Source organism: Pongo abelii, chromosome Y (genome assembly GCF_028885655.2).
Source record: "Pongo abelii isolate AG06213 chromosome Y, NHGRI_mPonAbe1-v2.0_pri, whole genome shotgun sequence".
NCBI classification, from domain to species: Eukaryota; Metazoa; Chordata; class Mammalia; order Primates; family Hominidae; genus Pongo; species Pongo abelii.
In genome coordinates this window covers 52,910,579-52,982,667 of record NC_072009.2, presented here as the reverse complement: position 1 = coordinate 52,982,667, position 72,089 = coordinate 52,910,579, and the positions used below count along the sequence as shown (strand labels likewise).

Sequence of the window (72,089 nt, the reverse complement as noted above, 5' to 3'; positions counted from 1 at the left end):
ACTTGGATTATTTTTTCCCTGAAAAATGGGAAACTACTTTTTATATGTACATGATTTTTATGTACTTAGCATTGTATACTTGGTGAAAGAGAATGATTTCCTAAAAAAAAAGTTAGATATGAAAGATTAAATCTAATGTATTTGCAGTGCATTCTTATTTAATTCTTTATCCTTTTCAAAATGACTTAACCTTTTTTATTTTCATTCTACATATCATTAGAATTATTCTTACTAGTAATTACTCATAATTTGTGTGTAATTAAGAAGTTGTACCACCATAGGTCATGATTCACAGCCCCAGGAGGAGGGAGTGCTAACAGCGGCACAATAGTTGCTTCATACAATCTGTCACACATCCAGCTAAATTCGAGCTGTCTGTGAATAAAAAGCATTTCCATTGACAGCGTTCAGATTTCAGAAAAAGTCTAGCTACTGAAATTGGAGAAAAGATAAATCTGCATTTGATAACAAATTGATATCAATTGATAACAATTGATATCAAACTGCAATCGATAATAAATCTGCATTGATTTAACAAATACAAGGTGTGTGTGGAGGATACAAAATTACAATTCCACTAATGGGATATTTAATATCTCTGTTACTTTCTTCACCCTTGAGGAAAGTTTCCTAGTTGAAGTTAAGCCATTCATTTTTAACACAAGACACCATAAAAAATAATGAGTTCTTGTCCTTTGTAGGGACATGGATGAAATTGGAAATCATCATTCTCAGTAAACTATCGCAAGAACAAAAAACCAAACACTGCATATTCTCACTCATAAGTGGGAACTGAACAATGAGAACACATGGACACAGGAAAGGGAACATCACACTCTGGAGACTGTTGTGGGGTGGGGGGAGGGGCGAGGGATAGCTTTAGGTGATATATCTAATGCTAAATGACGAGCTAATGGGTGCAGCGCACCAGCATGGCACATGTATACATATGTAACTAACCTGCACATTGTGCACATGTACCCTAAAACTTAAAGTATAATAATAATAAAATTTTTAAAAAGTGACCTAAAAAAAAAAAAAACACAAGACACGAGCTAACCTTATCACTCTCAGAGGAAACACTAAGGATTGTACTTGGTCAGAGGGTAAGTAAAGACATCTTTACTAGCCCATCTATTTACTTAGTGTCTCCTCTATTACTGAACATCGTTTACTGATTTTCTCTCAAGGTTTTTTTGTTTGTTTCAAAAAAAATCCTTGCTGCAATGATCAGACCTGATAAAGCAAATTGTGGCCTCTTGGGGATGTTCATATTCTGTGCAGCTGGTAACTATGTGACTCTACAGAGGCTAAATGAAGCATGGACTGAATCTGGATGAGACCCACAACTGGGGAGTTACGGGGTTATCAAAGGACATGCTGGTTGAGGGGAGGTGGCTGTCATGTAGGGGGCAGAGTTTTGAAAAATTACATCAAAACATTTCTCTTCCTGGCCCCACCCAATATTGCCATCTGGAAACATCTGATAAAAAATACAATAGAAAATGATAGGAGAACAAAGCAGGTGGTGAGTGTGGCAGCATGAGTAGTGAGAAGCAGCTTCAGAGCCATCCTGGACAGAAGAACCATAGATGATGCTCCATAGTTTGAAGGACGGGTGGTTCCCAGTGGTACAGAAATTGCTCCATACAGTCTGTCATACACCCAGCTAGATTCAAGCTATGAATAGAAAGCGTTTCCATAGAGAGAGTTCAGTTTCTAGAAAAAGGCTAACTACAAAACTTGGAGAATAGACAAATGTGCATTTAATAACTTATGTACAATGTGCTGAGTAGAGGATATAAAATTATAATTCCATTCTAATTAAATAAATATTTTGTTAATTTTCTTTCTTTGGGAAGTTTCCTAGTTGAAGAGAAAGGATTCCTACTGTTTCTTATCTTGGAGGAAAACTGTTTACATTTCTGTAAAAACCTAAGTTTTCACTTTTATATTATGACACCAGCATGTAAGTTTTCTCACAATAAACATGTCATGTAGAGTAGTAAAGTGGTAAGTAGAAAAATGCACCAGTGTGGTACCCAGTGAAAGGTTGTGTCTGGACAGTCAGTGCTTTCTGGAATTCCGGACTGACAACCAGGAAGTGTTGAGGTGACTGAAAAGTTAAAGATCACAAGTACAGCATGGGCAAAACAGAGATTGAGAGTATCTATGTCCATGCCAAGGGAACTATCTTAGAAAGTTTCCAGCTATAGCAAAAGGATGAAACTCCATATGCACATTTCTTCTGTATCACTTTTGGAGCACTAAAGCAGATAACTAACTTAGTGCTAATATACATGTGCTAACGGGAGCCTTATTTTAAAACTGATTTCATTTCATTGCTCTTACGTTAAAGAGCCTTCAAGGGACATCACCTACCAGATCCAAGCTTTGCCAGCTTATCTTTCCTCATGATCAGCTCTTATCTACCAGCTGACAGCTCTACCCATGTGCCCCAGTGCTTTTCTTCACACCATCACACCTGCAATACTTTTCTCTGCAGCCCACATTGGAGGTCCTACTTAACTCCCCATTTTACTTCCAGCTCCTTCAAAGAATTGGTGACACATGAAATTTGGCACTTAACTTTACTAATATGCACCCAGGATTTGGATTACTAGTTCCTACCTCACCTTCATTAGCCTAGAGAAAAAGCTATTTTCAATATGCCACTTTTGTGCAGCTGGGCCATGTTTTCCTGCTGTCACTCACCCTGCTGCTCTTGGCTGGATTTCATCAAAACTCTTGGGATGATATGCTCATTGAGGGCAGGAACAACCATATTAAAAAAAATACGTGCTTGCTGAAATTGCTCCCAGATTTCTAGATGAGTCTTAACTTTTTCTGCACCCATAGCTCTGGCATTTAGTTTGTTTCAATATGAGTGCTGTATAGCAGGTTAAGACAACATATTACTTTGGATACTACCAATAGGGGAAATACAACAGAAACAGCTGTGGTGGGCAGCACTTTAAAAATGAATATTAAACTACCACAATATTGGACAAATATCTTTATTTTAAAAATAAAAAAATGGGGTAAAAATGATGGTAGCTATTTCACACAAGGAAACAAGACAAAATTTAGAATTACTTGCTTAAAATTAACTCAGAATGGAACAAAATTGTTCAAGTGCTCACCATTAGAACAGGTTGCATAACATGGTTTTCAATGGACATTACCTATGTTACAGTAAGATCTTGTTATAGGAACAAAGAGACTGTTCCCAGACTCGTCTGGTGTATCACCTCAGCCTCCCAAAATGCTGAGATTACAGGCATAATCCCAATTCCAAACGTTTTGTAAAAGTTGAATCAATATCGTGAAAATGGCCATACTGCCCCAGGTAATTTGTAGATTCAATGCCATCCCCATCAAGCTACCAACGACTTTCTTCACAGAATTGGAAAAAACTACTTCAAAGTTCATATGGAACCAAAAAAGAGCCCACATCGCCAAGTCAATCCTAAGCCAAAAGAACAAAGCTGGAGGCATCACACTACCTGACTTCAAACTATACTACAAGGCCACAGTAACAAAAACAGCATGGTACTGGTACCAAAACAGAGATATAGATCAATGGAACAGAACAGAGCCCTCAGAAATAACACCACATATCTACAACTATCTGATCTTTGACAAACCTGAGAAAAGCAAGCCATAGGGAAAGGATTCCCTATTTAATAAATGGTGCTGGGAAAACTGGCTAGCCATATGTAGAAAGTTGAAACTGGATCCCTTCCTTACACCTTACAAAAAAATCAATTGAAGATGGATTAAAGACTTAAACGTTAGACCTAAAACCATGAAAACCCTAGAAGAAAACCTAGGCATTACCATTCAGGACATAGGCATGGGCAAAGACTTCATGTCTAAAACACCAAAAGCAATGGCAACAAAAGCCAAAATTGACAAATGGGATCTAATTAAACTAAAGAGCTTCTGCACAGCAAAAGAAACTACTATCAGAGTGAACAGGCAACCTACAAAATGGGAGAAAATTTTCGCAACCAACTCATCTGATAAAGGGCTAATATCCAGGATCTACAATGAACTCAAACAAATTTACAAGAAAAAAACAAACAATCCCATCAAAAAGTGGGTGAAGGACATGAACAGACACTTCTCAAAAGAAGATATTTATGCAGCCAAAAAACACATGAAAAAATGCTCACCATCACTGGTCATCAGAGAAATGCAAATCAAAACCACAATGAGATACCATCTCACACCAGTTAGAATGGCAATCATTAAAAAGTCAGGAAACAACAGGTGCTGGAGAGGATGTGGAGAAATAGGAACACTTTTACACTGTTGGTGGGACTGTAAACTACTTCAACCCTTGTGGAAGTCAGTGTGGCAATTCCTCAGGGATCTAGAACTAGAAATTCCATTTGACCCAGCCATCCCATTACTGGGTATATACCCAAAGGACTATAAATCATGCTGCTATAATGACACATGCACATGTATGTTTATTGCGGTATTATTCACAATAGCAAAGACTTGGAACCAACCCAAATGTTCAACAATAATAGACTGGATTAAGAAAATGTGGCACATATACACCATGGAATACTATGCAGCCATAAAAAATGATGAGTTCATGTCCTTTGTAGGGACATGGATGAAATTGGAAATCATCATTCTCAGTAAACTATGGCAAGAACAAAAAACCAAACACCACATATTCTCACTCATAGGTGGGAATTGAACAATGAGAACACATGGACACAGGAAGGGGAACATCACACTCTAGGGACTGTTGTGGGGTGGGGAGGGGGGAGGGATAGCATTGGGAGATATACCTAATGCTAGATGACGAGTTAGTGGATGCAGCGCACCAGCATGGCACATGTATACATATGTAATTAACCTGCACGTTGCTCACATGTACCCTAAAACCTAAAGTATAATAATAATAAATAAATTAAAAAAAATTCTATGACTTCCTCCACCTTCCCTTCAGCCACAAAACAAGCATTACTGAGAATTCCAATATATAATACAAATGAAGCAACTGCTGTGACCAAAGTACCTACATTGATATGAGTGTGTATTCATGGTCTGCTCTATTTTTTATTTATTTAAATAGAAACCTTTGACACTTCTAAAAGGCTGAGTACAAATGTTAATGTAATCCTGGCTTTTCTTTGACAACTCTCCTAAAAACTGCTTTACAACTTTTTGCTAGTATGTGTATCAACGGTTTACTCTCTGAGGGAAAGGAAATAATCAGCAGGACCACTATTCCTAGCCACTGGCAAAAGCATATATGCAGCACTTAGCACTGCACACGTATTTCCTTGGCTTCTTTAGTACTGCTGTGTATACTGACTATACATTTTTATAACATCTCTAAATGTATAAATGAATTAATGTGAATGTATCTGCTATCACATTTCATTTCCAACACAGAATATGTTAGTTTTAAATCTACCTACCAAATCTTGAGTCTGACATTTATTTTTGGATGGTTACATTAAATTCAACTACCTGGGACAGTCGCTGTGGCTCACACCTGTAATCTCAGGGCTTTGGAAAGCAGAGGTGGGTAAATCACCTGAGGTCAGGAGTTCGAGACCAGTCTGGCTAACATGGTGAAACGCTGTCTCTACTAAAAACACAAAAATTGGGCACACATGGTGTTGGGGCCTGTAGTCCCAGCTATCCAGAGACTGAGGCAGGAGAGTCACTTGAGCCTGGGAGGCAAATGTTGCAATGAGTCAAGATCACGCCATTACACTCCAGCCTGGGCAACAGAGCGAAGCTTCATCACAACAACAAAATCACAAATAAACAAACCAAATATACAAGTGGCACAATTCTTCTTCAATGACTATTGGATCATAGAAAACTTAATTCCTGCCAGTTCATGATCTCTATTAATAGCACAGCAATTTATTTGAAAGTAGATGGAAACATTTCAGATTAAATTTTTAATTAGTTTTCCCTTACATAGGCTGCTTCCTTGATCTCTTTAGCGTTCCCTAATAAAATCAACTATGAACACTAGGAAGGAAAACATAAAAACAATTTGCCTTCACAATATTCCACAAATAACTGTTGTAAGTTGTGTTCCTAAATACCTACTCAACTGGCTGAGAAGATTTGCTTGCCAAGGGAGTTGACGAGATAGTTCTGATGAGAAAAGGCATTCTGAAAGGTAAGCTGTGCAGCCTAAGGGAGTTACTTAAAAAGGCCAGTTTCCTGACAATGGTCGAATCTATTTTTCTATCGTCAGATTTTTAAAATTATAGAACATGCCTTACTTTTATATGTAAATCATAAACATCAGTAAAGAAGTGATTTATTCCATCTTCTTGCCTTATGCGATGAAGCATAATAAATCTCAAATGTGACATAGTTAAGGCAATATTTTTCTTAGAAATAAAAAACAAAAAGCAACCAGTTAATTGATACAATATTCTTCAAATTAGTCACACACCATGTATTAGTGATGGAAAACTTGAATACATTAACTGGGATTAAAATTAGCTTAGTTTTACCAGAAAGAGAATATAAGCATTCTAAGTGAAAAAATAGCTAGAAAATAATGTAACATCACCCCTGATAGGATTCAGATAAAGTTTTTGGTGGGTATGAGACTTAGTTTAAAAATTAGCTGTTCAACAAAATATTTCCTCCCCAATAAAACAAAAGTAGCCCCATAAATGGAAACTTTCACATTCGCACAAATTGTGAAGTGTACAGTCTCAGAGCCTGGCATCTGTGTTCCATGTTCTTCTAGTTTGTGAAACCAAACGTTAGTTAATTATCCTTACTAAAAAGAGAAAGATATGCCCTGCGGTAATGAATGTTGACACAAACCACTTGCTGGACTTGTGCATGCTTTTCAAGAACATGTTGTTCAAAAGCCACATGTTCTCATCTGTGAGATTGAGAGCAGCATGAGCTATGAACTGGTGCAGATGATGACATTTGTCATAAACGACAGTGTGAGCAACAACAGATTAACATATCCACGTGGAATGAAGAATGCCGACATTTCATCCTGTAAATTCTTTTTTTTTTTTTTTTTTGACATGGAGTCTCGCTCTGTTGCCCAGGCTGGAGTGCAGTGGCGCAATCTTAGCTCACTGCAAGCTCCGCCTCCCAGATTCACAGCTTTCTCCTGCCTCAGCCTCCCGAGTAGTTGGGACTACAGGTGCCTGCCAACATGCCTGGCTAATTTTTTGTATTTTTTGTAGAGACGAGGTTTCACCGTGTTAGCCAAGATGGTCTCAATCTCCTGACCTTGCTATCCACCTGTCTCAGCCTCCCAAAGTGCTGGGATTACAGGCGTTAGCCACCGCACCCAGCCCTTCATTCTGTAAATTCTGTAGATGGTTTTCTTGTGCAGAAAAAAAAAAAAAAACAGCTTGAATTTGCTTTGTTTGTTATTTTCAAGGGACATACAAGGGATCTGTTTTTACATTATATGTAATTCTTTTTTAGAATATATAGTTTTAAAATAACACCTCAGTTATGGGTTGAAGTGTATTCCTTCCAAAATTCCTTTGTTGATGTCCTAAGTGACAGTACCACAAAATGTGGCCGCATTTGGAAGGAGAGGTTACATGTAGATATGGTTATTTCAGATGAGGTCATTTTAGGGTAGGGTGGGCCCCTAATAAAACCACTCATGTATTTAGAAAAAAGGAACATTTGGAGATGCACACAGGGAAAAAAAATAACACAGGAAGACTGGAGTTACACTGCCACAAGGCAGGGAACTTCCAGAAGCTGGGACATAAACCAAACAGAACCTTACCTTAAGACCTGCATAGGAAGCATGGCACCACTGACACCTTGATGTTAGACAGTGGCACTCAGAAATGAGGCAATACACTTCTGCTGTCCGAAGCCACTAAATTTTTGGTACTTTCTTACAACAGCCACAGGAAAGAGAGACAGTCTCCTCACCAAGGAAGCTGTTCCCAATCCTGGGCTGGAGGAGGGTGGCCGATTGCACCAAAATCCCTCAGAAATCTAAAGCATGTTTTACATCACTCACGTTGTCAGGACAAACCTAAGTGAATCTTTAGATAAATGGATGTTTTTGTGTCTTGATCAAGCAGTGGTTTCTTTTACAATGATGATGAATTCTGAAGCATTAGCAACAAATTGTGAAAATGCCTTAATAAGGTGAATGGTAGCAGGAGAAAGAATTAAAATCAATGTATGCAACAAGTTATTTTTATGTGTGCTCCTTTGTCTACCACAGGGCCAGTGGAGTGCACAGAAATTATATACAAGTAGCTGCATCCTAGAAAGCAATACTGCTACAAGTACTCAAAACAAGTTTTAATGAGTAGTGTTCTCATAATATGAGAAGATAATGTTACAACAACACCTGGCACATAATCTTGTCTATCATATTTTGGTGACAAGTCCTGAATAGTTGGAAAGTATCACACACTTAAATATTATATATTGCAAGTAACTTACAATATCAATTCCTCAAAGGTCATTAAAGCTGGCTTGGGTGCTTGAGAGAAACAGTGCAAACATGCAAGCAACATATTAGAAACATAAATTGGAAAGGACTGGGCTCTTCTCATGTCAAAAATCTATAGGCCTGTTTACTCTGAATGACAACGTGTTGTCGAGCCAAGCCTGGTTTCTGGAAACATTCTTGATAAAAAATCAGGTGTCATCATCTCTGGTGCTGCTTTTGAGCTTCCTTTGCATTGCCAAGGTGGTCACTGGGGAGGAAAGCATGCATGTATGACCCAGCCAGGAAGTGCCATGGAGGGTCACTGTGGGTCATTTTAACCCTGGAGGTCCTGATGAAAAACATGATTCCTGAAAACTGCCTGAATTTTAATGGATGAAACCTAGTAGGTCCTGATGAAAAATATGATTCATGAAAACTGCCTGAACATTGATGGATGGCATTACAAGGCTGCAACTTGCTACAGGTGGACTAGGTTTTTAAGTGCTCATAGTGGCTAACATAGTGAACTGAATGTCATGGGAAAAGTGAACTGAATATCATAGGAAAGTCAGAGGTCATGCTAGTCTGTGCTGAATTAAAGTATAAATAAACAAATCCCAGGATATTCCCTGGCTGGCTTCTATCAGTCTCTGGGACTCCACAGCAAACCTCATTTAATTGTGTTGGATTTCATTTACCTCCACTGTCCAGATCTTCCAGTTCTGAAATCACATTACACTATATTGTTATAATAGAATAAAAATTCTTATGAAATGTAAGCTTCCACATGCTCTGTGGATTCTACCTTCCCAGCTCACAAAAACTCCGTTTCAAAAACTGGATTATCATGGTGGCCAACAATTACAAAGTAGAAGCTCCTAGACACGATCTTCAATATGTGGCTCCTAATGAAGTAAAAAACAGTACATATTTTTAGCGGTCAATACTGAAATTCAAAGGTGACTAATGGGAAATGTAAAATTCTTCCTTTGTTTTACTTTCTAACTTAAACCTGGAAGATGCCAGTAAGCTTGTCACCATTTCCCACATACTAGTGAAGATGCATGACTTCTGGAATAAACAAATGATATAACTGTGATATTTCTTGTAGAATCCTACATATTTCCATAAGAAAACCAGAAGACCTCTAATATTAAATCACAGACAACATTCTCATGATCTGAAAGTATGGCACATTCAGCTGAAAGGACCCTGAGTGTCTGTTGGAGTGAACTAGGCTTCACTTGGACTGGAGCATTTAGAATTAGCAATGACACTTAGAAGATTTAACAGACGTAGATGATAAATTAAGGACCATACAGAGTGGTGAGAAGACCAAGGAATTAATTAGCGTGCCTTAGAAATTTCCATAAGGCATCCGTTGGGGGAAGCTAAAACTAACTCTCCCTCATGTCACTTCCCGAGAAAAGAGAGGCAATGTAGCCCTTTGTGTTCTATTTGTCTTCTTTCTACCTGAACGATGTGTGTTATAAATATATGTCCTTGCAAATAAAAAAGACTATGATATGCCTCTTAATACACCAATTTATAAGAAAGGAAGTTTTGTATTCTATAAAAGATGAAAGAAATAATCCATAAAGGAAGACATTCTGAGGCACTGAGAGATCTTACAACAAAGTTTAACAGATTGGGACAGGTGTAATAGCTCATGCCTGTAATCCCAGCACTTTGGAGGGCTGCTGCAGGCAGCCTGCTTGAGCCCAGGAGTTTGAGACTAGCCAAGGTAACAGCATGAAAGAAGAAATACTTGTCTACAAAAAAATAGATCTCTACAGATACATACTAAAATTTCTGGGCATGGTGGTGTGTGCCTGTATTCCCAGCTACTCTGGAGGCTGACAGGGGAGAATTACCTCACACTACTGTAAGTTAAAATATCCTGACTCAAAAATAAATAAATAACACTTCAACAGATTTGCAAAAGAAATGAACCTATGAGAAAGTGGGGAAAAAATACAAGCCGTTCCATGGCTTCTAGCACAGATAATTAAAATATAGATGAATAACAGATGGGTGGGAACATGGATGGATATACTCAATGGTAACCCCACTGTGTGTATTTTTCACATAAGGGATTTGAAATCAAATGAAGTTAGGTTCTATGTAGCTCTGCTACTTACTTGCAATGTGACCACAGGGAGCCCTTAATCTACTGTTGGTTTTCTCTTTATGGAAATAGTGGTAATTTTGTAGCACCTTACAGTAAAGTACCCAGCACAGCGTCTGACTCAGAGGACATGCTCAATTAGTATTATCTAGAATAACATGGAAGGCCAAATGCAAACTGAGAAGTGGTGACTGGTAAAATTTTAAACATGGGGTGGAAATTGAGTAAACAAGCAGTTAGTCAAACTCCTGGAAGACACATCTGAGGTGAGTTAGAAGGCAAGGCTCATCAAGCCTCACCGGACTTTCTGATGATTCACCTACACAAAATGAAATCAGAAGAAACATGATATGCACGTGCTAATGAATGACACATTTTATAAAGAAAATCAAGGCACAGCTGGCAGTTCTAACTTTAGAATTGGAGGGTTATGTCTGTTGAAGGAAAGGCAGATAGAAGACTCTGCGTACGATGAAGTAGGATTTAAAATACCATGTGAGGTGGGGGACTATAGACTTGTCCACTTTCTCACTACGATCTAAGCTGCCCTCACCCTTCAATGGCAGAGTTAAGTATCTGCAACGAGGGTATCCCACAGAGCCAACAATATTCACTATCTGGTCTTGCAGAGAAAACTTTTGCCCCTGCTTTAGAAAAGAGATGAAAAACAGATTGAGATAGAAAAATTGGGTAACAAAGACAAGCAAGAATGATACAAAAAGCCATGAAAAACTGGAGGAACTGGCAATAATTCTTCAGAGAAGGTGAAGGCAGAAAGACTGGGCAGTGGAAAATTGAATAAAGTAAACAATGATACCATGAATTATTGCTGTGCTAAATTTTAGAGCTGAAGTTTGCCAAAAGAAGTGCTTGTTACTTTCTTCAGCAAAAACACTGAAGCAGCATGTGGGTGTGGGTGTGTCAGTGTATGTGTAAGGGATATAACATGCATCCCTACACTCATCCCTATATGAAAAGCCAGAAATGGGCAAACAGCATGGTGCTAAGTCATTGGACAGACAGAAGGGAGCTCAAAGAACAATTGCATGAGGGTGCTGTTACCAACTACACAGATGGACAGAAGATAAGATAACGTTTACTTTATATACATTCCATGCTTATTGTGAGTTGCCAATTTGGTTTTCCTTTTGTAAACAGCTGAAGAAGCAAGAAGGCTGTAATTTTTCATTCAATTTTGGCAAAGAAAAACTGACAGGTAAAGTGGAAGTATTGGAAACCCTGGGAGAAAATTACCCCGTTATCACAGGAAGGGAAGGGAATAGCTGCAATCACTTCGCAAATACTTGAAGGTATTGGGCAAAGGTGAGACACATGTTAGGATTCTACACCGTCCAATCTGTGGAACTTTCTCCAAGGATGCAAATGTTGTACATCTGTGCTGTCCAATATGAAAGCCAGTGAGTATTAGAAATGTGGCTATTGTAACTGTAGAACTCAATTTTCATTAAACAAGAATAGCCACATGAGATAGTGGCTATGTAATGGACAGCACAGGTTTAGATTAAAGATTCCAAGAGAGTGACATGATCTTAGCTCACTACAAATTCCACCTCCCTGGTTCAGGAGATTCTATTGCCTCAGCCTCCTGAGTAGCTGGGATTAATGGCATGCACCATCATGCCAGGGTAAATTTTATAATTTTAGTAGAGAACAGGGTTTGCCATATTGCCCAAGCTGGTTTTGAACTCTTGGCCTCAAGTGATCTGCAGACCTCAGACTCCCAAAGTGCTGAGATTAGAGTCATGAGCCACCATGCCCAGCCCAATTTCAACTTTTTTAAATAAAATTTCTGTGACATCCTCCACCTTTCCTTCAACAACAAAACAAGTATTACTTGGAATTCCAATATAAAATGCAAATAAAGCAACTGCCATGACTGACATACCTGCATTGGCATGAATGTGTATTCATAGTCTGCTCGATTTTTCCATTGCTTTAAATAGGGGTCTTTGAAGAATCTCCAAGGAACACTTGTCCCAGAGTCCCTGAGGTGGTAGCACAGAATTAGATAATAGATTAAATTGGGAAATTGCAGACAAGAGGAGAATCTAAGATAGTTTCCACATGTCTAGGTGAAAGGAACAAACAGAATGTGACCTCTCTTCTAAGATGCCCTCATCCAAATCTCTAAAACCTGTGAGTATGTTTAGGATTCATGGCAAAGAGAAATTAAGGTTGTTCAGCAGCTGACGTTAAGATAGGAAGATTACCCAGGAACATGCAGCTTGATCAATGCCATTAGAATGACCTTAAATGTAGACCATAGAAGCAAAAGAGGAAAGTCAGGGGGAAGTGACAGAAGAACGGTCAAAGCAAGGTGATGTTGATAGCTTTGAAAACAGAGGAAGGGGCTACGGCTAGGGCATGCAGGAGGCCCCCAGAAGCTAGAAAGTGAAAGGAAACAAATTATCCTCTGGAGCCTCCAAGAAGAACACAGTGCTGTGCACACATAGATTTTAGCTAAACAAGACCTGTGTTGGACTCCTATGGTACAGAAGTGTAAAATGATATACTTGTCTTGTATTAAGCCACTAAATTTGTAATAATTTGTTACAGTGGCCTATTGTTCCACCTCTGCTAGAGTTTTGTCATTTACTTTTTTTTTTCCAAATCCATGTTGACTGTATCCGCTTCAGACTTACTATTATTTCTGTGATCATGCCTGTAATGTTCTCCCAGATTCTGCCTGCAACCCCTGCCTATATTTTTAAAATCCAACTTAGTTTCTCTCCTTCCTCCATTATTTCCAAAAAAAACCTACAGGTTCCCCACATGCTAGGAAGTCCTGTCACTCTTACTGCCTCTTAAAGACTTTGAATTTTCCACAGCCAGTGATCAAAACTCATTGTACATTTTTTCAATGCTGTGTACAAAGCTGACACTGAACAAATTTTGTCTTCACAGGACTTAGATACTTTATCAGCCTTATATTCCCAGCATACAACTCTTGAATCAGGGTAAATTCCTCACTGCCCCCAAGAAGGTCCTGGATTTTTGTTTGTTTGTTTGTTATTCCTTTGCTCATTTTTCCCCTCCCTGCAATGCTCTTCTTTTAGCCCACCACGCAAATCCTATGCATCAAGGCCTTGATGAGTTTACACTTTTTCTGAGAGATGATCTGGATCCCTTCCATCTTCAACCGCCTCCCCTTTAAACTCTTTACTCAGTTTATAATGTTATCTTAGCTCTTGCTCAATTCTAGGGCTGTAACGTTTCCATTATTGCTTCTGAGAGGTTTGGTTCCTTTTCTTTTTAATTACATGTAAGCATCATGAGGTCAGGCTCACCTTTCCTCACAATACACAATGGTGGCTACTCAAAAACATTTAGTTCTGCGGCTCTCAACTCTGAGCCATCTGGGGTTCCAAGAGGACATCTGACAATGTCTGGAGACATTTTTGGTTGTCTCGCTTGGGGGAGAAGGTGCTATTGACAACACAGAGACCGAGGATACAGATAAATCTTCAATGCGCAGGACAGCCTCCCAAAACAAAGAATCTGCTGGCTCCCAAAGGCAACAGTGGCTCCGTAAGAAACCCTGGGTCAGCTGCATGACCCTGTTAACTGTGAAAGCAATGCCCCCAAGAGAGCAGACACTTGCAGGTGGAAGTGTGCTCAGCGCCAGCGCGTGGATGAACCTGTTGAGGCGTGGGCAGATCTGATCTGGCTACCCCAGGGAGGTACAGCACCAGCCTGCGCCATCAAGTAGGGCCAGTAAAGTCCCACAGGGACTCAAAACTCCTGTTTCAACTCAGTCCATCCCCTACCTGCAGAGAGAGGTCGAGGAGAGAGAAAGGCAATCTCAGTCCCGCTGTGGAGACCGCCCTCCTCTGCTTCAGCCGCATTCCCTGGGGGAAGTTTCTCGGATACCCTGGATGTGCTCTCGCGAGATGTGGGTGGAGCTTCTGGTGGGTGCTACGCAACCAAGTGCATGCGCCATGTATCTTCAGAACAGGAAGATTACTTAGTAGGTCTCGAGGAGGGGCAGGATGGGACGTGAGGGCTGTAATCTTGCAGTCCTGCCTCACTGCTTTCCATCTTTAGTCTTTGGGTCCCAGCCCTCCAGCCGCCTTTGAGTTGTGCCTAGGTCACTGTCCTCAGCCATGCCTCAGAACCGCGAAGAGAGGAGGCTCCCATGTTCGATAGAAAACCTACTTGGGAGTGTGAGAGTGAGAGTGTTCAGCACCTTTGTTCCTCACCTGGGACACAGGCAGGGCTTTGAGGGCGGAGATTCCCCCTCATCTTGGACCTGCATCCTGTCCTGCGCACTCACCTTGGGCCATAGCTGGGCGAACGAGGTGGCCTGGGAAGAAGCTGATGACGGGAGGAAGCTGGCACCTGAGGACGCAGGAATACAAAACTACCCCTCGTCAGGGACAGGTAGAAATGAAGTCTTGTTGATGTTCCTTAATACCCCTTTCTCTGCTAGGCCACTCAGGGTGTCCCCAGAGACCAGTGGTCTTTTTTTCCATCGTTCACCTTTCCTCTGTCTCCCAGATAACGTGTAACCATTTTGTCTTCTAGTCCAACTTGCTCCCCATGTCTGACGTGTTGAGTCAAAATGAGCTACACAAAAGGCTACACAGAACGTTGAAGGATCGGGGTGTACTGGGCACACTCAAGTATCGGATTTACGTTTATTTGTTCCATAACTTTTAAAAGTGTAACCTGTAAAAAGTAGTTCACATTTAAATTCATCCAATGTTTGGGTTTCAAAAATCTATGCTGAAATATTACAGTGTCTTTGAAACCATTGAGAAATGTTGCATTTGAGTCGACTTAAAGGAGAATGTTCAAATAATTAATTGAACCAACAATAAGATAGGAGCAGAAAGCATTTATATAATGAACACATTTTAGTAAGATGAGGCCTGTTTTATAAACCTGGCTTACAGGTTCCTAAACTAACAAGTGGGTTAGTAATACATTTGGATGAGGGACATCGACACCATGTAGAAAACACTAGTGTGCTGTTTTTAATAGTTTGGGGAATGAACCCTTTCCTCTTTAAATTATACTGATATGCCTGGATATTTAATTTGAGCAGCAAATATCTGTAGATATACTTTATATTTGGATTAACAGCTAGGATTAGGATTAGCTCAATGTGTTTTCATTGCAATATGCATTTCAAAAGTATATTTTACATTTAAAATATGTAGATATATCCTGTGTATATATCCTTTTTAAATTTAAGTTGTATGGTGTGAGCATTTCTCTGTTTCCTTAAAAATTTCTTGAAATCTTCATTTTTAGAGGTAACAGATTTATCTTTGGATATTTTTGTAACCTGCAAACAGTCCCTTGCTGTTGAATATTTTGGTTATATTTTCCGACAGTCCACAGAGGTGCGATGAGCTGGCAGAATTTTTTCTTATACCTCATATCCTAGTGTAAGCTGCTGAAATTGGCTTCTAGGAAAGTTAAGAGTCTGCAAATGGGTCTGGCAAACCACCAGTTTCACCTGGAAGCTGAGGAAAGAAACATTTTTCTAGAACACGCTGGCCTTCTTGTCTCATGGGGTAAGACTTGAGCAGGGGAAGGTTCCTAACTTCTGGACATGGATCTAGAAACATTATGGAAATAAAAGGAAGATTTCCAATGAATGTAACACATCTGTGTATATCTCTACTGAGAAAATCCTACTGAAATTTTTTTTGACTTGTCCGACTTCCTTCCTTGCTTCCTTCCTTCCATCCTTCCTTTTTTCTTTTCTTTCTTCCTTCCTTTCTCCCTTTCTCCTTTCCTCTCTTTCTCTTCCTCCCTTCATTCCTTCCTCCCTTCCTTCTTTTCTTTCTTAAGTTCTTTTCTCCTTTCTTTCTTCCTTCCTCTCTTGCAAGACACAGATTCAAAACCAGCTAATCCATGAGTTGATGCACCCTGTATTCAATGGAGAATTGCAACCTCAGTTGATTTCAGTGCAAGGGACTCCTCTTACTAGGAGCCTCAAACTCTTTAGAGGCGGATCACTGACAAAGATGTGGCTATGAGTCTTCACTTTCTGTTTTCTTTCCAGAAATTGGTTTAGCAAAAGAAAATGTAACGTATTTCCTTTTCTGTTTTGAACTTTTTATTAACAGTTTTTTTTTTTCTCCGCTGACTGTAACATGTTGCATTATAGCTAATTGCTTTTAAACTAGGTCCATTTCTCATTCCTCTTTGAATTTACATTGTACCTGCACATAATACATTTGTTATATAACAAGTGGGTACTAAATTTGAAATAAATTTCTTTGTATCACCTTTAGTCTTTTATAAAATTGTGATCTACAATCTCTAAATGTTTAAGAGCTAAAATTGATTTGTCTATTTTCTGTGTTCTTTAATAAGACTCTGCCAATCTGCTAAATGTCCGCTCTGAGCTTGGCACTGTGATAGACACGCGACAGATGTTTTGTGTTACAGATAAGGAACCAGACTGTGGAGAGGTGAATCAAGTAACTTAAGTGATGTAATTCTTAAAAATCTGTAAAGTTTCCAAATAATAAAGAGACTCTCATTTTATTTTTTAGTACATTTCTAATTATTTTAACTATATTTCTTCACCATTATTGTTGAACATTCATCCCAGTTTATTATTTTAAAGGTAGATGTAGCAAACTTTCCCTGTGAATATGTGTGTCGGTGGGGGCATTGAGGTGTGTGTTTGTAGACTTTGTTTTTTAGAACAGTTTTTAATTCACAGCCAGGTGATGGAGAAGTACACAGAATTCCTATACAGCCACTGCTCCTACACATGCAGAGTCTCTCCCGCTGTCAACATCTTGTATCAAGTTGGTACATTTTCTGCAATTGATAAAACTACCCTTACATGTCATTATTCCCAAAGTCTATCATTTACATTAAATTTCACTCTTGGTGGTGTGTATATGTCTTTATTTTCTTTATGTTGTCTATAGCTATCTAAACATTTCATGTTCCAAATTTTTAAGGACACAAGAATCTTGGTATTGTAATTATTTTCTTTGAGATGGAGTATCACTCTGTTACTCAGGCTGGAATGCAGTGGTACAATCTCGGGCTGCAAACTTTGCCTCCTGGGTTCAAGTGATCTCGTCTCAGCCTCCCAAGTAGCTGGGATTACAGGTGCTTGCCCAAGCACCTGGCTGATTTTTGTATTTCTAGTAGAGGCGGGGTTTCACCATATTGACCGGGTTTGTCTCGAACTCCTGATCTCAAGAGATCTATTTGTCTCAGCCTCCAAAAGTACTGGGATTACAGATATGAACCACAATGCCTGGCCTTAGTACAGTATTTGAATGAAAATCTTAAATATGTTGAGTTTCTTCATAAGCAACCAAATTTTACTTATTGGTTTTATGAATGTATTTATTTACATATTTATTTTTTAGTAGTAGGGCCTTGCTTTGTCACCAAGTCTGAAGGGCAATGGCATAATCGGACCTTACTGCAACAACTGCCTCGTGGGTTCAAGCAATTATATTACTGCAGCCTTTCAAGCAGCTGGGATTACAGGCACACACCACCATATTCCGCTTTTATTTTTTTTATAGATCCTGGGTTTCTTATGGTGGGCAGTGTTGTTTGGAATACTGAGCTCATGTCATCTGCCAGCTTAGCCTGCCCAAGTGCTGAAATTACAACTACGAGACATTGTGCTTTGTCTGAAATCATGTTTGATATATCTTTCTCTAAATTTCTAATCACTCTATATTCTACTTATTGTGTAATTACCAATTGTATGATTCTTATAACAGGAATTCATCCTACTCAAACAACGTAATGGTTTCTACTAATATAAAATGCCAATGCAAAATGTTTTCTTTAAAGGAAATCCGGTTGAAAACATATCGGTGTTCTCAGAGTAGACATAATTATTGATCCATACTGTAGTAGACATATATAAAAATAGCTCCCCAAAATGTCTGTTTAACAGTATTTTAAATGAACATTAATCATGATTGTAAGGACTGAAATTTTAGCTTATTTACCTTTTTAAACACTACTTTTAAAAAATTGTAATTGAATGACCTTTGATGTAAAATACTTAGAGGTTAATTACATGATCAAGAAAGATATTTTATTATTCTGACGTCAATATGTTTTTATAATTTATCTTAGTGTAAGAAAGACCTTCAAATTTCCTTTGTAATCTTATTTTTTTCTAAAAGATGTTTCTTAATCTCATATTCATAAACATTATAATGTGTCATTTAAACACTGCTATAAAACCATGTCTAATTTACTAACCTTTTATTTTCTTAAGGTATTTACTATACAGGATTGATTGCAATCTATAAATATCACCCTACTTCCAGTTTCTAGAAATCACTGGTAAGTTTACTTAGTTTCTGTAATCTACTTTACTTTGTTAATTATAACTGAGTGGCTTTATAAAGGTAAAATATTTTTTAACATGTCTCAGGATTTGATAAAGAAAACCGAAAGGTAGGAGCCTACCTCTTTGTAAACAATAGCAAGATTTTTCTATGTAGTTTTCCTTATAAAAGAATGAAGCTAATTTTGAGGGAGAAGAGTAAGAAATTTAATTTGATTTAAATTACATGTTTTTATGAAGCTAATTTTGAGGCAGAAGAGTAAGAAATTTAATTTGATTTAAATTACATGTTTTTCCTTGCTGACCGTATCTTAGTTTGTAAACAATAATTCACGTGTTCTGCAGGACATTAGTCCAATATTTTCATTTTCATAATAATTTTAGATAGTCAAATAAGAAAATTTTGGACAGTATCAAGGGTCCTACAGACACACTAAAAGATACTGTTTGTAAAAATATCCATTGTTGGGAACATTTCTAAAAAAAAAAAAAAAAAAAAGAAAACCTTCAAAAAACTGTCTTTTAGGCCAAGTGTCTTTATATACTAGGTATGCCTCTCAGGTACAATTGATAGAGTGTTAAATGTATTAATATAGCATTAAAAAAGAAAATATGTGTTTAGTAATGTGTAATATAACTTTTGTTCCTAAATCTTTACACAGACATGATTAATTACCTTAATTTTCACCTTCATACAAAACTTTTATAAAGTTTGTAACTACTGTGGGCTCCAGACCATTGGTTAGATTTGATAATGGGCTTTGTAGCATGAACATAAGCTGGCACTTTGCCTTTTATGCTTAGTTTTACCTTAGGACTTTTAAAATAATCTGTGAATTAGTAATAGTCCTTTTGTGTTGCTACCCCCTTGGGATTTTTTCTGTTGCATGCGTTTCTGTCATCTTGAGAGAGACATTTATTCATTCATACATTCACTCAGAACTTAATCATTTGAGTACATACTTTCTGCCAGCCATTGAGTCTGTGACTTAATTGCCAAGCTTCATTGTAATAATGTTAGCAGAAGATAAATTAATTGAACAACAAGACTTTCTAGGCTGCCTGCCCACTAGACCATCCCTACTGAAATTCAGTATGGTAACTGATTCTACAGTCTGTGCTCTAAGCACCATCCAGTGTAACTCTTTGTGATGGTGGAAATGTCTTTATCTATACTGTTTAATGTGGTAGTTGCTAGTCTCATGTGGCTACTGAGTAACTGAAATGTAGCTAGTGTAACTGAATGACTAAATTTTTAATTTATATTTAATTAGTTACATGTGCATAGTGACTACCATAATGAACAGCAGGATTCTAAGGTATATGGCAGGTATCTGTTGCTTAATTGTTATTTCAAAAGAAAATGTATGGCTTGAAGAGATACTAAGGAATACTCTGTGGGCCAAGAACACTGCCTCATGCTTGTAATCCCAGGACTTTGGGAGGCTAAAGCATGAGGATCACTGAAGGTCTGGAGTTTGAAATCAGCCTGGCCAACCCAGTGAAACCCCACTTCTACTAAAAATTCAAAAATTTGTGAGTCGTGGTGGCAAGTGGCTTTTATCCCAGCTACTCCGGAGGCTGAGGCAGGATTATCACTTGAACCTAGGAGGTGAAGTTTTCAGTGAGCTGAGATCACGCGACTGCACTCCAGCCTGGGTGACAGAGCTAGATGCCATTTTACCCCCAACGAGAAAAAAAAAAAAAAAAAAAGAGGAGAGAGAGAGAGAGAGAAGAAAGACAGAAAAAGAGATGAGAAAGACAATAAAATAAACTGTGGTAGCACTTCTCACACTTTTCACACTGTGGCACCCTCTTGGGGGGTTTGTCCCTTGCAGACCCCAACCCTGCAATGGATAACTAAAATACACTGACACACAGATATTCTGCTTTCCCAGTCCAGCTGAAGCTGAGTGTCTGAGCCACTTACAGACTCCAGTAGAGTTTTGTAAACAGTTGCAACTTTGGCCCTGACCAACGGGTGAGACTCGCATTTATCAGTAAAGATTAATTGAACAAGACTTGAGTCAATGAAACTAGGGGGTAATTGGCATTGTGTACTTCCCCAGTAGAAAGCACTTAAGCACCCACAGTACATCAAAGGATAGTCTTAAGACCACATGAATAAACAAGCTAGCTAGATAACTTCCCCACATTCCTTTGTTGGTACTTTAATGTATTTAACTAAAGGTAAAGAAGGTCACATTTAACCATATCTATTATTGAAGTTATGAAAACTCTCTGGCCTTCCAAGGTGGTTTGTGGCTATTACTGTAACTATCTTTAATATTTTTTCCACCAGCCTGACTGGGCCCCCAACATGAAAGAATCTATATATTTACTGTATTACATTATCTTTAAAAATAGTTTTTCCATCTTTGCACAGTCTCTTTAAATGCATCTCATTCAGAAAGATAGCTGGCTGACAACCCTTACAATCTTTACCTAGCATCCCTGTAAAATTTCTAGAAGTCAGAAAAATGATGAGTAGCAAACATATCAGTCATCGTAGTGCCAAAATTTGGATAGAACTCTTAGCTAACAATAAAATAGTTTCTGGTAAAATAAAATTATTTTAAAAATTCATGGCTTCCAATTAAACAACAGAAAACTTATAGGAAGATATATTGTACTGAACTGTTTTCTGTCCCCTGATTTCAGAGACCAGTGATCTTATCCTATTTTAGTATATCTACACTCTGGGAATGCTAAGCTGTTGAATAGTCACAGTACTTTCCACCTAGATTCTAGTCACCCATTCTTCTCACACTTAATATTTCCTTTGAGAGATAAGAATGCACAGATAATGATATATACAAAATTTGGATGAGGAAAGAAAATTTGGACATTGGCCCTTTGCTTCTAGAAAGTTAAAATTCTTATCTATAATTGGCAAAAGAATAGACACATAAGTTAATGGGAACAGAAATAGAGAATCCAGAAATAGATTCACACAAATATTTTCAATTGATTTTTTTAACAATGGTGCAAAGGCAATTCAATAGAGGAAATATAGTCTTTTTGACATGTGACTCTGAAACAATTGAATATTCATATGCATGGAAATGAACCATAGACCTAAATGTAAAGTGGAAAACTATAACACTTCCAAATAAAAACAAGAGAAAGTCTATGTGATCCTGAGTTTCATGATGTGATATAACACCAAAAGCAAGATACATGAAAGAAAAAAATAGATAAGTTAGACTTAATTGAAATTAAAAGCATCTCTGTGGAGGACACTGTTAGGAGAATGAAAAGACCCAATGTCAAAACCCATAAAGCTTTACATCACCAAGAATAAACATTAATATTTGCAAATTTTGGTCTGCTGATTGCTGGATGGAATGCAGATTGTCAAAGCAATCTAACTGTCATCCCTTCACTGAAGAGGATGGGGTGGGAATAAGGTGCTGAGCTGACTAATGTTTTTAGTTTCAAGAAACTAAAAATTTCCTAAATGATTTATGCTTCTGGTTTAAAACAAAGTTTCAGACTATTGAGAAGGATACAAAGTGAAAGCAAACTAGAAATTTCTGCCCATGTTGTCTAATCTCACTATCCATTCATAACTAGAATTTTAATAATTTTGTTTCTTGGTTATTTTTCTAGAATTGCTTGAGTTTAAAACTTTAGGTATTTCTAATTAAAACACACAATCAAATAAAATTATATTATAAATCCTGTAGGCAATTTGCTTTTTCTATCCACCAATATATCTATCTGTAGCACTATATTGAGACTAATTATTTTTAAAGTAAACATTTAACCCCCTATTGATGGAGGTTTAGTTGTCTTATTGTTTGCTCTTTTCCAATAGAGGCAACAAATATGCAGTGTGCATGCTTTGTGCTTCCGTAAAAGTACAGCTGTGTGAAAAGACAGCTGTGTGAAATGCAGCCTATTTAATTGAAGAATCTATGGTTCTCCCGTGTAGTGAAGGTAAGCAGAGGAGAGGGCAGGTGGCTGGTTGCCTAGGAGGAAAGGGATCTTGATCTCAGTGATCAAGAACTAGATCTGGAGAGACTGGCGGGTGGAAGAATAAAGATGGTCCAGGAGTGCAGAACTGCAGAATGAGTTTTCAGGTGGAGACTGGGAATCAGAGGCAGTGTGCTGCTATTGGATGAAGCCATGGAAATGAGCAAGAGTAAAGATCCTTGGGGTGAAAGAGTCACCAGGGCCCCAGGGGTCATCCATGTGGCCATTTGATCTCATCACTGGGAAAGTAACTGGGAAGGATATGAAGAGGATGAGGAGTGACAGGGAGTTTGTGTTGGTAAGTGGGATTCTATCTACTCCTTTAAGAAATCTTATTCCTTTTCCAAGTGTGTGTCTTAGACCAGACAGTCTAAGAAATACAGCAGTTATTTCAAACATACATTTAAAACTGCTGCTGCCAGATGTTAAAAGTAGGAAGGCTTCCCCCTTGTGCCCACTCTTGCTTGGAGCTTCTCAATGAGACATAGTTGTTTAATGCTAAGGGCACACACTCTAAAATTTTCTGTCGCATTTCTAGAAATAGGGCTTGCCTCAGCTATAAAATTCAATGTTGGATGCACAGATCTTTGAGATGATTAGATTGTGTTTAGACTAATAACTTCATCTTCAGGATGGGTGACTAATTAGATTTCTGTTTATTCAACTGTGAGTATCTGAAGTCTTTGAAGAAGATTGTCATTCTCATAAAAACCACCATGCCTGTATTTCCTCACCTGGAATATCAATCCCCTTCTCTCCCTGATAAAACCATAGTGTCATTCAAGGCCCAGCTTGGATGCCACCCCTGAAATGCCTTCCCTGATTCACACTAAGCAACGCATTTAGGTCTCGTTCCTACATGCAGTCTTTATTTACCTCAGTTATAAAATTATCCTATCTTAGTGTGATTGTTTCTCCCTGACTATACTATGAGATCTTCAGAGGTGAGGACTATATCTATCTACACTTTTATATCCAGTTCCCAGTATGCTGCTTGATATATAATAGGTAGTTAGTAAATTCATGCTCTGTGAAGACATAAGTGGAAGGTTGGCTCATTCATTTACAAATTCATATGAGCTTGATAACTCTGAGTCACAATGACTCATGAACTGAAACATTAAGACAGCACCACCACTAAAAACCATGGGGATTTTATTCTTTTGGAGTTTTATTTCTGAATGTATATTTTATTTATTTTTTTTCTGAAAAACTTACAAATTTTAGTTAAGGGGGCCAGGTATGGTGGCTTATACCTATAGTTTTAGCACCTTGAGAAGCTGAGATGATGATCTCATTTGAACCCAGAGATTCAACACCAGCCTGAGCAGCATGGCACAACCAGTCTCTACCAAAAAAAAAAAAAAAAAAAAAATTAGCTGAAATTGGTGGTGTGTGTTTGTAGTCTCAGCTACAAGTGAGGTAGGCTGAGGTAGGAGAATCACTTGAGTCCGGGAGGCAGAGGTTGCAGTTATCCAAAATCAAAACACTGCACTCAAGCCTGGGCAACAGAGCAGAACCCAGTCTCAAAAAAAAAAAAAAAAAATTACATAAGGGACTGAGAGATGTTAATTAAGTAGCATAAATTACACAAGGGATGTTAAAAATATATGGAAATGTAGTTTAACAGAAATTGAGACAGTAAATATTTATGCAGCTGTAATAGGTAGTTGAGGAATACACTGAAGGGGATTTTTTTTTTTTTTTTTTTGAGATGCAGTTTTAATCTTTTGCCCAGGCTGGAATGCAATGGCACTACTTCGGCTCACTGCCACCTCTGCCTTCCAGGTTCAAGTGGTTCTCCTGCCTCAGCCTCCCAAGTAGCTGGGATTAGAGGTGACCACCACTGTACCCAGTTAATTTTTGTAGAGATGTGGTTTCACCACATTGGCCAGGCTGGTCTCAAACTTTTGACCTCAGGCAATTGGCCTGTTTTGGCCTCCCAAAGGGCTAAGATTAAAGGAGTGGATCACCATTCCCAGCTGAGTTGGAATTATTTGAAGGTGAAATAGTTATCTTCAATTTCTGTACTTTAGTTTTTGGAATTTAAGAAGCAGTATATTTATTTAAATTTGTTATGCTTTCATTAACTTGCTTGTTAAAACTTAATGCCTTTTTTTTGTTTGTTTTTGAGACAGAGTCTTGCTCTGTCACCCAGGCTGGAGTGCAGTGGCGTGATCTTAGCTCACTGCAAATTCTGTCTGTCAAGTTCAAGCAATTCCTTGCCTCATCCTCCTAATTAGCTGGGATTAGAGGTGCCTGCCACCATGCCCAGCTAACTTTTGTATTTTTAGTAGAGATGTGGTTTTACCATCTTGGCCGGGCTGATCTTGAACTCCTGACAGCATGACCTACCTGCCTCAGCCTCCCAAAGGGATAGGATCACAAGCATGGCCACCAAAACTGGCCAAAATTAATGCTTTTTTATAGACTGAAACAAGAAAATGTATGCTCAAAGTCTTCTTTTACTAAAAGATATGGATTTGTTAAGAGAAATAAAAGCAGAGCTGAAGCAGAGAGTTGAAGATTTTGAATTGTAGGTACGCATGTTTATTTTGGATATTCAGAATGATGAGATTAAAAAGAATTACTAAATATATGTCTAAATATTCTAATATTTATTGACAAGTAGAATTACTTTTTATAAAGGTGATATCACCCAGCATTAGAAGTTACACATGAAGAGAAACAAACACAAGGGCTGTGCTTTTGAAATATTAAACACTAAGATGAAAGGCAGAATGAGATGCTATCATCAGGCTACAGTAACATCAAACAGAAAATTTGGAGAAGCTGTTAATACTTGAACAGATCATATGTTTTAAAGTTAACTTCAGTTCTTCAGGTCTGATAGTTTTGTGTGTTTATGTATTGTAACTGAATTTTAAATATCCAGGCCTGTGGCTTTTACCAGGCCTGTGCTCAAAAATGGAAGTATTGTGACTTGACTTGACTTGTACTGATGAAACTATTTCTCAATGCTATTCACTTTTTCTAAGTGCTCAGAAATGTTTCATCCTTCATATATTACCTGGGATTAACAGCAGGCTCACTCTCTATAGTTTGCCCAAGAAGTGTTCTTTTCCATTGGGAATGTGCTGTTAATTGACACTCATAGATACTTTAGGGATTTTAGCTCATTAAATAATTTGTCTCTATCTTATTTAATGTTGTTTTCTCACTTCTATAGGTTTCATTTTTAAATTTCAGCTCACCGTGTACCTTACTCTCTTTTTGGCAATAATGAAAAGGTAAATTAATCAAGAGAGAGAGAAAAAGAGAAACAACATTTGGGCAGAGAGAATGCATCACTTTTTTTTACCATTTTCTCTACTCCCTTCTCAATCATTAAATCAATGTGGTTTAACTCTCCATTGATTTCCAGACTACCAGCAGAGGGAACTACTACCTGGAGCCTTTAACTGTTCTTCGACTAGTCACTGTTTTGCAGTACTTCTCAGGATGGCTGGATCTCATCACCTATGAATCCAGCTCCCTGGCTTGGGAATTGGTGAAGTGGGTGATTTGAAGTCTCACTATGAAGATCATTTTATTCTTAAGTATTTGGAAGCCCTGAATGAACCATCTATCTGTGGCCCTCTCTTTTGGTACTTGATCAGTATTCAATAGTTTTTTGTTTTGTAGGGTTTTTTTGTTGGTTTTGTTTTGGTTTTAAGAGACAAGGACTTGTTATGTTGTCCAGGATGGTCTGAAACTCTTGGGTTTAAGTGATTCTCCTGCCTCAGCATTCTGCAAAGCTGGGACTATAGGGGAAGGCCACCACACTTGGCTAAAGCTGATAGATTATTAAGCAAGAAAAACAAATATTGTACCTTAAATATCTATGAGATTATTAATTAAATTCCAGAGTTACAAACAGCATTATAAAAGATTCAAATACATAAGTACACTTTTTTTTGAGATGGAGTTTTCCTCTTGTTGCCCAGGCTGGAGTGTAATGGTGCAATCTCAGCTTACTAGGAATTCTGCCTCCAGGGTTCAAGGGATTTTCCTTCTTCAGCCTCTTGAGTAGCTGGGATTACAGGCATGTTACACCATGCCTGGCTAATTTTGTTTTATTAGTAGAGATGGGGTTTCTCCATGTTGGCCAGGCTGGTCTTGAACTATCCTGAGGTGATCCACCTGCCTTGACCTCCCAAAGTGCTGGGATTATAGGCATGAGCCACAGCACCCAGACCATAAGGACTTTTATTACTTTGTAACTAAGAGTATTTTTCTTTCATCCCAGAATTGATTTGGACCATTTATCACCTTTATTGTTTAAGTGTTAATTATCTTCTATGAGAAACTTCTTTCTTGAGACTCTCCCACTCCCCTCGGTCAGAGATTCTCCCACTCTCCTCAGTCATATGCCACAGCCCCCTGCTCCTGCTATTTTCAACACACTGTAACTAGGTCAGTTCATAAAATACACTGAGGACTTCTGGCTGTTTTCTTCTACTTCCCGGTAGTAACTGTCACGTAGCAGTTTTAGTGTGTTGAACTAAAACCATGTCAAGGAATGTTTTTCCTAAATTTGTTAACACAACTATTATAGTTTATTTACTTTATGTTTTTTGCTAATTTCGTAACCCAGAAACTCCAGGAAAAAAACCTAAAAGCATGACTGAGGACTTGGAAGATGGGAGAATACAAAGTGTCTTGTGGAGACCTGTGACTGAAAGCTAAAAACCAAACCTCGAAATCAACTGTTGAGAATGTTTGAAGAAGTCATATGTTTAACTTACATTGGTAGAAATGTAACAAAACCTAAGGAAGTAGTCCATGATTAACACCTTCTGCAAACTTTAGTGTTTGAAAAAATTCATATGTTTGTGAATAGTCAATACTTTCCTGCGTTTGAGTTATGGTAGTTTTTAAAAGATAAGACATAGAAAAGCACATCCTCTGTTCTTCTTACTCATGGCTTCTCAAACATTTATCGAGGGCTGTGATGTGCTTTAAATTTCATAGCACATTGTGACTTGCTCAGGTTGCATAGTAGATAAGCTGTAAAGTTTGAATTATAATGACTTTTAGTTAACTTTTCCTCTACCCCACTCATACTGCCACAAAGATGGGGCTATCTAACAATGTATAAATTATACTTAGTGCTCAGATTGTTTGTCAGTGAACATGTGCCTTGTATTCCTTCAGGATTCTGCAAAGCCAGAATCAAAAGAAAAGAGCTAAAATTAACTATGTGAAGCAAAAATCGATATAGGGAAAGGAAAATATGGACAACTATGGTTACTTTGGCTTTTCTTTAGTCTGACCCTGTGTATCAGTGAGCAATACCTCAGTGCTGAGACATTATGCACATGAGGTAACTTTTCAGTGGGTTCGAAAGCATCTGTCACATAAAAAATGTTCAGTTAATATTTAGTGTTAATGTGTCAGGAGGAAACGACTCAACTCAGATGCCCTGGGCATTTATTTGGCCTCTTTTTATTGCCTACCTCATAATTTGTCATCAATATTTCATTACACAGAACTTTCAAAGCTTTCTTGAGGTTATTCTATTAAAAAAAATCTATTTTTAAAAAATAAAACTTTTTTTATAGATTCTGAATTCCCAATATATTCTCAATATATTTTGATAAGTCTGTATTGTGAAGAAGTTGGCAGCAGCTTATTGCCTTCTGGTACATATTACTCCTAACCATGAGAAACTTTATATTTTACTTATGAAATTGATGCATTGTACCCAATTTTTTGTCAGTTTCTATATTAAAACAGCTAACATGAAGTTTCTGTAGTTACTAAATTTTTAGGAATACATGTATTAAAGAATGTTTGTTAATTTTATATACTTATGGAGCTAGTGAACTATTTGGTATCATTGTGACAGCTTCCATGGCCTGTGTGCTGTCTTTCTGGCATTGGGAATTCTCATATGACTTTGGCAAGTGTTGGAGTTTGGGGTCTGTTCACAACAGGAGTGTTTCTTTATCCTTTTGGAATCAAAAGGCAGCTTGTAAAAGCTGGGATAGAAAAGTAAAAATGTGAAAATGTGCCTTTGGTTATTGATAATTCAGATATAATGCTCTTAGCAGCGGGTTCCCCGGACTATGCTTGGTCCCTGGGCACAAAAGTCCTTATGTTTGTTTGGGCTAGGCAGATAGTACAGTGGCTGTCTAATTATCATTTGGGATTGAGTCTGTTGTGTACTGTGTAAACTTAATTTTCTTCCCTACTCTTTGGGTCAGTTGAGACCAAGTGGAAAGTGATGTTTCAGTAACCTGATGACAACACAACCCTCCATTTTGTATGATTGTGCTTTATAACATCAAGGCAGGGTTTTATTGGACATTTTATGTTTGAAAGTCATATCTCTGGCTTTAGTACTGAGGGACTTTGAAGTTCACACAATGTCATGTTCACTGCCCTCAGATGCACCTGTAACATAGATAAGTTCCTGCATTGATAAACGTGTTTCTGGAAAGATAACTGTATTTATTCATTCTGATTCTCAGGTATCAACCTGACATAACGGATGACTACAACATTAGAACTAATCAACTGATTGAAGAGCAAAGGAAGAATAAAAGTGATGTTTGGGTGGGGTAAGAAGCTGTAGTTTTCAGTTTTGATACAGGTTATTAGCTTCCCAATTTGGGTCTGTTATATCTTCTAAAAAAAAAATAGCTATGCTTCATTGTCTCTTCAATACTTCACATTTTTTGTAATTTTAATTATATAAAATAAAAAAAAAAAACCATTGTCTTCACTGCCTTTTGAGGAACCATCATCTTTAATATTTTATATAATCAGAAAGGCCAGTGATTTTTTTTCTGTATATTTTATTCAACTGTATTTCAGTATATTTTGATAAATCTGTAATTATCAAGAAGTTGGCAGCAACTTATTGTCTCTGGTATATATTAGTTTTAACAATGAGATACCTTCTTTTTCACTTATGGAAAATTTTTAACTCCTCTGTCTCCTGTGACATAGCTTCTTATTTCATTGGCTTCTAATATATTTTTTATTTATAATATTTTCACTTTATATATAACCTCCTGAATTGTTGTGTGTATTGCCCTTGAAACGGGAAGGTGAGTAATTTCTCAATCTTCGGATACTTTACATTTCAATATATTTCTAGGAAATTGCCTGTAATGAGAACTGAAGTTTTAGTGGAATTTTCAAATAAATTCTTGGGAGTGTACCAGGGGTAGTTGTTTGATGTTGTCCAGACACCCATTGTGTGGCTTCCCCTTTTATGACTATCTTGTGGAGACTAACACTTCTTTTATACATTAGTACCTTTATCTATGTAACAAATTATGCTTTGACAATATATCTACATAGATTCAAGTTAAATACAGTGAAAATGACAAAATAATATCTCCAATACAATAACAATATTGATTTTTACAATATAGTAACAGACAGATCTTCTTCAAGGAAGTTTAAAGCTCTCTGGTTAGCATGTGTAGATGGTGGAATTTCACCACATACATGACAGTTATAGCTTCACATCACCTGTTAGGTAACAAGGTTTATTTCTTACTTGCCTATGAAAGTTTCGTCACTTACACAGCCTATTTCATATTATAAAATAGTGGTCATTAGGTCTGACATACTAGACATAAATATTAAATAGCTTTTGTATTCACTAGGAAAACATGGTGTTTAAAGGGATCTTTCAGGAAAAGCTGTTTACTTGTGAGAGAAGCTCACAGTTATTAACACAAAAAAGGAGGAACTCAATCAAATCCATAAATTATATGTAAGAACTTGAAGAAATTGTTCAGCGTAGTTTATGAAATAGATTTTGAGCAATATATAAAATTTTAGGCATACATAATTTATCCAAAGTCTTCCTCTTGAGATGTTTAAACTGCTATTTCTATGGTGAAGAGGGGGATGACTAAAATTAATAAAATTGTTCTTAATTTCAATCAACATTATATAGGAAAGTGTAGATATTGCTTTGAGTCTTAGAGTCCTTCTTGAATCCTATTTGGTTGTCTAATTGCTTGTGTGCCTTTGGGCAGGTCCTTTGACTGCCTATTCCTCAGCTGTAAACTCTAGGATATTTTCCACATTATAGGGTTGTTGAGGGAATTCAGTGAGCTAATGTATGTACCTAGTTCACAGTAAGTGGCCAATATTATTATTGGTCTGTTTCTACATCAACCTGTTCTCTCTTTCCATCAGCAGCAGCTAAAAATTTCTGTCCTTACAGTGTTATCTCACAGATTAGAACAAAATGAATTGTATTTATCACATGCCATTGCTTCTTTACTTTTCTGTTTATTCTTGTGCTTACTGTCTGAAGACGAAGCTGGAACTTTAGGCACTTAAAACATTTTAAATATAAAGTTTATTTTGGCAAGTTTAACTTACATGAGAACTTTGTAGACCTTCATACTCAAGTATGAGATATATTACCGTAAGAAAAGAAAAGCACTACATAAAATGTTATGTTTTGTTTGTTGGTTTGCTTTTTGAGACTGAATCTCATTCTGTCATTCAGCCTGGCGTGCACTAGTGTGACCTCGGCTCACTACAATCATCATCTCCCAGGTAAATGCAATTCTTGTGTCTCTACCTCGCTTAGAAGCTAGTATTATAGCCATGCCCACCACACGAAGCAAATTATGTATTTCTTTTTTTTACTCTCATTTTTTATATTTTTATTATACTTTAAGTTCTAGGGTACATGTACACAACGTGCAGTTTTGTTACGTATGTATACATGTGCCATGTTAGTGTGCTGCACCCATTAACTCGTCATTTACATTAGGTATTTCTCCTAATGCATTCCGTCCCCAGTCCCCCACCCCACAACAGGCCCCGGTGTGTGATGTTCCCCTTCCTGTGTCCAAGTATTCTCATTGTTCAATTCACACCTACGAGTGAGAACATGTGGTGTTTGGTTTTTTGTCGTTGCGATAGTTTGCTGAGAATGATGGTTTCCAGCTTCATCCATATCCCTACAAAGGACAGGAACTCATCCTTTTTTATGGCTGCATAGTATTCTGTGGTGTATATGGGCCACATTTTCTTAATCCAGTCTATCACTGCTGGACACTTGGGTTGTTTCCAAGTCTTTGCTACTGTGAATAGTGCCACAATAAACATACATGTGCATGTGTCTTTATAGCAGCATGATTTATAATCCTTTGGGTATATACCCAGTAATGGGATGGCTGGGTCAAATGGTATTTCTAGTTCTACATCCTTGAGGAATCGCCACCTGTCTTCCACAATGGTTGAAGTAGTTTACAGTCCCACCAACAATGTAAAAGTGTTCCTATTTCTCCACAGCCTCTCCTGGACCTGTTACTTCCTGACTTTTTAATGATTACCATTCTAACTGGTGTGAGATGGTATCTCATTGTGGTTTTGATTTGCATTTCTCTGATGGCCAGTGATGATGAGCATTTTTTCATGTGTCTTTTGGCCGCATAAATGTCTTCTTTTGAGAAGTGTCTGTTCATAACTTTGCCCACTTTTTCGCCCACTTTTTGATGGGGTTGTTTTTTTGTTGTTGTTGTAAATTTATTTGAGGTCAATAAATTCTGGATATTAGCCTTTTGTCAGATGAGTAGAGTGCAAAAATTTTCTCCCATTCTTTAAGTTGCCTGTTCACTCTGATGTTATTTTCTTTTGCTGTGCAGAAGCTCTTTAGTTTAGTTAGATCCCATTTGTCAATTTTGGCTTTTGTTGCCATTGCTTTTGGTGTTTTAGAAATGAAGTCCTTGCCCATGCCTATGTCCTGAATGGTATTGCCTAGGTTTTCTTCTAGGGTTTTTACGGTTTTAGGTCTAACTTTTAAGTCTTTAATCCATCTTGAATTAATTTTTGTATAAGGTGTAAGGAAGGGATCCAGTTTCAGCTTTCTACATATGGCTAGCCAGTTTTCCCAGCACCATTTATTAAATAGGGAATCCTTTCTCCATTTCTTGTTTTTGTCAGGTTTGTCAAAGATCAGATGGTTGTAGATGTGTGGTATTATTTCTGGGGGCTCTGTTGTGTTTCATTTGTCTATATCTCTGTTTCAGTATGAGTACCATGATGTTTAGGTTACTGTAGCCTCGTAGTATAGTTTGAAGTCAGGTAGCGTGACGCCTCTAGCTTTGTTCTTTTGGCCTAGGATTGACTTGGCAATGCGGGCTCTTCTTTGGTTCCATATGAACTTTAAAGTACATTTTTCAAATTCTGTGAAGAAAGTCATTGGTAGCTTGATGGGGATGGCATTGAATATTTAAACTACTATTGGCAGTATGGCCATTATCACGATATTGATTCTTCCTATCCATGAGCATGGTATGTTCTTCCATTTGTTTGTGTCCTCTTTTATTTTGTTGAGCAGTGGTTTGTATTTCTCCTTGAAGAGATCCTACACATCCCTTGTAAGTTGGATTCCTAGGTATTTTATTCTCTTTGAAGCAATTGTGAATGGGAGTTCACTCATGATTTGGCTCTCTGTTTGTCTGTTATTGGTGTATAAGAATGCTTGTGATTTTTGTACATTGATTTTGTATCCTGAAACTTTGCTGAAGTTGCTTATCAGCTTAAGGAGATTTTGGGCTGAGACAATGGGGTTTTCTAGATATACAATCATGTCATCTGCAAACAGGGACAATTTGACTTCCTCTTTTCCTAATTGAATACCCTTTATTTCTTTCTCCTGCCTGATTGCCCTGGCCAGAACTTCCAACACTATGTTGAATAAGAGTGGTGAGAGAGGGCATCCCTGTCTTGTGCCAGTTTCCAAAGAGAATGCTTCCAGTTTTTGCCCATTCAGTATGGTATTGGCTGTGGGTTTGTCATAAATAGCTCTTATTATTTTGAGATACGTCCCATCAATATATAATTTATTGAGAGTTTTTAACACGAAGGGCTGTTGAATTTTGTCAAAGGCCTTTTCTGCATCTATTGAGATAATCATGTGGCTTTTGTCTTTGGTTCTGTTTATATGTTGGATTATGTTTATTGATTTGTGTGTGTTGAACCACCCTTGAATCCCAGGGATGAAACCGACTTGATTATGGTGGATAAGCTTTTTGATGTGCTGCTGGATTCAGTTTTCCAGTATTTTATTGAGGATTTTTGCATCAATGTTCATCAAGGATATTGGTCTAAAATTCTCTTTTTTGATAGTGTCTCTGCCCGGCTTTGGTATCAGGATGATGCTGGCCTCATAAAATGAATTAGGGAGGATTCCCTCTTTTTCTATTGATTGGAATACTTTCAGTAGGAAGGGTACCAGTTCCTCCTTGTACCTCTGGCAGAATTTGGCTGTGAATCCATCTGGTCCTGGACTTTTTTTGGTTGGTAAGCTATTATTACCTCAGTTTTAGAGCCTGTTATTGGTCTACTCAGGGATTTAACTTCTTCCTGGTTTAGTCTTGGGAGGGTATATGTGTCCAGGAATTTATCCATTTCTTCTAGATTTTCGAGTTTATTTGCATAGAGGTGTTTATAGTATTCTCTGGTGGTAATTTGTATTTCTGTGGGATCAGAGGTGATATCTCCTTTATCATTTTTTATTACATCTTTTTGATTATTCTCTCTTTTCTTTTTTATTAGTCTCACTAGCGGTCTATCAATTTTGTTGATCTATTCAAAAAAACAGCTCCTGGATTCATTGATTTTTTGAAGGGTTTTTTGTGTCTCTGTCTCCTTCAGTTCTGCTCTGATTATAATTATTTCTTGCCTTCTGCTAGCTTTTGAATGTGTTTGCTCTTGCTTTTCTAATTCTTTTAATTTTAATGTTAGGGTGTCAGTTTTGGATCTTTGCTGCATTCTTGTGGGCATTTAGTGCTATCAGTTTTTCTCTACACACTGCTTTAAATGTGTGCCAGAGATTCTGGTATGATGTGGATTTGTTCTCATTGGTTTCAAAGAACATCTTTATTTCTGCCTTCATTTTGTTATGTACCCAGTAGTCATTCAGGAGCAGGATGTTCAGTTTCCATGTAGTTGAGGGGTTTTGAGTGAGTTTCATAATCCTGAGTTCTAGTTTGATTGCACTGTGGTCTGAGAGACAGTTTGTTATAATTTCTGTTATTTTACATTTGCTGAGGAGAGCTTTACTTCCAACTGTGTGGTCAATTTTGGAATAAGTGTGATGTGCTGAGACAAATGTATAATCTGTTGATGTGGGGTGGAGAGTTCTGTAGATGTCTATTAGGTCCACTTGGTGCAGAGCTGAGTTCAATTCCTGGATATCCTTGTTTACTTTCTGTCTCATTTATCTGTCTAATGTTAACAGTGGGGTGTTAAAGTCTCCCATTATTATTGTGTGAAAGTCGTAAGTCTCTTCGTAGGTCTCTAAGGACTTGCTTTATGAAGGTGGGTGCTCTGGTATTGGGTGCATATATATTTAGGTTAGTTAGTCTTCTTGTTGAATTGATCCCTTTACCATTATGTAATGGCCTTCTTTGTCTCTTTTGACCTTTGTTGGTTTAAAGTCTGTTTTATCAGACTCTAGGATTGCAACCTCTGCCTTTTTTTGTTTTTCATTTTCTTGGTAGATCTTTCTCCATCCCTTTATTTTGAGCCTATGTCTGTCTCTGCACATGAGATGGGTCTTCCGAATACAGCACACTAATGGGTCTTGACTCTTTTTCCAATTTGCCAGTCTTTGTCTTTTAATTGGAGCATTTAGTCCATTGCCATTTAAGGTTAATATTTTTATGTGTGAATTTCATCCTGTCATTATGGTGTTACCTGGTTATTTTGCTCGTTAGTTTTTGCAGTTTCTCCCTAGCATTAATGGTCTTTACAATTTGTCATGTTTTTGCAGTGGCTGCTACCATTTGTTCCTTTCCATGTTTAGTGCTTCCTTCAGGAGCTCTTGTAGGGCAGGCCTGGTGGTGACAAAATCTCTCAGCATTTGCTTGTCTGTAAAGTATTTTATTTCTCTTTCACTTATGAAGCTTAGTTTGGCTGGATATGAAATTCTGAGTTAAAAATTCTTCTCTTTAAGAATGTTGAATATTGGCCCCCACTCTCTTCTGGCTTGTAGAGTTTCTGCCAAGATTTCTGCTGTTAGCCTGATGGGCTTCCGTTTGTTGTTAACCGGACCTTTCTCTCTGGCTGCCCTTAACATTTTTTCCTTCATTTCAACTTTGGTGAATCTGACAATTATGTGTCTTGGAGCTGCTCTTCTCGAGGAGTATCCTTGTGGCGTTCTCTGTATCTCCTGAATTTGAAGGTTGGCCTTCCTTGCTAGGTTGGGGAAGTTTTCTTGGATAATATACTGCAGAGTGATTTCCAACTTGGTTCCATTCTCCCCATCACTTTCAGGTACACCAATCAGACGTAGATTTGGTCTTTTCACATAGTCCCATATTTCTTGGAGGCTTTGTTCATTTCTTTTTACTCTTTTTTCCCTAAACTTCTCTTCTCGCTTCATTTCATTCATTTGATCTTTAATCACTGATACCCCTTTCTTCCAGTTGATCGAAGCAGCTACTGAAGTTTGTGCATTCATCACGTAGTTCGTGTGCCATGGTTTTCAGCTCCGTCAGGACATTTAAGGACTTCTGTACACCGGTTATTCTAGTTAGCCATTCTTCTGATCTTTTTTCAAGGCTTTTTAGCTTCTTTATGATGGGTTTAAACTTCCTGCTTTAGCTTGGAGAAGTTTGATCGTCTGAAGCTGTATATCGTCTTAAGCTGTCAGAGTCATTCTCTGTCCAGCTTTGTTCCATTGCTCGTGAGAAGCTGTGTTCTTTTGGAGGTGGAGAGGCACTCTCATTTTTATAATTCTCAGCATTTTTGCTCTGTTTTTTCCCCATCTTTGTGGTTTTGTCTACCTTTGGTCTTTGATGATGGTGACGTACAGATGGGGTTTTGTTGTGGATGTCCTTTCTGTTTGTTAGTTTTCCTTCTAACAGTCAGGACCCTCAGCTGCAGGTCTGTTGAAGTGTGCTGGAGGTCCATTCCAGACCTTGTTTGCCTGGGTATCAGCGGCAGAAGCTGCAGAACAGCGAATATTGCTGAACAGCAAATGTTGCTGCCTGATTTTTCCTCTGAAAGCTTCATCTCAGAGGAATACCCAGCTGTGTAAGGTGTCAATCTGCCCCTCCTGGGGGGTGTCTCCCAGTTAGGCTACTTAGGGATTAGGGACCCACTTGAGGAGGCAGTCTGTCTATTCTCAGATCTCAGACTCCATGCTGGGAGAACCACTACTCTCTTCAAAGCTGTCAGACAGTTATATTTAAGTCTGCAGAGGTATCTGCTACCTTTTGTTCAGCTATGCTCTGCCCCCAGAGGTGGAGTCTACAGAGGCAGGCAGGCCTCCTTGAGCTGTGGTTGGCTCCACCCAGTTCGAGTTTCCAGGCCACTTTGTGTACCTACTCAAGCCTCAGCAATGGCGGGCACCTCTCCCCCAGCCTTGCTGCTGCCTTGTGGTTCAATCTCAGACTGCTGTGCTAGCAATGAGTGAGGCTTTGTGGGCATGGGACCCTCTGAGCCAGGTGTGGGATATAATCTCTTGGTGTGTCATTTGCTAAGACCATTGGAAAAGCACAGTATTAGGGTAGGAGTGACCCGATTTTCCAGGTGCTGTCTGTCACAGCTTCCCTTGGCTAGGAAAGGGAACTCCCTGACCCCTTGCACTTCTGGGGTGAGGCGATGCCTCCCCCTGCTTCACCTCATGCTCAGTGGGCTGCATCCACTGTCCTGCACCCACTTTCCAACAAACCCCAGTGAGAGGAACACAGTACCTCAGCTGGAAGTGCAGAAATCCCCCTCTTCTGCATTGCTCATGCTGGGAGCTGTAGACTGGAACCGTTCCCATTCAGCCAATTTGGAACCGACCCTCACATCTTTTTTTGTTTTTTAAGATGGAGTCTCATTCTGTTGCCCAGGCTTGAGTGTAATGACAAGAACTGGGCTCACTGCCTTTAGGTTCAAGTGGTTCTCCTGCTTCAACCTCCTAGGTAGCTGGGACTACAGACACTAGCTACCATGCCCAGCTAATGGTTGTAGTTTTAGTAGAGGTGGGGTTTCACCATGTTGGCTGGCCCAGCCTGAAGTTTTTGACCTCAAACAGTCTGCCCATCAGGGTCTCCCAGTGTGCTGGGATTACAGAGCCACAATGCCCTGCTGTATTTTTAGTAGAAATGGGCTTTTTCCATGTTGCCCAAGGTGGTCTGGAACTTGTGAGCTCAAGTAATCCTCTCATCTTGGCCTCCCAAAGTGCCTGGCCATTTTTACCTTACATTTTCATATTTAAAATAAATCTGTATTGCTATGATGAGTGATTGTTGTTAGGTCCTTCGTTGCCTCTGAAAAATGGGGTGATAATCTTAGAAGGAGTTGCTTCATGGAATGTGGTCCATAAAACTTCCTCTGCCCCAACTGTAGGGCAGAAGGCAATTTCTGTTACTGTAGTTTGAGTCTTTTTGCAGAGATTCAGACATGTGTTTAGTGACCTTAGTTAAATTGTGACACTATACTTAAAGGAGCCTGCCAGGTTTTACTTTTGCAGCACTATAAAGTCATCATTCAAATGTAAATTTTCCTTTTTAAATTTCAGGTTGAGTTAGTGTCTGTCAAAGCACAGTCTTTGGCAATAACAAAACAAATACATGCTGAATGAAAATGTTCAAGAGATGAGTGACTATTTACTACTAAAAGAACAAAAACTAGAAGAGAATAAAAATGAAAACATGCATCTCCTAAACCTTATATCCACCCCCTGGGTTCAAGCAATTCTCCTGCCTCTGCCTCCCAAGTACCTTACACTACAGGAATGCTCCCCCATACCCAGCAAATTTTTGTATACTTAATAGAGACAGGTTTTCACCATGTTGGCCAGGCTAGTCACAATCTTTTGACCAAAATGATCCACTGGCCTCAGCCTCACAAATTGCTGGGATTACAGGCATGAGCCATTGTACACTGCATGCATGTTTTAGTGATTCGTACTAGGTCAGTATTATAAAATTGCTTTGTACTTGTAAGGGTGGCTTAAATTGGGAAGATTTATAGAATTACAATTTCTGGGTTAAACTCTGCTAACCTGCCTCTAGGTGGTATCCAGGCATTTTTTGCCCTCTGCCTGCTGATTGGATTGGCCAGTTCAGACACCAGCCTCCACATGCAGTGGTGCTAGACTAGCTGCTGCATCTCCAGGCCAAGTGAGGTCATAGTGCCTGTGATGACATGTTTCAAGTGCTCTGCATCATCTCCATCTCTCCAGTGCTGAGAATTTCTCCCTCGTCTGATTCTCCATTCCCAAAGAGTGCTAACAGTGTGGTCCTGTTACTATCCCTCGGAACTCTGCCATCCTTTGTGTGTAACCTGAGTAAGTCACTGTTTTTTTTGGCAGATGCAATAAAACTTTTTATTAAAGAAACCCTGTGAGTTTTAGCATCCACTGTTCCCCTATACATTATTGCTCCAACCCTAGCCTTATCAAATCCCCTCCTTATATGAATCCCTCTCCCCATACCATATCCTCTGATTAATCTTTTTTTTAATTGTTATTATTATACTTTAAGTTGTAGGGTACATGTGCACAATGTGCAGGTTAGTTACATATGTATACATGTGCCGTGCTGGTGTGCTACACCCGTTAACTCATCATTTAGCATTAGGAGTATCTCCTAATGCTATCCCTCCCCACTCCCTCCACCCCACAACAGTCCCCAGAGTGTGATGTTCCCCTTCCTGTGTCCATGTGTTCTCGTTGTTCAATTCCCACCTATGAGTGAGAACATGTGGTGTTTTGTTTTTTGTCCTTGTGATAGTTTACTGAGAATGATGATTTCCAGTTTCATTATGTCCCTACAAAGGACATGAACTCATCATTTTTTATGGCTGCATAGTATTCCATGGTGTATATGTGTCACATTTTCTTAATCCAGTCTATCATTGTTGGACATTTGGGTTGGTTCCAAGTCTTTGCTATTGTGAATAGTGCCACAATAAACATACGTGTGCATGTGTCTTTATAGCAGCATGATTTATACTCCTTTGGGTATATACCCAGTAATGGGATGGCTGGGTCAAATATTATTTCTAGTTCTAGATCCCTGAGGAATCGCCACACTGACTTCCACAAGGGTTGAACTAGTTCACAGTCCCATCAACAGTGTAAAAGTGTTCCTATTTCTCCACATCCTCTCCAGCTATTTCTCCACATCCTCTCCAGCACCTGTTGTTTCCTGACTTTTTAATGATTGCCATTCTAACTGGTGTGAGATGGTATCTCATTGTGGTTTTGATTTGCATTTCTCTGATGGCCAGTGATGGTGAGCATTTTTTCATGTGTTTTTTGGCTGCATAAATATCTTCTTTTGAGAAGTGTCTGTTCATATCCTTTGTCCACTTTTTGATGGGGTTGTTTGTTTTTTTCTTGTAAATTTGTTTGAGTTCATTGTAGATGCGGGATATTAGCTCTTTGTCAGATGAGTAGATTGCAAAATTTTCTCCCATTTTGTAGGTTGCCTGTTCACTCTGATGGTAGTTTCTTTTGTTGTGCAGAAGCTCTTAAGTTTAATTAGATCCCATTTGTCAATTTTGGCTTTTGTTGCCATTGCTTTTGCTGTTTTAGACATGAAGTTGTTGCCCATGCCTATGTCCTGAATGGTAATGCCTAGGATATCTTCTAGGGTTTTTATGGTTTTAGGTCTAACGTTTAAGTCTTTATTCCATCTTGAATTAATTTTTGTATAAGGTGTAAGGAAGGGATCCAGTTTCAACTTTCTACATATGGCTAGCCAGTTTTCCCAGCACCATTTATTAAATAGGGAATCCTTTCCCCATTGCTTATTTCTCTCAGGTTTGTCAAAGATCAGATAGTTGTACATACGCGGCGTTATTTCTGAGGGCTCTGTTCTGTTCCATTGATCTATATCTCTGATTTGGTACCAGTACCATGCTGTTTTGGTTACTGTAGCCTCATAGTATAGTTTGAAGTCAGGTAGCGTGATGCCTCCAGTTTTGTTCTTCTGGCTTAGGATTGACTTGGCGATGTGGGCTCTTTTTTGGTTGCATATGAACTTTAAAGTAGCTTTTTTCCAATTCTGTGAAGAAAGTCATTGGTAGCTTGTTGAGGATGGCATTGAATCTATAAATTACCTTGGGCAGTATGGCCATTTTCACGATATTGATTCTTCCTACCCATGATCATGGAATGTTCTTCCATTTCTTTGTATCCTCTTTTATTTCATTGAGCAGTGGTTTGTAGTTTTCCTTGAAGAGGTCCTTCACATGCCTTGTAAGTTGGATTCCTGGGTATTTTATTCTCTTTGAAGCAATTGTGAATGGGAGTTCACTCATGATTTGGCTCTCTGTTTGCCTGTTATTGATGTATAAGAATGCTTCTGATTTTTGTACATTGATTTTGTATCCTGAAACTTTGCTGAAGTTGTTTATCAACTTAAGGAGACTTTGGGCTGAGACAGTGGGGTTTTCTAGATATACAATCATGTCGTCTGCAAACAGGGACAATTTGACTTCCTCTTTTCCTAATTGAATACCCTTTATTTCCTTCTCCTGCCTAATTGCCCTGGCCAGAACTTCCAACACTATGTTGAATAGGAGTGGTGAGAGAGGGCATCCCTGTCTTCTGCCAGTTTTCAAAGGGAATGCTTCCAGTTTTTGCCCATTCAGTATGTTATTGGCTGTGGGTTTGTCATAGATAGCTCTTATTATTTTGAGATACATCCCATCAATACCTAATTTATTGAGTTTTTAGCATGAATTGTTGTTGAATTTTGTCAAAGGCCTTTTCTGCATCTATTGAGATAATCATGTGCTTTTTGTCTTTGATTCTGTTTATATGCTGGATTACATTTATTGATTTGCATTTGTTGAACCAACCTTGCATCCCAGGGATGGAGCCCATTTGATCATGGTGGATAAGCTCTTTGATGTGCTGCTGGATTCGGTTTGCCAGTATTTTATTGAGGATTTTTGCGTCAATATTCATCAAGGATGTTGGTCTAAAATTCTCTTTTTTGGTTGTGTCTCTGCCTGGCTTTGATATCAAGATGATGCTGGCCTCATAAAATGAGTTAAGGAGGATTCCCTCTTTTTCTATTGATTGGAATAGTTTCAGAAGGAATGGTACCAGTTCTTCCTTCTACCTCTGGTAGAATTTGGCTGTGAATCCATCTGGTCCTGGACTCTTTTTGGTTGGTAAGCTATTGATTATTGCCAAAATTTCAGAGCCTGTTATTGGTCTATTCAGAGATTCAACTTCTTCCTGGTTTAGTCTTGGGAGGGCGTATGTGTCGAGGAATTTATCCATTTCTTTTAGATTTTCTAGTTTATTTTCATAGAGGTGTTTGTAGTATTCTCTGATGGTAGTTTGTATTTCTGTGGGATCAGTGGTGATATCCCCTTTATCATTTTTTATTGCATCTATTTGATTCTTCTCTCTTTTTCTCTTTATTAGTCTTGCTAGTGGTCTATCAATTTTGTTGATCCTTTCAAAAAGCCAGCTTCTGCATTCATTAATTTTTGAAGGAATTTTTGTGTCTCTATTTCCTTCCGTTCTGCTCTGATTTTAGTTATTTCTTGCCTTCTGTTGCTTTTGAATGTGTTTGCTCTTTCTTTTCTAGTTCTTTTAATTGTGATGTTAGGGTGTCAATTTTGGTTCTTTCCTGCTTTCTCTTGTGGGCATTTAGTGCTATAAATTTCCCTCTACACACTGCTTTGAATGTGTCTCAGAGATTCTGGTATGTTGTGTCTTTGTTCTCATTGGTTTCAAAGAACATCTTTATTTCTGCTTTCATTTCGTTATGTATCCAGTAGCCATTCAGGAGCAGGTTTTTTTCAGTTTCCATGTAGTTAAGTGGTTTTGAGTGAGTTTCTTAATCCTGAGTTCTGGCTTAATTGCACTGTGGTCTGAGAGACAGTTTGTTATAATTTCTGTCCTTTTACATTTGCTGAGGAGAGCTGTACTTCCAACTATGTGGTCAATTTAGGAATAGGTGTGGTGTGGTGCTGAAAAAAATGTATAATCTGTTGATTTGTGGTGGAGAGTTCTGTAGATGTCTGTTAGGTCCACTTGGTGCAGAGCTGAGTTCAATTCCTGGGTATCCTTGTTAACTTTCTGTCTCGTTGATCTGTCTAATGTTGACAGTGGGGTGTTAAAGTCTCCCATTATTATTGTGTGGGAGTCTAAGTCTCTTTGGACTTGCTTTATGAATCTGGGTGCTCCTGTATTGGGTGCATATATATTTAGGATAGTTAGCTCTTCTTGTTGAATTGATCCCTTTACCATTATGTAATGGCCTTCTTTGTCTCTTTTGATGTTTGTTGGTTTAAAGTCTGTTTTATCAGAGACTAGGATTGCAACCCATGCCTTTTTTTGTTTTCGATTTGAATGGTAGATCGTCCTCCATCCTTTTATTTTGAGCCTATGTGAGTCTCTGCACGTGAGATGGGTTTCCTGAATACAGCACACTGATAGGTCTTAACTCTTTATCCAGTTTGCCAGCCTGTGCCTTTGAATTGGAGAATTTAGTCCATTTACATTGAAAGTTAATATTGTTATGTGTGAATTTGATCCTGTCATTATGATGTTAGCTGGTTATTTTGCTCGTTAGTTGATGCAGTTTCTCCCTAGCCATGATGGTCTTTACAATTTGGCATGATTTTGCAGTGGCTGGTACCGGTTGTTCCTTTCCATGTTTAGTGCTTCCTACAGGAGCTCTTGTATGGCAGGCCTGGTGGTGACAGAATCTCTCAGCATTTGCATGTCTGTAAAGTATTTTATTTCTCCTTCACTTATGAAGCTTAGTTTGGCTGGATATGAAATTCTGGGTTGAAAAAATTATTTTCTTTAAGAATGTTGAATATTGGCCCCCACTCTCTTCTGGCTTGTAGAGTTTCTGCTGAGAGATCCGCTGTTAGTCTGTTGGGCTTCCCTTTGTGGGTAACCTGACCTTTCTCTCTGGCTGCCCGTAACATTTTTTCCTTCATTTCAATTTTGGTGAATGTGACAATTATGTGTCTTGGAGTTGCTCTTCTCAAGGTGTATTTTTGTGGCATTCCCTATATTTCCTGAATCTGAATGTTGGTCTGCCTTGCAAGATTGGGGAAGTTCTCCTGGATAATAGTTCCATCCTCCCCATGAGTTTCAGGTACACCAATCAGACGTAGATTTGGTCTTTTCACATAGTCCCATATTTCTTGGAGGCTTTGTTCATTTCTTTTTCTTCTTTTTTCTTTAAACTTCATTTCTTGCTTCATTTCATTCATTTCATCTTCCATCACTGATACCCTTTCTTCCAGTTGATCGCATCTGCTCCTGAGGCTTCTGTATTCTTCTTGTCGTTCTGAAGCCTTGGCTTTCAACTCCATCAGCTCCTTTAAGCACTTCTCTGTTTTGGTTATTCTAGTTCTATATTCATCTAAATTTTTTTTCAAAGTTTTTAACTTCTTTGCCTTTGGTTTGAATTTCCTCCCCTAGATCAGAGTAGCTTGATCATCTAAAGCCTTCTTCTCTCAACTCGTCAAAGTCATTCTCCATCCAGCTTTGTTCCATTGCCGTTGAGGAACTGCTTTCCTTTGAAGGAGGAGAGGTTCTCTGCTTTTTAGAGTTTCCAGTTTTTCTGCTCTCTTTTTTCCCCATCTTCGTGGTTTTATCTACTTTTGGTCTTTGATGATGGTGATGTATAGATGGGTTTTTAGTGTGGATGTCCTTTCTGTTTGTTAGTTTTCCTTCTAACAGACAGGACCCTCAGCTGCAGTTCTGCTGGAGTTTCCTAGAGGTCCACTCCAGACCCTGTTTGCCTGGGTAACAGCAGCAGTGGCTGCAGAACAGCAGATTTTTGTGAACCATGAATGCTGCTGTCTGATCGTTCCTCTGGAAGTTTTGTCTCAGAGGAGTACCCGGCCGTGTGAGGTGTCATTCTGCCCCTCCTGGGGGGTGCCTCCCAGTTAAGCTGCTTGGGGGTCGGGGGTCAGGGACCCACTTGCGGAGGCAGTCTTCCCGTTCTCAGATCTTGAGCTGCATGCTGGGAGAACCACTGCTCTCTTCAAAGCTGTCAGACAGGGACGTTTAAGTCTGCAGAGGTCACTGTTGTCTTTTTGTTTGTCTGTGCCCTGCCCCCAGAGGGGAGCCTACAGAGGCAGGCAGGACTCCTTGAGCTGTGGTGAGTTCCACCCAGTTCGAGCTTCCCGGCTGCTTTGTTTACCTAAGCAAGCCTGGGTAATGGCAGGCGCCCCTCCCCCAGCCTCACTGCCGCCTTGCAGTTTGATCTCAGACTGCTGTGCTAGCAGTCAGCGAGACTCCGTGGGCATAGGGCCCTCTGAGCCAGGTGCAGGATATAATCTCCTGGTGCGCCATTTTTTATGCCTGTCGGAAAAGCTCAGTATTCGGGTGGGAGTGACCCGATTTTCCAGGTGCCATCTGTCACCCTTTTCTTTGACTAGGAAACGGAACTCCCTGACCCCTTCCACTTCCCAAGTGAGGCAATGCCTCGCCGTGCTTTGGCTCACGCACGGTATGCTGCACCCACTGTCCTGCGCCCACTGTCTGGCACTCCCTAGTGAGATGAACCCGGCACCTCATATGGAAATGCAGAAATCACCCATCTTCTGCATTGCTCACGCTGGTAGCTGTAGACTGGAGCTGTTCCTACTTGGCCATCTTGGCTGCCCTCTCATAAGTCAGTCTTCATTAAAAAGTTCTTAGATGACTTTGACTGTGGGGCTCATCTGTTTTCTGCCTGGATCCCAACTGCTGCTGACAGATGCACAGATTATATTGGATCTCCGGGCTGTCATCAAAAGGTAGACAAGATAGCTCCTTCTGTTCGTGGTAAAGGAGAGAAACAGGCTTTCAGATTAATTCGAGAATTTGAAAGAGTTCTTTTTTTTTGGCACCATGGTGCCTTGCACAAGCAATGAATGAATTCCTGTTTTTCCTCCTGCAAATCATTTGTCATGCCTTAAAAATGGTTGAGCAGTTCCAGCAAATATAGATTGTCCTTGCTAATTCATTTTTGTAATTTTCAGTCCCTTAAAGATATATGAGTTTGAGCGTCTTTTTGTTTGCTTGCCATCTGTGTATTTTCATTGGTGAGTTCAGCTCTTTACCCATTGTTAATTGGGTAGTCTGTTTTATTTTTGAGTTTCAAGATTTGTGTATCTTCAGTGAAAGTTCTTGCTTAGATCTGTATTTTGCAGATATTTATTTTCAGTCTGTTGCTTGTCCTTTTATTTCCTGAACACTATTTTCCTCAGACTATAAACTTTTAATATGAGAAAACTTAAATTATTAATTATTTTTACCATTACTGATCAGCTTTGGTGTCATTAGTTAAAACTTATGACCAAACCCAAGATCACATAGATGTCTTTTTGCTTTTTTTTCTAGAATTTGCGTAGTTTTACATTTCCAGCTAATGCCTCCTTCACCATTAATATAGAAAAAAGGAGGAGGAATTGCTGGCAAGATGGCTGAATAAAAACAGCTCCAGACTGCAGCTCCCAGAGAGATCAATGCAGAAGGTGAGTGACTCCTGCATTTCCAACTGAGGTACACTGTTCATCTTATTTGTACTGGTTGGACAATGGGTGCAGCCCATGGAGTGTGAGCTGAAGCAGGGTGGGGCGTCACCTTACCCAGGAAGCCCAAAGGGTTGGGAAATTTTCTCATTTATGCAAGGGAAGCTGTGAGGGACTTAGCCATGTGCCCCATTCCAGAAATGCGCTTCTCCTAGGGTCTTCACTACCTGCAGGCAGGAGATTCCCTTTTGTGCCTACCCTATGAGGGCCATGTGTTTCAAGCACAAAACTGGGCAGCTGTAAGAACAAACACTGAACTAGCTGAAGGGGTGTTTTTTTTTTGTTGTTGTTTGTTTTGTTTTGTTTGTTTTTTTCCATACTGCGGTGGTGCCTGGAATACTAAGGAGACAGAATTGTTCACTCCCCTGGATAGGTGTGCTGGGACCAAGCAGCCAAGTGGTCTGCTCAGTGGGTGCCACCCCTCATGGAGGCAAGCAAACTAAGGTTCACTGGCTTGAAATTCTCACTGCCAGCACAGCAGCAGTCTGAGATCCACCTGGGACACTCAAACTTGGTGGGGGAAGGGGAATCCGCCATTGCTGAGGCTTGAGTAGGCTGTTTTACCCTCATGATGTAAACAAAGCCACCGGGAAGTTTGAACTGAGTGGAGCCAACTGCAGCTCAGCAAGGCTGATGTGGTTAGACTGCCATATTTTTCCTCTCTGGGTAGGGCATTTTTGAAAAAATGGCTGTAGCCCAGGCAGGGGCTTATAAATAAAACCCCCATCTCCCTGTGACAGGAGCACCTGGGGGAAGGGGCAGCTATAGATGCAGCTTCAGCAGACTTCAACATCCCTGTCTGATGACTCTGAAGAGAGCAGCCGACCTCCCATCACAGCTTTCCAGCTCTGCTAATGGTCAGACTGCCTTCACAAGTGGATCCCTGACCTCTGTGTTTTATGACTTGGAGACACCTCCCAGTAGGGGCTGACAGACACCTCATACAGTAAAGCACTGACTGGCATCAGACAGTTGCCCCTTGAGGATGCAGCTTCCAGAGAAAACAAGAAGCAGCAAACAATGAGACAGAAAATTAACAAGGATATTCAGGACTTGAACTCAGCTGTGGACTAAGTAAACCTAATAGACATCTGCAGAACTATCCACCCCAAATCAACAGAATCTGCATTCTTCTAGGTGCCACATAACATGTATTCAAAATTTGACTACATAATTGGAAGTAAAACACTCCTCAACAAATGCAAAAAAAATGAAAATTATTAAAAAAAGGTCCTCCCAGACCACAGAGCAATCAAATTAGAATTGAGGATTAAGAAACTCACTCAAAATGACACAACTACATAGAAACTGAACAGCCTGCTCCTAAACCACTGCTGGGACGAAATAAGGCAGAAATAAAGATGTTCTTTGAAACCAATGAGAATGAAGACACAATGTATCACAATCTTTGGGACAGACACATTTAAAGCAGTGTGCAGAGAAAAATTGATAGCACTAAATGCCCACAAAAGAAAGCAGGAAATATCTAAAATTGACTCCCTAACATCAAAATTGAACAAGTGAAGCAACAGCAAATGAATTAAAAACCTAACAGAAGACAAGAAATAACTGAGATCAGAGCAGAACTGAAGGAGATAGAGACAAAAAATCCTTTCAAAAATCAATAAGTCCACAAGCTGTTTTTTTGAAAATATCAACAAAATATATAGACCACTAGTTAGACTCATAAAGAAGAAAAGTGATAAAAATAAAATAGATGCAATAAAAAGATGAGAATATCACCAATGATTCCACAGAAATACAAACTACCATCAGATAATACTATAAACAGCTCTACGCAAATAAACTAGAAAATCTAAAGGAAATGGATAAATTCTTGGACACATACACCCTCCCAAGTCTAAACCAGGAAGAAGTTAAATCCATGAATAGACCATTTACAAGTTCTGCAATTGAGGCAATAACTGATAGCCTACCAACAAAGAAAATCCAGGACCAGACAGAGTCATAGCTGAACTCTACCAGAGATACAAAGAGGAGCAGGTACCATTTATTCTGACATTATTACAAACAATACAAAAAGAGGAAATCCTCCCTAAATCATTTTATGGGCCAGCATCATCCTGATACTTAAACTTGGCAGAGACACACCACAAAAGAAAATTTCAGGCCGATATCCCTGATCAATAAAATACTGGCAAACTGAATTCAGTAGCACATCATAAAGCTTATCCACCACGATCATGTCAGGTTTATCCCTGGGATGCAAAGCTGGTTCAACATATGCAAATCAATAAACCTAATGCATCACATAAGCAGAAACAAAGACAAAAACCACATGATTGTCTCAATAGATGCAGAAAAGGCCTTCGTCAAATTCAACACCTGTTTATGGTAAAAACTCTCAACTAAATATGAATGGAATGTATCTCTAAATAATAAGAGCTATTTATGACAAATCCACTGCCAATATCATACTGAATGGGCAAAAACTGGAAGCATTCCCTTTGAAAACCAGTAGATGACAGGGATTCACTCTCTCTCCACTCTTATTCAATATAGTATTGAAGTTTCTGGCCAGGGCAATCAGGCAAGAGAAAGAAATAAAGCGTATTCAAATCGAAAGAGAGGAAGTCAAATGTCTCTGTTTGCAGATGACATGATGGTATACTTAGAAAACCTATCATCTCAGCACAAAGTCTCCTTAAGCTGGTAAGCAACTTCAGCTAACCCTCAAGATTCAAAATCAATGTGCAAAAATCACAAGCATTCCTACACACAATAAGAGAAACAGAAAGCCAAATCATGAGTAAACTCCCATTCACAATTGCTACTAAGAGAATAAAATATCTAGGAATACAACTTACAAGGGATGTGAAGAACCTATTCAATGAGAACTTCAAGCCATTGCTCAAGGAAACAAGAGAGGACATAAAGAAATGAAAAAAGCTTCCATGCTCATGGATAGGAAGAATCAATATTGTAAAAATGGCCACACTGCCCAAAACAATTTATAGATTCATTGCTATCTCCATCAAGTTACCATTAATTTTCTTCACAGAATTGGAAAAACAAAAAAAACAAAAAAACAAAACTACTTTAAAGTTCATATGGAACCAAAAAATGGCCTGCGTAGCCAAGACAATCTGAAGAAAAAAGAACAAAGCTGAAGGCATCATGTTACCTGACTTCAAACTACATTATAAGGCTACAGGAAGCAAAAGAGCATGGTACTTGTACCAAAACAGATACATAGATCAATGCAACAGAACAGTGGCCTCAGAAATAATACTGCACATCTACTACCATCTGATCTTTGGCAATCGTGAAACAAGCAAGCAATGGGGAAAAGATTTTCCCTCTAATAAGTTGTGTTGGGAAAACTGGCTAGCCACATGTAAAAAACTGAAACTGGGCCCCTTCCTTACATCTCATGCAAAAATCAACTGAAGATGGATTAAAGACTTAAAGATAAGAATTAAAACCATTAAATTCCTAGATGAAAACCTAGGCAATACCCTTCAGAACATAGGCGTGTGCAAATACTTCCTGTTTAAACACCAAAAGCAATGGCAATAAAAGCCAAAATTGACAAATGGAATCTAATTAAACTAAACAGCTTCTGCACAGCAAAATAAATGATCATCGGTGTGAACAGAAAACCTACAGAATGGGTGAAAAATCTTGCAAACTGTCTATCTGAAACAAGGCTAATATCCTGAATCTACCGGGAACTTAAACAAGTTTCCAAGAAAAAAACCACCTCATCAAACAGTGGGCAAAGGATATGAACAGACACTTCTCAAAAGAAGACTTTGATGCAGCCAACAAACATGAAAAAACGCTCATCATCACTCATTATTTGAGAAATACAAATCAAAACCACAGTGAGATACCATCTCATGCCAGTTAGAATGGCAATCATTAAAAAGTCAGAAAACAGCTTATGCTGGAGAAAATGTGGAGAAACAGGGAGGCTTTTACAGTGTTGAGAGTGTTAATTATTTAACCCTTGTGGAAGACAGTGTGGCGATTCTTCAAGGATCTAGAACTAGAAATACCGTTTGAAACAGCAATCCCATTACTGGGCATATAACCAAAGAACTATAAATCATTCTACTGTAAGACACATGCACACGTATGTTTATCACAGCAATATTCACAGTAGCTGTAAAAATGGATGAGTTCATGTCTTTTGCAAGGACATGAATGAAGCTGGAAACCATCATTTTCAGCAAACTATTACAAAAATAGAAAACCAAACACCACATGTTCTCATTTTTAAGTGGGAGTTGAACAGTGAGAACAGATACACACAAGGAGAGAAACATCGTATGGTGGCGGGTGGTGGGATAGTGTAGAGATAGCATAAGAAAAATACCCAATGTAGGTGAGGGCTTAAGGGTCATTTCTCTAATGACCAGTGCTGATGAGCATTTTTTCACATGTCTGTTGGCTGCATAAATGTCTTCTTTTGAGAATGTGAACAGACACTTTTCAAAAGACATGCAGGTGGCCAATAAACTTATTTTAAAAGGCTCGATATTATTGATTATTAAAGAAATGCAAATCAAAAGAACAATGAGATACCTTCTCATATCTGTCAGAATGGCTATTATCATAAAGTAAAATAACAGATGCAGGCAAAGTTATAGAGACCAAGGAATAATTATGCACTGTTGGTAGGAATGTAAATTAGTTCAACTGTTGTGGAAAGTAGTAGGGTGATTCCTCAAAGATTGGAAAGTAGAACTACTGTTCAACCCAGCAATCCCATTACTGGATATGTACCCAGAGGAATATAAATCACTACCATAAAGACACATGAATACAAATGTTCACTGCAGACTATTCACAACAGAAGACATGGAATTAATCTAAATGCCCATTTATGACTGATTGGATTAATGAAATTGTGCCACATACCTACAAGGAATACCATGCAGCCATAAAAAAAGAATACAATTATGCCTTTTGAGGGAACATGGATGGAACTGGAGGATATAATCTTTAGCAAACTAATGTAAGAACAGTAAACCAAATACCACATATTTTCACTAGAAGTGGGAGCTAAATGATGACAACTCATGAACACAAAGAAAGGAACCATAGACATGGGATCTACTTGAGGGTGGAAGGTGGGAAAAGAGAGACCAGCAGGAAAAATACCTATTAAGTACTACACTTAATACCTGGGTGATAAAATAATTTGTAAAACAAACCCCCATGACATGAGTTTACCTACATAACAAAGCTTCACATGTACCCCTGGACCTAAAATAAATAATAATTTTAAAAAACAGGATAATAGGCAACATTTCCGTTTGAATTTCCAAAATGATGGCACTGAACAATCTGAACTCTCCTTCTATTTGGTGCCGCAGGCCAGCCAGGAGGGGGCGCACGGCTGCCTCACCTTGAGCATGATGGTCCTGCAGTTCTTCCCGAGGCCAGCATGGGGAGCGTGAGTCCGCCTTCTCTGACCCTGGGAGCGCCCCCGTGTTCAGCCCATGCCGCTGGAGGGCGAGGGCTGTGTTCTCAGCACAGACCAGAGCAACACCGCCTCGCTCCGGGACCAATGGAGGAGGGGGTAAGTGAAAACTTTACTCTGACTGCTGAGGATCAGGGAGCCAGTAGAAGGGCTTTGTGTGGAAAATTAAACATAAAAAATATCCCATGACTTCAGTGCACTCCAGCGTCCTTCCCCACCCAAGGTGTGGTGGCCACAATGCCAGGTCCACACCGTGGCCTCGTAACATAAATGTATCATTCAGCATATAACATCTGTAATAGACATATAACATCCATAAACAAATATATCACCCATAATACAGATGTGACTTTTGTAATACTAATGTAACACCTGAAATACTGCGATAACACCCATAATACCACTGTAACACTGGTAACAGCAATAAAACACTTACAATACCAATGTAGCATCCGAAATACAAACAGAACATTCGTAATACTGATCTAAGACCCATAATACAATTGTAACTCTCATAATACCAATATACAAACCACAATGCAAATGAAACATCCATAATGTTTCATAATGTTGTAACACTTGTAATGCTGTCCTGACACCTGTAATACAACTGTAACACAATACCAATATACCACTCAGAATTCCAATATATCATCCTGCAATACAAATATAACAACTGTAATACTGATGTAACACCTGTGATACTAACACTGGTAATACTAATACAACATTTGTAATACAAATAGAAAAACCATAATACTGATGCAACACCCATAATTACTGATGTAACATTCATCATAAAGATGTAACACTTGTAATACTGACGTAACATTCCTACTCTTACAGGGCCACTTGGTTTCACAGCTTCCACTGAGCTGGATTTGGTGGGGATTTGGCCTCTATAATGATGTTGGATGTTGTGGTCTCTGCATTAGTGACAAGGTATTGACATGGTTGTGTTTATTAAAAGTAGTTTACTTGTCAATAATTTCATACTTCTAGGAAACTTCCAATAGCTGTTAGTATACTTTAATCTTTTCTCACAGAATCCCCGGTGGTTTCTGCTGTGCCAGATTTGAAGCTTTATGCAAAGTATCTCAGTGGGTTTTACAAAAAGTGGAGACACTCTCCAAGGGTACCACCACATAACTATTACATCAGGAAATACAGGGTTAGTATTGGAAATGGTAATGGCAAAATATTCACTTACAAACATAAATTTCATCCTGTCACTCTCCTGATTTAATTTTGCCCATGGTTTCCCACTGACCTTAGAACAAGAACCATAGACCTCACCATGGCTGCAGACCCCAAGTTCTCCTACCTGTTTCCCTTACTCATTCAGTCCACTCAACTGCCTGCAGTCTCGTTGGCTTTCAGTTGTAGGAACACAGGCTCTTAGGTTTCTCAGGAATTTTATGTGCAATCTCTCAACCTATTCACACAGTGCCCAACCTTATCTAATTTTCCAAGGCTTTGTCCAGCTAAGACTTTAAAGTCAGAGCTTGTGCTGTCTAAGTGTAGAAAAGCTGATAATATGCTATTTCTAAAGGTAAAAAAAAATCATTATTTGTTAGATAATTGATGAGATCACTCTCAATTTATAAATCAAGGAAATAATAGTTAATGAAATGAAAGTCCATGTTGGGATAATTAGTAAAGAAAAAATCTCAGTGCTGAAGACAAATAACACAAGTAATTATTGAAATTACATAAGAATTTATTGGACAGACTATTACCTTGCTGTCTTCTCTATGTTATTAGTTCCAAGTTATGTTAAGTTTGAATACTTACATTTTATGTAGTCCGTCAGTATATTTAACTGACAAAAATGTCCTAGCACACACCATGACAATGTATATAAATATTTGTAAACCTCCTTAACTGTACAGTGTGAAGTAAACAAAGTAAGCTTAGTTATTTAAGCAGATGAATTATTAATATTTAAATATTGAAATGCTGTGAGGCTATGTAATTTTGTAAGTTTTGGTATGGGAATGGGGCATTAGTGTATCCATGTACCCCCTTAACTTAATGACTTCCCTTCTTACTTCCTGCTGGATGATAAATTTTGGGCCCATGGAGGCTGAGGGACAGATAGTCACCTTTATTGGAAACTTTAGTACAGCAGGAAAGTTTTCATTTCAGAATATTATTTCCTGCCAGATATTTTTTCTCATCTAAGGAAACTTGCTCCCCAGGAGTATTGTTACCTTAACTGCTCCTCAGGTGGAGCTGGACAGGACTAATTGTACCACACAGAATCGCATGACTATGAGAAAAGCTAATGTATGAAACACTTCGTGGAGTAAAACTTATATATTTTACTGTTCATCCTTTTTTTCCACATGCTTGTTTTCCACATGCTTGTCTTTCTGGTGAATTGTGTGGTCAACTATTTCTCCATTTTGTAATTGGATTTTTTTGTTGTTGTTGCTGAGGTATGCAAGTTCTTCATATATTGTGGATAACAGACTGTTGTTACATACATAACATGCAAACCTTCCTTTCTGTACCATGTCTTTTCACTTTCTTGATAGTGTCTTTTAATGCAAAAAAGTGTTTAATTTTGAGAAAATTCTTCATTTGCCTGCACTTTTGGTATCAGATCTAAGAAACCACTGCTAAATCCAAGGTTATGAAGATCTACCCTTATGTTTCCTTCTAGAGTTTATGTTTTTACCTCTACTACATAGGCTTTGAACAATTTTGAGTTAATTATATTTTCTGTTCTGAGAAAAGAGTACAATTTCTTTGTCTCAATGTGATAGTTGTATAACAGCATTTGTTGAATTTACTGATCTTGGCTACATGTCAAAAATCAATTGAACATGGAGGTATTGCTGGATTTAACATTCAGTTCCATTGACCTCTTTGTATGTCCTTATGCCAATATTATGCTGTATTGATTACTGCTGCTTAGCTGTAATATTTGAAATTGAGAAGTGTGAGCCTCCAAGTTGCTTTTTGTTGTCAAGAACATTTTGGCTATTCAGGATCCCTTGAAGTTTATATGAATGTTAGAACTGTCTTGCCTGTTTCTACCAAAAAGACTTTGGTATTTTCTTAGGAATTACAATGAATTTGTAGATTGCTTCGTGCAGTATTGTCACATAAAAAAATCATCTTTTAATCCAGAAACATTGAGTGTCTTTACATTTACTTAAGGTTTCTGGAATTTATTTCAGCAATATTTTGTAATTTTTCATGTCTAATTCTTGCACCTTGGTTAAATTTAGTCTTGAAAACATTATGATCATTGATTTTTTGTTGTTGCTTTTTGAGACAGGGCCTTGTTCTGTTTCGTAGGTGGGAGTGTGCTTGTGCATTCATAGCTCACTGCAGCTTCAAACACTTTGGCTTGGACAATTCTCCCACCTTGGCCTCCCAAAGTACTGGAATTACAGGTGTAAGCCATCACATTCAGCCTGTTTTTTTTTTTTGCTTTCTGTTTTGAAAGTTGAAAAGGGAGGAGGAGCCAAGATGGCTGAATAGGAAAAGCTCCGGTCTACAGCTCCCAGCGTGAGCAACACAGAAGACGGGTGATTTCTGCATTTCCATCTGAGATAGCGGGTTCATCTCATTAGAGAGTGCCAGACAGTCGGCGCAGGTCAGTGGGTGCGCACACCATGCGCGAGCTGAAGAAGGGTGAGGCATTGCCTCATTTGGGAAGCGCAAGGGGTCGGGAGTTCCCTTTCCTAGTCAAAGAAAGGGGTGACAGACGGCACCTGGAAAATCAGGTCACTCCCACCTGAATACTGCGCTTTTCTGCGCTTTTCCGACGAGCTTAAATGGCGCACCAGGACAACCAAAAAAGAGAATTTTAGACCAATATCCTTGATGAACATTGATGCAAAAATCCTCAAAATACTGGCAAAACGAATCCAGCAGCACATCAAAAAGCTTGTTCACCATGATCAAGTGGGCTTCATCCCTGGGATGCAAGGCTGGTTCAACAAATGCAAATCAATAAATGTAATCCAGCATATAAACAGAACCAAAGACAAAAACCACATGATTATCTCAATAGATGCAGAAAAGGCCTTTGACAAAATTCAACAACCCTTCATGCTAAAAACCCTCAATAAATTAGGTATCGATGAGACATATCTCAAAATAATAAGAGCTATCTACGACAAACCCACAGCCAATAACATACTGAATGGGCAAAAACTGGAAGCATTCCCTTTGAAAACTGGCACAAGACAGGGATGCCCTCTCTCACCACTCCTATTCAACATAGTGTTGGAAGTTCTGGCCAGGGAAATTAGGCAGGAGAAGGAAATAAAGGGTATTCAATTAGGAAAAGAGGAAGTCAGATTGTCCCTGTTTACAGACGACATGATTGTATATCTAGAAAACCCATCGTCTCAGCCCCAAATCTCCTTAAGCTGATAAGCAACTTCAGCCAAGTCTCAGGATAGAAAATCAATGTACAAAAATCACAAGCATTCTTATACACCAACAACAGACAAACAGAGAGCCAAATCATGAGTGAACTCCCATTCACAATTGTTTCAAAGAGAATAAAATACCTAGGAATCCAACTTACAAGGGATGTGAAGAACCTCTTCAAGGAGGACTACAAACCACTGCTCAATGAAATAAAAGAGGATACAAACAAATGGAAGAACATTCCATGCTCATGGGTAGGAAGAATCGATATCGTGAAAATGGCCATACTGCCCAAGGTAATTTACAGATTCAATGCCTTTCTAATCAAGCTACCAATGACTTTCTTCACAGAATTGGAAAAAAACTACTTCAAAGTTCATATGGAACCAAAAAAGAGCCCACATTGCCAAGTCAATCCTAAGCCAAAAGAACAAAGCTGGAGGCATCTCACTATCTGACTTCAAACTATACTACGAGGCTACAGTAACCAAAACAGCATGGTAGTGGTACAAAAACAGAGATATAGATCCATGGAACAGAACAGAGCCCTCAGAAATAACACCACATATCTACAACTATCTGATCTTTGACAAACCTGAGAGAAACAAGCAATGGGGAAAGGATTCCCTATTTAATAAATGGTGCTGGGAAAACTGCCTAGCCGTATGTAGAAAGCTGAAACTGGATCCCTCCCTTACACCTTATACAAAAATTAATTCAAGATGGAATAAAGACTTAAACGTTAGGCCTAAAACCATAAAAAACCTAGAAGAAAACCTAGGCATTACCATTCAGGACATAGGCATGTTCAAGCACTTCATGTCTAAAACACCAAAAGCAATGGCAACAAAAGCCAAAATTGACAAATGGGATCTTATTAATCTAAAGAGCTTCTGCACAGCAAAAGAAACTACCATCAGAGTGAACAGGCAACCTACAAAATGGGAGAAAATTTTCACAACCTACTCATCTGACAAAGGGCTAATATCCAGAATCTACAATGAACTCAAACAAATTTACAAGACAAAAACAAACAACCCCATCAAAAAGTGGGCGAAGGACACGAACAGACACTTCTCAAAAGAAAACATTTATGCAGCCAAAAAATACATGAAAAAATGCTCACCATCACTGGCCATCTGAGAAATGCAAATCAAAACCACAATGAGATACCATCTCACACCAGTTAGAATGGCAATCATTAAAAAGTCAGGAAGCAACAGGTGCTGGAGAGGATGTGGAGAAATAGGAACACTTTTACACTGTTGGTGGGACTGTAAACTAGTTCAACCCTTGTGGAAGTCAGTGTGGCAATTCCTCAGGGATCTAGAACTAGAAATTCCATTCGACCCAGCCATCCCATTACTGGGTATATACCCAAAGGACTGTAAATCATGCTGCTATAAAGACACATGCACACGTATGTTTAGTGTGGCATTATTCACAATGGCAAAGACTTGGAACCAATCCAAATGTCGAACAATGATAGACTGGATTAAGAAAATGTGGCACATATACACTGTGGAATACTATGCAGCCATAAAAAATGATGACTTCATGTCCTTTGTAGAGACATGGATGAAATTGGAAATCATCATTCTCAGTAAACTATCGCAAGAACAAAAAACCAAACACCACATATTCTCACTTATAGGTGGGAACTGAACAGTGAGAACAGATGGACACAGGAAGGGGATCATCACACTCTGGGGACTGTTGTGTGGTGGAGGAAGGGGGGTGGGATAGCATTGGGAGGTATACCTAATGCTAGATGATGAGTTAGTGTAGTGCACCAGCATGGCACATGTATACCTATGTAACTAACCTGCACATTGCGCACATGTACTCTAAAACCTAAAGTATAATAATAATAAATTAAAAAAAATAAAAAAAAGTTGAAAAGGACGATTTGCTTTATACTCAATGAAAATATACTACTTTGAATTGCCCAGAAGACATAATGCACAAGAATTCTAAGTTGTATAGTTGAATTATAGACCACCTGAGTAAAGTTCATTTACTTCTTAAAAATTTGTACTTGGTAACCTTCCAAAATTGTCTTTAAATAAACTTGTTAAATTATAACAATAAAAAATGACAAGACATATTTAAACAATACTGAAGTTTATCAAAGCACTTAAGAAATTTCAACTCATATTCCTTTCTTTCCTTCCTTCCTTCCTTATTTCCTTCCTTCCTTCCTTCCTTCCTTCCTTCATTCTTTCTTTCTTTCTCTCTTTCTTTTCTTCTTTTTTTGAAACGAGGTCTCACTTTTTGTCCAGGGTGGACTGCAATTGTGCCATCATGGCTCACCGCAGTTTGCAGCCTCTCATTCCTGGGCTCCTTTTATCTTTCTACACTAGCCTCAGCCACAATACCTGGCTAATTTTGTGTGTGTGTGTGGAGACAATGGTTTGCCATGTTGCCTGGTCTCATCTCAAACCTCTGGGCTCAAGTAGTGTGCCTACCTTGACTTCCCAATGTGCTGAGATTATAGGCATTAATAAAACACTTATTGTGTTAGGGTCTTAAGTTAAAGTAAATCAATGTTTTGGCTAAGGTATGAACATACCTATAATGCAATTATTTGCATAACTCTAGCAATGTTATGGCCAGCTACAACATGAAAATAGTTATATTAACAACTAAATACATAAAAACACTTAGCAAACAATTAAACAATTGTTAAATTGTAGAATATGTTTATTATTTCTAGTTTTCAGCATTTTCTAGATCATCTTTTTTAATTTTAAAAGTCATATCCGTAGCATAAAGCAAAACCACCTATGAATTGCCGTTTTATTTCTCAGTCTGTGAAAATGTCCTTAATTTGTTGACATTGCGAACAAATTTCAATTCTATTATGAAAAAACCAGAAGACCACCTTCTTAGCAATTAATTTCATGAGTTCCATTACATACAGGGAATGTGCTGTCTTTGAAAAAATACAAACTCAACTGCTGGTCTTAAACACTGAAAAGAGCTTCCAGTTGATTATAATTTATTTTATTATGTCAATCTATTGTATTTATAAACAATCAATTTTATTTACATACAATCTAGAAAGTTTACAGCCATCAGTTCTAGTGCAGTTTCAGATGATATCAGAATTTAAAAATCCCTGTGGAACTGTAGGTGTAGTAAAATGTGTAGGTAAAATATGTGCATGCTCTTCATAGTACTTATGAAAGAATGTCTCTGAAATTGACCTCAATGGTTTTCTTCTCAGCAAAATGACCTGGACCACCCAACAAGGTTTTCATTATTGCTGATGTTTGTCAATGTTCTTTTATAAAAAATTTATGACTCAAAAAATATTTATTTCACATCATGGCATTAGGACTTTCAAAACCACTGGAGGATTTCTCTCTTCATCCATTATGTTTTAAAGTAATTCTACTTTGATTTCTCAGGAACGTGAACAGTTTCTGGTTAGACCCACAGCCACTGCAGCCAGGTCCCAATGTGGCAGCACAGCCTCAACTCCAAGGCTGTTACCACCCCCAACTGCCTGCATCTGTGGCTTCCAGGCCAGGGGGAAAGATTCCAGCCTCTGGGATTTTTTGAGAAATAAAATTGTTGTCTTAATTTCATTTTATATGGTTTATTGCTAGTGAATAGAAATAGATTTTGTGTCCGAGTGCAGTGGCTCATGCCTGTAATCTCAGCACTTTAGGAAGCCAAGGGAGGCACATCACCTGAGGTCAGAAGTTCGAAACCAGCCTGACCAACATTGGAGAAATCTAGTCTCTACTATAAATACAAAATTAGCTGCACGTGATGTGGTATGTCTGAATCCCAGCTACTCAGAAGGCTGAGGCAGGAGAACGGCTCCAACCCAGGAAACGGAGGTTACAGTGAGCCAAGATGGTACCATTGCATTCCAGCCTGGGCAACAATAGCATAATGCTGTCACAAGGAAAAAAAAAGATTTAGTGTGTTGATATTTTGTCCTGTTATTTTGCTTAATTTGTTTACTAGATTTCATAATTTCTAGATGGTCCCTTATGGTTTTCTGTGTATGAGATCAGTAAGTAGTTTTACTTTTTTCTTTTACATATGAATGGCTTAGTGTGTGTGTGTATGTATATGCGTGTGTGTATATATGTATGCATATATATATGTGTGTGTATATACATATGTGTGTATATATGTGTGTGTGTATATATATATATATAAAATTGATCTACTGGAACTTTTAGTACAGGGTTTAATACAGTTGAACATCAGTGCAGTTTTCCCCATCTTAAAGCCTTGGTTCCCAAAAATTTAGATGATGATTGTTATAGGTTTTGCATAAAGACATTTTATCCTGTGAAAAAAAATTGAACCACAGTTTATTGGATTTTTAATTGTTAAATATGCTGACTGTCTTTAAGTATTTTATCTAAAAGGTGAGACAAACATGGTATATTCCACCATTTGATTTACATAATATATTGAAAATGGATGGAATTAGAACAGTAAAAAACCTTTGATTTTCTGAGAAAAGTTCTTAAACATTGTGTGGCGTATAATGTCTTCACTGTGTAACAAATTCCATGTACTAATATTTGGTTAAACATTATGATGTCTATAATGATAAGATTTAGTAATATTTAGTTTTTTGTCCTAGTGATATCATATGTTTAATTCAATATTCATTTGGGCTTAAAAAGAGGTATGACTTCTTGTACTTTTACGGGTATAAGGGGTTAGAGGTTAGAATCGTAGAGGATGTATTTAAAGTTTTTTAAGCATTATGGGATAACCTTAAGGATAGGATAGAAATGGAGGATTAGGTTATGGTTTATAAATGCAGATCAACTTCAGGATCAGACTGAGGGTTAGCTCTGGACTTGAGATAAGATTTAGTTCTGTGGTAGGATTAGGGTTGGAGTTAGAGTTAAGATAAGGGTTATGGGCTAGGGTTAGGGTTGAGTTTAGGGTTAGGTGTCATAATCAGGGTTAGAGGTTGTGTTTGGGGTTGGGTTAGGCTTAGGTTTAGGGTAAAAAGATAGGCTTGCAGTTGGAGGTTAGGAATTAGGGTTATGGCCAGTGTTAGGGTTTGTGTTAAGGGTTAGTGTGAGGGTCAGGGTTAGAGCGTTAGTGTTAGGTTTCAGTGTTTGGGTTAGTGTTTAGCATCAGGATAGGGCTTAGGGTTATGTTCAGGGTTACGGTTTGGGGTTAAGGGTTAGGGTTTAGAATTATTGTTAAGGTCAGTGTTCAGCATTTTTGGTTTGATGTTAGTGTTAGTGTGGGGCATATGCTTAGGGCTTTGGATTTAGGTTTAGCCTGAGAAGGCTGGGTTTGTGTTGAGGTTGAGGTTAGTGGTCACAGTTAGGGTTACACTTAGGGTTGGGTTTACAGTTTAGGATTAGGGTTAGGATTTAGCGTTAGGGTTTTTTTAGTGTTAGGGTTAGGGGTTAGCATTTATAGTTAGTTTTGATATTAAGGTTTTTCTCGAATTAGAGGCTAATATTAGGTTTAGGTTTAGGGTTTAGGTTTAATTAGGGTTACAAGTTTTGCTTTAGGGCTATGGTTAGTGTTAAGGGTTAGGGTTTGTGATTTAGGGTTAAGGTTATGGTTAGGTTCAGTGTTGAAGGTAAGAGTTGCTTTTAGGTTTAGTACCAAGGTTAAGATTATGTTAGAATTATGTTAGTTTTACTGTTAGGATAAGGTTGTTAGTGTTAGTGTTTAAAGTGAGTTTTAGAGTTATGGGATGCAGTTAAAGTTATCTTCAGTAGTTTTGGGGTTTGGGGTTTTACAGTTAGAATTACAGTTAAGTTTAGGTGGTAGTGTAAGGGTCCACACTAGCGTTTGGGTTAGGGTTAGGCTTAGGATTCAGGATGAGGGTTTAAAATAGGGCAAGTGTTATGTTTAGTGTTAGGGTTATGATTAAAATGTTTGGTTTAGTGTTAAATTTTAAGATTAGGGTTTAGTGTTAGCTTACGGTTTAACATTGGGTACCTGGTTGTGGTTCAGTTAGGATTAGGATCATGGTTAAAGTGTTTGGCTAAAGATTAGGATTAGGGTTAGTGTTAGGGTTAGAGTGGGGCTTGGGATTAGGTATTAGTGCCAGAGTTAGGGTTTAGGGTTTGGCTATTGTTTAGAGTATTGTTTAGGGTTAGTGTTATAATTAGGGTTAGGATTTGGGCTTAGGATTTTCTGGTTAGTGGAAGATAATGTTTATGTTTGGGGTTGGTGTTCGTTTAGGGGCAGGGTTAAATTAAGGGTAAAAGCTTTAGGATTAGCGGTAAGGGTTAGGTTTGGTGTTAGGGTTGGGGTTAGGCTTACTGTTAGGGCGTACATTTGGGGTTGGTGTTAGGGTTGAAGTTAGGGTTAGGATTTGGGGTGGGGATTAGGAATAGGGTTTTCTTTTAGTGTTAGGGTTTAGGATTAGTGTTAGGCATTAGCTTTTGTATTAGTGTTACAGTTAGGGACTAAGGTCTAGAATTATGGTTAGGTTTTGGGCTTCAGGTTTATAGTTATGGTTTAGGCTTATTTTTAGGGATGGGTTTAGAGTTAGGTTACTTTTAGTGTTAAAGTTCAGGATTTATGCCTTTACAGTTAGAATTAGTGTTATTGTTAGGGTTATGTGTTGATTAGGTTTAGTTTTTCAGTGTTTTATTGTTAGAATTACATTTAAAAATAAGAGATTGGCTTTGGGTTAGGGTTTCAAGGTTAGATTTTGGGTTAAGTGTTAGGGTTAGTATTTAGGGTAAGGATTATATTTAGGTTATCAGATAGAGTAAGTCTTAGGGTTAGGGTTAGAGGATATGTGTTAAAATTCATGGTTAGGGTTAGCTTTAGGATGTAGAATTAGTGTTAGTGGTCAGTGTAAGGGTTGGCATTTAGTGTTAGTGTTCTTGTTTTCACTGGGCTTGTTGTTGTGGTTCTCTTGGTATTATAGATAAGGCACGGTGGTGGAATTCTGATAAAGTTTAGAATGATTGTTTAATTTTCTTGTTAGGGTTAGGGTAGGAGTAGGTTACACTTTAGGGTTATAGTTATGGTTAGTGTTTATATTTAGATTAAGGGGTTAAGGTTATGTTTAGTATTGTGATTACAGTTAGGGTTATGATTATTTGTTAGAATTAGTGTTAGGGTTAGCATTAGAGTACAGATTGGTGTAACAAATTAGGGTTAGAGTTAATGTTAGTAGTTAGGCTTAGAGTTAGGGGTTAGAGTTAGGTGTAGAGTTAGGGTTGGGCTAAAGATTAATGTTAGGATTAGGGTTTGGGTTTTATGTAACAGCTAGGTTTAGGTCTGGGGTAGGTGAAGGATTAGGGTTCTAATAAGAGTTTTGTGGTTTCAGTTAGGGGTTAGTATTAGACTTAATGTGAGTATTATATTCATGTTCAGAAAGCAGGTTTAGGAGCTGGAATTTAGGATTAGATTGAGGGGTTGTGGTTAGTGTTAGGGGTAATACTTTAGGGTTAACATTAGTTTTTAAAGGTTAGAGATAGGTTTTTTGTTTAGGGTTAGTGTTTTTGTCTAAGGGTTAGGGATTTAGGGTTAGGGTTTTAAACCTAAAACCCTAGGGCATAAGTTCAGGTTTATTTAATGTTTTGGTTACCCTTGGTTTAGGGTTATTATCAGGGTAGGGTCAAATTCAGGTTTAGCTGTTAGAGTTAGGATTTAGATTTGGGATTTATTTTGGGATTTTGGTTTTGGTGAATGGTTAGACACAGGGTTGATGTTGGCATCAAGTTTGTGGTTTAGGATTGCTGTTAGTGTCAGGGATTCTGGGGTAGGATTAGGGGTTGGAGTTTGGTTAAGGTTAATGTTATGATTAAGTTTAAGGTTAGGGAAGGCACTGGGCAGCTGGATAGTGTATTAAGTCATCACTCTGGTTTGCAGAAGGGAGGACTGAGCCTTGCACTCAGAACTTTTCTGGGTCTGAGCTCAGGGCCATCTTAATGCACATTGTACAGCCTAGTATATTGGGAGCAGAAACGAAGCTGCTTTCTGAAGCCACAGATTTTCTCAATGTCAACCCAGAGCTGACCAAATCCACAGTAGCTTGTTTTTGAGAGTGCCAGGTGTTTCGAGGTAGTCTCTGGAAGGTCCAAAGGAAGGGAAGGTAGTGACAGCTTACACCACAGACACATTTGGTAAATCTTAGTGGTAAAAGTGGAAATAATTAAGTGCTGGTGGCCAAGCACTCTGTGTACCAGCCACAAGTGGAGACTGAGTTGGCACATCCTCCTGCAACAGCAGGAGAAAGCAACCTGCAGACTCTGACTCCAGTCTCTGGTGCTGGGGTTATGTGAGACCTGGAATGACAGCAGAATTTAAAATCAGCAGAATTCCAAGTTGTTTGGCCTATTAAATACTGGAAAGGCTGTTGAGATTGATGATTATGGCAGTTTCTTTCTCACAGAGGGAAGATGAGGACTCTGAGTGGTGAGCCTGGTTGATGTGGCCTGGGATGACTGTTGTGTGCACTTCTGTACTTTACAGTCTTTGTTGTAGCACATACGGTCTGTGTTCCTCCCTCCAGGCCTCTGTACCTCAGGGGCCACCAGGATCAGTTTCCAAGGGCATGAGACTCTCCTGTGTCTGGGAGCTGAGACCAGGTTGGCGCCAGGCAGATGTCCAGTGAGGACTGAATTATAGGGGACCTATGAGAAGAGGGAAAGCAGTCTCCTAAATCACACGCTCTCTTTGATGAAACAGCTAGATTGTGGGAAAATCCACACTACAAACATGGGCTCACTTTTCTATTCACTGCTGGGGCTGAGACTGGGCAGAGGCTGCCACAGCCACTGTGTTCCCTGGCACTTGCCTATCCTATCCACTTGGCTGTTCTCACCCTTCCTCTTGCTTCTCCAACTCTTGTGCCTCCTGCCCATTTTAACCTCATGGAAATGAAAGTCAAAACCACAGTAAAATACCACTTCACACCCATTATAATTGCAAAAAACAAACCAAAAAAGTTAACAATGGTTGAAATGGAAGTGGGAAAATCTGAAAGTAAACTGCAGCTGCTGCGGAAAGTAGTTTGGTGGTTCTGCAAAAGCTAAATAAAAAATTACCATAGGATGCAGAAAATCCACTCCAAGCTACACACACAAAATGTAAAAGAGTTATTCAAACAAAAGCAGGTATACATATGTTCATAGCAGCATTCACAATAACTAAAATGTGGAAAGAAACCAAATAAATGTCCACCGACAAAAAATAAGAAGCAAAATATAGTATGTCCATACAATGGCATAATATTCAGCTGTAAAAAGGATTACAACACTAATGCTACAATGTGGAGAAACTTCAAAACCATTTGGTTTAAGAAGCTGAACACAAAAGTCACATACTATATGATTTTATATCTATAAATATTTAGAATAAGTAAATCCATACAGACAAAAAGCAGATTACTGGTTGCTAGGTGTCAGAAAGGGGACAGATTGGGTAGTCGCTCCTTAATAGGTAGGGTATTTCTTTTTGGGATAATGAAAACACTTTGGAACTAAGAGATGGTAGTTGAAAACAAATGTGCATGTACTAAGGATCACTAAAGAATTCATTAAGAAACAGTTAATTTTATATTATGTGAAGGAATTTCACCTCACTAAAAAGACAAAATTTCTTCCTCAGCATTCCACAGAGTGCTCTTAGAATGGGGTTCTGGTCCCTCCACAGTCCAGAACTGCCTGGGGCCAGGCCAGCCACATACTGCAGCCACACTGTCCACCAGCTCCTCCGCCTGTTACCAGTGGAAGATATCTGAGTTACTGGCATCAAATCTATCATGGTCTGCAGTAACCTAACCTCAACTCTTACCTCCTCAGAAGAAATAATCTGACTAAGGGGAATAAAGTAGCAAAAGAGAGTGAGAAAAGTTTCACAGCAAACTTGGATGTTTATTTAAAAAGTTTTAGAGTAAGAAAAAATGGAGAGTGCACTTGGAAGAGATCCAAATTGTTGATTTGAATATATACCATATGTATGACTTGCAAATAGTTTGTCCCATGTTGTTGGTTTTCTTTTCACTATACTGACAGTGTCCTTTGATGCTCAAAAGTGTTTAGTTTTGATGAAGTTCCATTGATCTGTTTTTTCTTTTGTTTTGTGTTTATTTGGCGATATAGCCAAGAAATCATTTACAAATCCACAGCCAATAAGCACATGAAAAATGTTCAAAATCACTAGCCACTTAATACATGACTATCTAAACCACAATGAGATTACCACTTTATCCCCATTGGAATATGTATTTTTTAAGAAAAATTTGAGAGTATGTGGAAAAATTGAAACCCTTATACATTGCTGGTGAGATTGTGAAAGGGTGGTGATGGTTGCACAATGTTAGCATAGTTAATGCTACTGAACTATACATTCAAAAATGTTTGAAATGATAAATTTGTTTATGTATGTTTTACCACATAACAACAAAATGTTACCACATACAACAAAATAAGTGTTCCTAAAATAGTTGTGTGTGTGATGAAAGAAGACACTCCTCTCTTATCATGAGTAGAAGCCTATTTAGTCATTCATGCTGGTGTACACACTTCTGGCTCTTCTACATGACCAGCATGATCTCACCAAGCAGAATGAGTCCCTTCACACCTGGCCATCGTTCTTTCCATCGTTGCATTCTCCTATTCAACTCACTACCTACATGCTACAAACCACCGTAAATTACAAGTCTGTTTTCCATCTCTATAGACATTTCTTCTCTGTAATGTAATAGAAATGAAATCATGCAATATGTTATCTCTTCAGACCGGCTTTTATCACTTAGCTTTATGTATACCTGATGCATCCATGGCTTTGCACGACTTCATGAATCACTCTTGTTCTTTTGACGAATAGTATCTCATTTTATGAATTTACCTGGCTTGGTTAATATTGAAGGGCATCCTGATTCCTTAAAATATTTGGCCATTGTCAAGAGAGCAGTTACATGTAAATGCATATGGTTTTTGGTTAGATGTGAATTTCCAAATTAGTTGTCTGAATACCTGAGGTGGCAATTGTTAGCCTATATGATGAGACCATGTTTACCTTTGGAAAAAACTGCCAAAGTGTGGCAGAAGAAAACAACCATATTTTCAGGTTGTTGTACAATTATGCATTCCATCAGCGATGAATGAGATTTTCTGATGTAGTTTTGATTATATTTAAAAAGAAATCGACATAGTATAGCTGTTAGTGCTCTCACTCTTATTCTAATTTGCCTTACCTGGACGACAAGTGTTGCTGAGCATTATTTTGTTGTTATTGTTTGTTCATTAATCTATGATTGCTGCCAAAAACCATGCATTGTGTTGTGCTGCAGAAAAACAATTTTTAAAAACGTACTCTATGGCCTACTTGGTAAAAACTAAGAAAGTTATGCTAGTCCACATAGTCATTTATCCTGCTATTTTTTCTAATTTTATGGTTACTACAATAAAATAGTGAACTGTAGCTAATAAGACAATGTGGTGTATTAGTTTGATGCTTCACTTTGTAGAGATCCCATTCAATCAAGTGATTTCTTTATGGATGTCAAGGAAGCAATAGGAATTTCTAGAGTACAAACTAGTTTGTATTGGAATTGACAAAAAACTCTGAATTCAATTTCAATATATATCTTGCAGTGCTGAATCATTGACAAAGATTAGAACTATGAAGATTTTGTTTCTTAAATCTGCTTCTACAAAAGTAAGCCAAAATTTGAAATCACAAGTGTTTGGTCTGTTAGTTTTTCATTTTCAAAAAACAGTCCACTGCATCAGAATCAAATTTGAAGACTGAGGTTCATTTAATAATAGTTTACTAACTGTTATTTCTTTTTGCATTTAGACATCACAAATAAAATGTCTGATAATTTCAGCAGTACAAATTTTAAATAATAAAAGCCAGAAAGAATGATAAGTGAAATTAATTCCATGAATTTATTCATGGAATTTATTTATTGCTACTGGGTTTTTACTTACTACTGTTACTGTGTTTTCTGTCTTGGGCATACCAAGATAATGCATTGTACCAAGCATTTTAAAATAACTGCCTAAAAAAGCAATTGAATCCTTTTTGTTTGTTTGCTTTTGTTTGTTTTTTTTGTCGTTTTTTTTGTTTTTGTTTTTTTTTTTTTGACAGAGTCTCACGCTGTTCCCATGGCTGGAGTGCAATGGCATGATCTTGTCTCTGGTAACCTCAGCTTCCCAGGTTCATGCAATTCTCCTGTCTCAGCCTCCTGAGGATCTGGGATTACAGGAGCCCACCACCACTCCCAGCTGATTTTTTATATTTTTAATAGAGAGCTTGTTTCACCAGGTTGACCAGGGTGGTCTCAAACACCTGACCTAACGACATCCACCTGGCTCAGCCTACCAATGTGCTTGGATTACAGGTGTGAGCCACCATACCTGGCCAAGCCAATTCTTTTATCTCTTTATGGAGACAAGCGTAGGTTGAAAACCGTCTTTTCTAATACTTGTCAGTGCCTCAAGATTGTTAGGTTAAAAATAATACTTCCAACCAAAGGACACTTGTTGGCATCCAGAATTTTAAGAAAAGCTGAGAAATAAGACATCCAGCTTTTGGCTCTTTCCTGCAGAGTATGCCCGATGTCTGGGGAATGCTTGGACCCTGGAGGAAGGTTAGGGCTCAGCTAGGTGGGGATGGTCTTTGGAGCCACTGACACTCTGGCAGCCACTGTTGCTCCTCAGGAAATGGCTTGGAGCCTCAGCCTTCAGAAGAAGAAACAGGTGCTCAGAGAGCAGTATTTCGTGTGCCTGTTTTTCATCTCCATATCTTTTTTGGTGAGGTATGTATTCAGGTCTTTATCTATTAATTGGGTCACCTTATTTCTTAGTATATTTTGCATAAAAGTCACTTTTCAGATGTGTTTCCTAAATTTTTCTCAGCCTGAACCTTGTTTTTTGGTTCTTTTAACCGAATCATATTTTTTGTTTTGTTTTGTATCTTTTTTACTTTTTTGGTTTTTGCTTTTTTTGAGATGGAGTCTTACTCTGTCACCCAGGCTGGGGTGCAAAGTCATGATTTCGGCCCAATGCAACCTCTGTCTCCTGGGTGCAAGGGATGCTTTTGCCTCAGCTTCCTGAGTAGCTTGGATTACATGTGCCTGCCAACAAGCTCACCTATTTTTTTTTTTTTTTTTTGTATTTTAATAGAAACAGTGGCATGAAACGAAGGGGGGTGAATGCAGAAATGAAGACAAAGACGTAAAAAGATCTGTTTTAAAAGAGGGGTCAGAGGCTCATTGCTTCTAGTGAGCAAAGGCCCTGAGCTTCTACAGGCCTTCATATTTATTGGGCAAAGTCAACACAGAGGAAAGGTAATTGTTGGCTAGCTGCTTGATTTATCACAGGCTCACATAATTTCTTTCTTTATACTACAGGCTTCAGATGTTCTTGTATATAACCACAAGGAATACTGTGCTTGGGGCATGACTGCCCTCAGCATTCCTTCTGGCACCAGACATGGTGTGACAGTTTGCCAACTTCCTGCTTTCATGAGAACAGTTGGCTGTCTGCTTATAGACCCTCCAGTCATTACTGAGTTGGTCACGACCTTCATTCTTTTGACCTCCAACATCTCCTTTTTGGTTTTGCATTAGTTGAGTAAAGGTAATGGCAGGCTGTGCAACTCTCAATTGCTGTTTGGTGGTCCAGCTGATTTTACAGACAATGAACATAAAACAGAGACATAATAACATTACTCTGATAATCACAGAAGAGACACTGAAGTGGTGTTTGGAGGAGGTCCCAAAGCTAAGGCTCTCTAAACCTTGCTGGAATTCTGCCCAAGTTTTTAAAGAGGGCTGAAATACTTAAGTATGCTTATTCAAGTTAAGGATTTTACTTTGTAAATCATTAATATCAAAAGTAGCATTGGATGTGAAAGCCCCCTGTAAATGGGCCTTTACAAGGTTCCATGGATATTCACTTTGGTTTTATTCCAAATTGGTTACACAAATATGAGTATGCTTAAAATGACAATGCAATTGCTGCTGCAACTATGAGCTTTGTACTTGTTTTCCTAGCCACAGAACCATAGTCTTTAACATTGCTACTTCCATTTGTATCTCGGTGTTAAGTTTATTTTCAAGCATCCATGCCTAGTTGGCTGTACACATCCAATTTTCTGCATATTGAGCTGTTTGAATGGAGGTGTGCATTGTTACTTAGGGCACCACAACAAAGGTTATTAATGTACCTAAAGAGACTTTCACAAAACTTATCATGCCTAAGACTCTACAAGCACAATGAGTAAGCTGAGTAAGAAAAAGGTTTACAAAATGTAAACCAGAGGTGGCCACCCGAGGCTCAGACAGATTTACAGGAATCCATAATCCGGAATTGCGACCTAGAATTATTAGGGTGGATATGCTGTATGTTTGTATTGTGCTATGATTAAAGGAATTATACAGCTGACAGGAATCACAAGTCAATTCAGCATCATTTACCTGGAGTTGGTTTTTATTTTTATTTTTATTCTTTTGCTGCTAGAAAAACATTAAGTTTTAAAATCACAAATGGCAAATTGAGTGGTAATATTTTCTACAAAGGTAACATTAAAACTCTGTTGAGCACAATTACTATAATTAAATAGTGTTCCGACACAAATGCTGCCATTCATAAAGGGGAGTGCTGCATTCCCTATCAACTCCTGAATTGGACCTCTCTTCCCTTGATAATGTCATTGAGGAAAGGTGGGCTAAATCCTGTTCCATGCCAAGCAAGCCCTGCTGCGGATTGGGATTGAATCCCAGTGCGATGCTGTGAAGAGATGCTAAAGTTTCTTCACCAATGTCAGCAAAGTTTTTGTCATGAGGTCGGATTGTCATCTGTCCCATTTAAATGACCACAGGGACCCCAGTTAATAATGTCTCCCATTAGCATGGACTGTTGTCTAGTCCCCTAGCTAGGGACCAAGACACTGGGTCCAATGATGGGGTAAGAATTATCAAAGGGAACCCATTCTGTATAGTTAGTACAATCTGGGCAATGGGCTGGGAGTGATTAGTAGCTACGCCAGTAATGTTAATAGAGCTAAGTCCTAATAGGTACATAATTTTTCCATGTAACTCAGCCATGCTTGGGATTAAATTGCACGGCAACTGCAGTTGAGTGAGGTACCCTGGGTGACACATAAAAGAAGGCCCTCCAATGGAGCCGCATAATTGATAATCATTGTTCTGAGAGACTAATTGCTCTGTGTCAGGGGGAGTTAGGGGTCCTAGTGTCCATGCTCCGTGTTCATGATAGACTTAGGGGGAATGTCACTCCAAATTACAGGCCATAATACTGGGGGATTGGGAACGTGTGTCCAGTATGTTTTTGTCTCTGCACAGGGAAAATATACCACACAGGATATTACAGGTAACATGGCCATAAACGTGAAGTCAGGGGTTTTTGCCTGACCATGGTGCTCCAGCAGTTTCAGCTGGCTCACGGCTTGTAATGGAGGAGGTGGATCCATAGTTGGGATCCATGGCTCCCTCCAATCTCCCTTTCCATGGTCGCAAACACCTTGAGGGCAACCACACAGTTTATCCATCTCCTGTAAAAGCACAAGCATACCCTCATTCTTACATCAGTCAATCTACTGAGCCTTTCCATCATCCTTCTTCTGGGGATTTCCTTAATACCTTTGGGTATATTATCCTTTTTTCCTCTAACATTTACCAGTGTTCTGCTGCAGTCTATCTGTGCCAGGAGTCAAAATATTTAAAGAAGTTTAAAATAAAAAGAAAAAAATTAATGTAAATAAATAAAAGTAAAGGTAATTTTGTTTTAGGTGGCATATGGTCTCTTATTTCCCTTTTTTGTTTTTTTCAGCACACGTTGTAATGTTTGATTTGCCCACTGTATAACTCCTTGTCCTTGAGGGTGGTAAAGAATTCCTGTTTTATGAGTGATTGACCATAGCT

General features: G+C 38.5%; 1 long non-coding RNA gene across 1 annotated transcript; it reads left to right on the top strand.

Annotated features, from left to right (window-relative positions):
• The first annotated feature begins 46,180 nt into the window (after nt 1-46,180).
• LOC129053125 (uncharacterized) lies at nt 46,181-52,806 on the top strand. The gene is made up of 3 exons (XR_008518233.1): nt 46,181-46,314; nt 51,717-51,922; nt 52,670-52,806. It is a non-coding gene; the product is annotated as an uncharacterized LOC129053125 (long non-coding RNA).
• The last annotated feature ends 19,283 nt before the right edge of the window (nt 52,807-72,089 follow it).